The sequence below is a fragment of the Lutjanus erythropterus genome, chromosome 11 (genome assembly GCF_056507025.1).
Source record: "Lutjanus erythropterus isolate fLutEry1 chromosome 11, fLutEry1.hap2, whole genome shotgun sequence".
Classification (NCBI taxonomy): Eukaryota; Metazoa; Chordata; class Actinopteri; order Lutjaniformes; family Lutjanidae; genus Lutjanus; species Lutjanus erythropterus.
The window spans coordinates 24,450,860-24,522,948 of NC_139327.1; the positions used below are offsets into that span (position 1 = coordinate 24,450,860).

The 72,089-nt window shown below is 39.9% G+C and overlaps 2 protein-coding genes across 3 annotated transcripts; both read right to left on the reverse strand.

Moving 5' to 3' along the window:
- Positions 1 to 2,829: 2,829 nt before the first annotated feature.
- On the reverse strand, positions 2,830 to 34,294 carry taok1b (TAO kinase 1b). 2 transcript variants are annotated; one of them, XM_084729778.1, is made up of 21 exons: positions 33,664 to 34,294; positions 18,683 to 18,941; positions 17,977 to 18,048; positions 16,991 to 17,092; positions 16,852 to 16,897; positions 16,626 to 16,722; positions 16,425 to 16,538; positions 14,611 to 14,702; positions 14,166 to 14,259; positions 13,628 to 13,709; positions 11,101 to 11,268; positions 10,619 to 10,825; positions 9,616 to 9,747; positions 9,150 to 9,386; positions 8,887 to 9,015; positions 7,370 to 7,453; positions 7,064 to 7,183; positions 6,743 to 6,982; positions 6,430 to 6,642; positions 5,453 to 5,635; positions 2,830 to 4,321 (listed from the first exon to the last, which is right to left on the reverse strand). In XM_084729778.1, the coding sequence occupies exons 2-21, from the start codon at positions 18,812 to 18,814 to the stop codon at positions 3,815 to 3,817; spliced, it is 3,051 nt and encodes a 1,016-aa protein (XP_084585904.1). In that variant the 5' UTR covers positions 18,815 to 18,941; positions 33,664 to 34,294; the 3' UTR covers positions 2,830 to 3,814. The 2 variants fall into 2 exon arrangements, with proteins under 2 accessions (XP_084585904.1, XP_084585905.1); XM_084729779.1 differs by lacking the exon at positions 33,664 to 34,294 and adding an exon at positions 33,124 to 33,235.
- Positions 34,295 to 38,353: 4,059 nt separating this feature from the next.
- smg6 (SMG6 nonsense mediated mRNA decay factor) lies at positions 38,354 to 58,717 on the reverse strand. Its single transcript, XM_084729780.1, has 19 exons — positions 58,617 to 58,717; positions 54,874 to 57,274; positions 54,015 to 54,207; positions 53,629 to 53,739; positions 53,187 to 53,293; positions 52,698 to 52,776; positions 52,336 to 52,446; positions 51,525 to 51,740; positions 50,007 to 50,068; positions 49,142 to 49,287; positions 48,745 to 48,858; positions 46,304 to 46,487; positions 45,423 to 45,642; positions 44,780 to 44,959; positions 44,423 to 44,590; positions 43,608 to 43,752; positions 42,182 to 42,444; positions 40,628 to 40,709; positions 38,354 to 40,531 (listed from the first exon to the last, which is right to left on the reverse strand). The coding sequence occupies exons 1-19, from the start codon at positions 58,705 to 58,707 to the stop codon at positions 40,401 to 40,403; spliced, it is 5,004 nt and encodes a 1,667-aa protein (XP_084585906.1). The 5' UTR covers positions 58,708 to 58,717; the 3' UTR covers positions 38,354 to 40,400.
- Positions 58,718 to 72,089: the final 13,372 nt, after the last annotated feature.

Sequence of the window (72,089 nt, forward strand, 5' to 3'; positions counted from 1 at the left end):
GCATCCTGACCGCCTTCTACTGTTGGTAATGACTATCTCATACAACCCCACATCAAATAATCTGAATTATCCCTTTAAAGTCCTCTAAAACCATGAAACCCTAAATAGACAGGTTGATCTTCTATATTGGGTATCATAATGTGAGTAAAACAGCCATTGCTAAAGCAAAGGCTACACCTAAGTACATCTCAAATTATGTGCAAAATCATCCTCATTCAGCATTAAACAAAATGTTGCCATGGTTACTCGAGGCAATCTGACCTAGAGTTGTGTTATTATTCACAACAAAATATCTGTAACACATTTCAGAACTCGCAGCTGCAAGTAAAGACATTTCAGAAAACTCAGCGGCTGTAATCTGAATACCGCTGGTTTTAAAACCACGTCACTGTGTCCGCATCACAAGTTAATTTGTCTTTGATTTGTCAATTAGATTTCCATATTTTCAAATTCAAAATATACAATATTAACAGGTTTCCTGTACATTCCACCTCTGTATTATAATGCATAATCTCTGCATTTCACAATAAGACTTCCACCTTTATCTCTATCTCTCTATAATCCTTCTTTTTATAGATTTATATAATAATACATATATATATGTATATTTTCTTCTTTTCTTTCACTTGAAGAGCTCTTCCCAAATAGATCAGGGAGGAGGTGAAGACCACACCAGGCTCAGGAGGGGAGGAAACGGACGTGGAGGGATGCGGGAGGAGATCGGTGGTCAGAACATGACAATTGGGGGTCACCAGGGGTGAGACAAGAGCGGGGTGTCAGACCAGGGGAAGGTTGCAGGGGCATGGCAGCGGAGATCACAGCATCACCGCCCGTCCATCCACCCACTGAGACATTCAGCAGTCACCAACCAGCCAGCAGAGGGCGAATGAAGCTCCCTGCTCAATCACTACATCTCTTTCCCCTTAAAAAAAATCAGCTTTTTAAAAATCAAAAACAACACACGGGGAGATTTTTAGGCAACTGAGATGGATTTTGTTGCCCCGACACAAATGTTATTGTCAGCTAACAGCTGACAGCTATTTTTCACACTTATGTCCCGAATCAGAATTTCACAGAATTTGCCCCTGTACATGCATTCATCAGCCAAGTGTGCAAAGGGACATTCTGTCAAATCGATAACTTTTGCATGTATATATGTGTGTGTAAATATGTTTGATAGTGTGGGGTAGAAGGCCTGTGCCAAAGTGCAAGTCACTGTCAAGTCGCGACACCCTGTGGTGAAGTTCTACTTGAGCTTTTCTTGAGGTAGGCTAACAGGCATGGTTGAATTTGTCTGAGAAATGTTTTTTTTTTTTACAGTGCAGTGCATCACTTTCACCGACTGACCGATCACTGCGAATAGTCGAAAAGTGGACACCAGTTTAGAAACTGTTAAAGGAGGAGGTTAGGCGCTGCTGAAAACCCATCCCTGTCACTACTAGGGCCATCCACTGGGCAGCTGTGTGTGAAGTGCAGACGTCTGTGGAAACCCAAAAGCTGAACCAATGAGGCTGAGCATGCACAAGAAACATCTCCAGTAACACATGCATCTACTTGTCCACATGTATTATACTGAACTTCACTGGCCTCTCTGGCACAATCTCATTAAATACATTAACAGTATGTTGGCATGAATAATCACAATGACAAGTCTGGCTCCCTTAGCACCCTAACTTTTGGCATCCTTGCAGCCCTGTTCACAGCACACATCAGCTTCTAACTCCAGGGAATGTGACCCTGTGTGGCACTGAGGACTGAGAGTAAACATTTCTTTGTTTGTTCCAATTCATAAACACTGCATCTGGTTATTTGCTGGTTAGACCAGAGCCGCCCCTTGAAAGTCAAAGATTCAAATTATCAGTTGGAGACAAGCAATGGGGACATTTTGGTCCTCAGAAGTAGCAGCAGAGCAAGTGCTCCTCGCTTTCATTGCACTATGTCAAGTCAACCTGTCTGCTTACTAAACATGTCTGTGACAGGTAGAAGCAGCTGTAGACCCTGTCAGAACCAGGGTAGGTCTGACACCCCATTTACACCTGGTATTAAAATGAAATCTGTATCTGGATAAGTTGTCCGGATAAGGACAAATGCATATTAATGTAAAGTGTAAACGCTGTATGATCAGAATGTGATCAAATATGCCAGACGACATCTGGAGGCAGTCTGGCTTGCATTGTGTTTGGATCTTATTAAGGTGTCAACACAATCTGTACATCAATTCTGGATAACTTATATGGATAAAGATCATATTTTAATACAAGGTGTAAATGGAGTGTAAGCAAAGCCTGAATTATACTCCAACACTAAACAAATGAATACAAAGTAGGGGTCTAGGAAAATCGATCAAAATGAGCATTCAATTATTAAAATCAAAGTCAGTATTAGTGATTCTCCCAGTATTTTTTTTTCTCTCTCTAGCCCAGCCTACTTGCAGCATCCAGCACATAGTTACCAACTGTTATATCACATTTGATACCATATAGACTCTTTTTAAAGAAGAATTTGAAAATATAAATGACAGATAGTCAGACAGTCGTGACACCCCTCGTACAAAGACAGCTGCAGAGACCACAGATGCGTAGTAGTTCTGAGACAGTGGCAGCTGCCCAGAGGAAGAGGCGCCTTGCCCAGTCAGGCTCCGCGATAATGTTATCCTCTACCTTCTGTTTATAAATGGTGAATTTACAGCTCATAGCAACTGAACACAATATCTATATGTCTCTTGCTTTTGTTTGATGTCTAGCATCAGCAAAAAATGTTGTTGCATATTTCTGATCCATCCTTAGCATACATTATCTCAGAGGGCTAACTTGGTTTGTTGACTATATTACATGAATGTCCCTCTGCTGAACGCTGTTCAAAAATCTAGCAACTCAATGAGGCGTTACTTACTTACTTGCTGAAAAATGGAACTAAGAGTTGAATATGTGTATTGAACAGCAAAATCTGATTCGACTGACAAAATTCTGAATCAGAGACAAAATTAAGCTTTTCACTTGGGCTGGACTGACAGATTGAATACTCTCATCTCATCATCATCTAATCCACGATTAAGTCAGAGATACCCACTGGTGCGAACTTACAACAACCTTCTGTCTCTTTTCGTTTTCCATCTGCATCTGTTCTGAACCTGCCTGCTCTTCAGTCAGACCCCTACATCACCTCCTGCCTTCACTTGTAACTGCACACAAACAATAATCTCCTTAAACTTTCACAAACTCAGTAAGTCTGTGCTTAAATCTTGAGCTGCGAGTGGTTTGAAAGAATTTCCACATTTCTAAAAATTGCACCTTATTGTGCTACCACAACATCTGAAAACATCAGACTAACCCCATAAGCAGTGTGTATAAAACAACACCCTGCAAACAGATAATTAACTCTGTGGTAGATCATATGTACAAACTACTTTGAATCTATGGCAACAGAAACTAACATGGCAAATATAAACACATAAAATAACGCTGTAGGCTACAGTAAAAATGACACTATTGCACTGTGGCAAACTGAATATGGCCGACAGCCATCTTGGATTGGGTTTCCACAGACGGCTGATGTCAGAGAGTAATGCTGATGGGACCAGCCTCAATACTGTGCAGTGTGTGTGTCAGTCTTACTGTGGGAAATACAACAAGTGTGTGTGATTTGTGTGTGGTGCATGCATGGTGTGTGTATGTGTGTACAGTGTTACCTCTGTGCACAAGAATTTTACGTTAAGACAGTTATTGTGTTGCTTTGCTGTGTGTGTGTGTGTGTGTGTGTGTGTGTGTCGGTGTGGGTGTGTGTCGGTGTGGGTGTGTGTCGGTGTGGGTGTGTTCTAGGTGTATGACAGGTGGGATCCATTGGATATCTGAGAGGTGATGCTGGCGCTCCTGCTCATGCCCTGTTCATTCCTCCCCCCTGATGACGTCCTCCTCATAGCCTGCGGGCTGTTCCTCACCCCTCCCGCCCCTCCTCCGCTCCCCCTCTGACTCCCTCCACCAGGGTGGTGGAGGCTCCAGGGAGGTGGGCCCCCAGCCAGCATGGGGTGACCCCAGGGCTGCTGTGAGCTGGAGCCCCCCTGGTGGTGATGACTGTGGTGGCCGCCTCCTCCTCCACCTCCTCCGGGCCAGTGGCCTCCCCCCTGAGCCCCCTGGCTACCTCCACCGCCTCCGCCCCCCCAGCCTCCCTGGGAGTCAGGAGCCAGGTTAGTGAGCACCATGTTGCTGAAACCCAGCCGCATGGACTCAGAGTCGAAAGCCTCGATCTCTCGGGCCTGGCGCTCCAGCAGCGAGCGGATTCGCTCCAGACGCTCATTCTGCAGGGCAAGCATCTCCTCCTCGATCTGTGGAGAAAAGCACAGTGATTTTTTTTTTGCAAAAATATGCCTGCAGATGACTTATAACTGTTTATTATAGCTGGAAAACACAATGGAACCACAGTATTTAGCAATACCTCATAGTGCCAAGTTCAAATGTGACATCAATACCACAGAAAATTAGTATCTGCACATTTTTCTAAGCATGTATCGAGGCATGGGTATTTACGATGGACATGGTGTGTTTTGGACTAAATATGTTACTGAATTTGATCAACAGGGTCTTTCCCTATGTAAAGGGACTATTTTTGTTGAAATAAACTGATTGGTGGATTTTGTAATTAATCAGAAGCAATTTGTAATTGTTTGAGGCATTGAATGTATCTGCTGTTGTGACTACATCTTGGAATGGTCTGCATCAATAAAAACACAAGAATTTTAGCTTTCCAAAATACATAGCATGACTTGAGCCCAAATGGGCCAGAGTTTTCAGCGGTGATCCAGAACGAAAATCTGCAGAAATCTGTTTTATTTGCTTGTAATGAGATTGCTTTTATGCAAATATAAGTGCACAATACATTAAAACATCCAAAAAAATATCCCAAGCAGGGTTGAAATAAATATTTAAATTTTAACAGCACCTTTGCAGCTTTAAATTTGAGATTTTATTTCACCAGTAACAGTTGGAAGCAAAATGTGACCATTTGTTGGAAAAGTCAACCAGCATAAGATATATAGGACACATGGCTCCTAAAATGGAAAGTTCAGTGTGGAGCAGAGAGAGCAAAAATTGCAAAGCGATTAATCATTAATCTCACAACAATAACCTCTTCAACATATATATACAAATACAGTAATAAATAACTGTCAAGGTGCTCAGTAATATTTCAAGTTTTCCAAGCAGCATCTCCTGCTGTTTAAAATCAGTGTCATTGACAATCTGAAGGTGTCGATTCTGTTCAGGTCAGCGCATGAGTATACACACTAACAGTAGCTGTATACTTCAACCCCGTACCTCACTTAACTTAAAGTATGTGAATGTCAACAAAAGACTAGTCCCATGTGCAACATTCAAGACACAGCTTCAGTCTCTACTGTCAGTACCAAATTTCTTGCCACAAATCCTGACAACAGACAACACGAGACAAAGTTTCTTACCTTCTGCTCCAGCAGAGCCCTTCGCAGAGACACCCTCTGCTCCAGCTCCCTCCTCTCTTTGTCGTGCTGAGCATCTGTTTGCATCTTGATCTTGCTCTGGTATGCGTTGAGCAGCTCCAGCTCCTGCTGCAGCTGCATCCTCAGAACCTGACACTCACCCTCCTGAGCCTCGTCTAACCGCAGCTGAGAGAGAAGAGGAGGCAGTAAGACATTACGAGAGAAAGATACCAAGTGTGCCTTTGTAAGCACGATTAGAGCTGACTGTCGGTGCTCAGTACTTTCAAGGTATTGATTGAAATAACCCAGTAGCAAGGAGTAGCAATATTGCTCCAGTCAAGCAATGGCCGCGTTCAATCCTTTTGGTACCAAGATCTAGACAAAGGGCTATTTCTATAGTTTTACTTGCAGCCAATCACAGTGTGTATTCTTCATAAAGAAGAACCTTTGAGAAAAGTATCAAAAGAAGAACTCTCTTGGGACTTTAAGGGTATTGGTACTGGTATCGTAATTTTTTAAACAATACCCACCCCTAACCATGATGGGGTTTTTTATGTATGTGACATACAGTATAGTTTTTAATTGAGAGAAAGATTTCAAAAAGCCATTAATATACAGAATACCTCTTTTTCGTGGGTCATGGGTGTAAGCGTCCAATTGCTGCCTTACATCGTGTAACAGCAAATTTCAAATGAAATATTTCCAGATTTAAATATTATTTTGATAACAATATTTTACAACTGCTTCATATTTGAGAAGTTTAGCTTATTTTGTTATAGAAGATTTTATAAAAAAAATAAAATAAAATAAAATAAAAAATTAAGTTTCTTCATGTGAGATATTAACAATGTATGTTTTGGTTTTGGGCATCATAGTGGCACTGGTATTGAGAATTTTCATGCAACGGCTGGGCCGAACTTTTTAACTACCTGACAACATTTATGTATTTATGTTTCATAAATTTATCTTCAGATACTCACAGCCTGTGTTGAGAGCATCTCGTTGATGGAATGATCGTACTGCTCGGCCAGGATGGCCAGCTTCCTGGTCTGTTCCTCCTTCAGCCTCTTAAGCACGGCCTTGTGGTCAGACTTGGGTGTGGTCTCAAGCAGGTGGTTCCTGAGGGCCTTGTACTGCCTGGTTTGAGTTTTACACGTCTCCTGGAACTGTTTCTTTATCTGAAGCTCCTTAGACTGAAGAACAAAGGAGAGAAAACAAATGAAGATGTTGATTGACTGAATATGTGGTTTGGAGTAGGGTGAGTTACAGCACTGCATCTTTGAGTCTTTGCACCTTGAGGCTCTTGGGCTGCTGCCGGACCTCCATAACATGCTTTCGCCTCAGCTCCCTCTCCCTTCTCTTGTTGTATTCCAGCTGGTTAGTGAGCTCCGTCTGGTGCTGGGTCCGGATCAGCTCAGCCCGTGCCTTCTGGATCGTCCCCAGGTGCCTGAACTCCAGCTCCTGCATCGACTCGTGATGCCTGAGCAGCATGGCGTGCTCCAAGTCCTTCTGTGTCTGCCGCTTGTTCAGCTCCTGAAAAACAACGTGAAAATGCTGACTGGAGCAGTCTGAAGCGGTCAAACATCAAACACAAAAACAAGAGCGCTAAAGTACCTCTCTGGCCAGGTCCTGCTCCACATTGTGTCTGGCAATGAGGATCCTGCGTTTGAACCGCCGACACTCCAGCTCCAGGTACTGCCTCTGCCTCCTCAGCAAGTTGGCCTCCTCTTCCGCCTGAGAATTGAAACCATGGGGCATTTTAATGATGTACTGTTATGCACATGTCAAACATCAAACTGAAACAGAGCCTCGGGAAATGATGTTGATTACTGGGCAGTTTTGTTAATGTCACAGATTCTACTGATTGTGTAATATCATCATTTGGTCTTAACAAGTGTGTATAGTGTGTGAGATCCTGACCTGGAAGTGCTGGATGTTCTCTTTCTGCTTGGACAGCCACTCCTGCTTCTCTTTCTTGGGAGTCGACTGGTTCTCACTCAGTTCCTGTAACACAGGAGTCATTTAATTTTATTTCAGTTTGTGAGAGCATTGTCATTACTAGGCTTTATATAAGTTTGTCAGGATCTAGCATATTGAATAAATACAAAAACACCTGTTTTTGGTGATGACTTCTTCTATTTGCTGTAGTTTTTCTGTTTTTAATTAATAGCAACAGTTCAATTAATGGATGGCTCAATTTTATTTTGAGGTTTTCATATCACTCCATAGCTTTCCAGTAGTGTTCCTTATGGATTCAGATCCTCACAATTGAATTTTGGTTGTATGTATTTTTTAGCATCAAAATTTAAATTTCCACAGCCCTCCTAAAAAATGGTTTCCCACGTAACCTTAAGTCTGTTTTTACATGATGATATAAAGACATAAAAAACCCTAGGGTGAGGACAGGGAGGGCATCAGCACTCACCACTTTCTGCTAACAGCTGAGTGGGAGTTTCCATTTGAAAACCCAGGAAAGAACACAGATGGAGTCGCCCTTAAAACACACAGATGTTTCAAGCACTGCCTTTTTCAGTATGTGCTGGTCAGATGTCTGGTGTCAATGATTATATTGACTAAAGCTGAAACAATTACTCATTTAATTGATTAATTAAAAAAAAAAAAGTCTTGTTAATAGGCAGTTAATTGTTCAAATAATTATTCAAGCAAAAATATTAAAAATTGTCTGGCTGCAGTCACAGGATTTGCTGCTTTTCTTTGTTTAATGTGATAATAAACTTCTTTTGGGTTTGGACTGATTCTCAGACAAATCAAGACATTTGAAGACAACACTCTGGGCTTTTAGAAACTGTCAATTTTCTATATATATATCATAGACCAAAAGATTAATCAATTACTCAAAAAAATACTAAATTAAAATTAGGGCTGTACTGAATAGTTCAAAGCGTTGAATTCTAAATCAACGTTCAATTGCTGCACAGCTTCTTTTTTTCTTTTTGCAAGTCCATTTATTCTGTTTAAACCCAGTACTTCTGCACAGTTGCAGGTAAAGATTAGGCCACACTAAAATAATGAATAGTTGTTTAATTCAATGATTGTTGCGTAATTATTGTTGGTTGTTGGTTCTGACTTTTGTGATCCAAACATTTGAGGGGTGATGTCATAAAATAAGATGACAAAACCACAAAGCTTCATTTGAAAACCTCAAAGACATTCAGTGCAGCCCGAATTAAAAGTGACCCTCGTCACAATCTTTACCAACAAAAAAATAAAATAAAACCCCAAAAAAAGATACCATTAAGATAAAGGACAAATTATACAGATATACATATATATACACTATATTAAGTGTTTACCTCAACTACACAACTAAAGAAATCCAAGAATATACTTAATCATGAATGTTTAGTTGATGTTTTTGGTCACGGACAAAATCATCAGAGTCTGTGGAGAAGATGTGTGCGGTTCAGGTGTGTTACCTCTTTGAGCTGCTCCTTGCGTAGTTTATACTCCCGTTTCTGTGACTCAAGGAAGCTGCTGAGCTCCTTCTTCTGCTGCACCTGGATGTGCTGCTGGAACTTCTTCTCATCGTTGGTAAATGTCTTCAGCTAAAACAAAGACCAATATCGAGTTGAAAACAGGAAAAGTTGAATATTTCAGTACAGACATAAAGTATCTACAGTATGTTTCCTTTGAATTAATATTTTGTGTGTATTTTTTTTTAAATGGTCTCTCTACATACATCTTTGTCCAAGGCTGCCTGGTGTTTTTTGAGCAGCTTCTCCATCTCCTGGGTGAAGTTGTTCCTCTGACTCTCCAGCTCTTTGTCCAGCCTCAGCCTGTGCTCATCCATCTCGCCCTTCAGCTTGTTCTCCAGGGCCATCAGGTGCTTCTGATGTTGCCGCCTCATGCGTTTGTATCCTGACATCTGCTCCCGCAGCTCTGAGTCCTGCTCGTGTTCTTGCATCTCACGGGTCACCTGCAGGATGGAGAAGCCGGAAGAAATCAGCACAGTCCACTTAGACTCAGTTTACTTTAAAAGTCTGATAAAATACACAACTTTGACTTGATGTTTGCAGGGTTGGACATAGTTTGTGACAGCAAAATGTTGAAAAAGTTGGTTAAATGTAAAACTCTCTGTGTTACACAGCCACTAAATGAAGGCGAGTAAGTCAGATGCATGGAAGAGTAAGCAAATGTGTCCTCACAAGTGACGCTGTGCGAATGGTAGCAAAGTGCTCTCTGTTGCGGTAGTGCTTCTTCGGGGCCTGAGCTGGTGGCTGTGGGTCAGAGGGTTGACTGGTGGCTGCCTGCTCCCCTGAGAAACTCTCCTCTTCTTCCTGGAGACATAAGGCAGTGGAATTAACATGTTATTTTTTTAAGTATTTAATAGTACAAGTACAAAAAAATGAAAGCATTAGGGTCATGGGAAAGTTTGGGATAAAACAACAGAGAGATCAAGGCAGAAGAAAATCAGAAACAGAACTTGAACACCAAAGTACTACAGAAACATTAAAAAGAGACATAGTAAGTCCCTAGCATTCAAAAACGAGTGCAGCAGTCCAAATAGCAAGTTAGAGCCATACATTGGATGGTACATGAAATAGAATAAATCCCTATTTAATACATGATCTATGATTGAAGGGAGTCGTTTCCCCACAAAGCTCAGGCAGCTTGCCTACAGGCTGCATGGACACTGAAAAGGAGAAAAAGAGGAGCCCAACGTTATTTTTTGACAATGACAATGATAAGTCCTGCACTTTAAGTTGATCAACTGTTTATAACTGTCAGTTGTCTGTCAATGTAAAGCTAAACCTGTTATCCTGGAAACAAAAGTGTGCTGCTCTGAAACACACTCTGGAGTTTAATAATCTCTTTGAGGAAGTAACTGTTAATAATTTCTTATGACTTATAAACGGACACTAACTCTTTGGGCAAAAATCCAGCATCAATTTGAACTAAACAGAAAAACAATAACACAGGTTAGTATTTCAACTTAGCATATTTCCTTAATTTCCTTAACAGCCAAAAATGAATATTCAGTCATTACCTACACTTCAGCAATTATCTAACCTGGACCACCAGGGCCACAGAAGACATCATTATAAACGGATATTCATGTATAAAATAATTTGAGTCTCTTTAATCAATAATGACAATATTCTTAAATACTTCCTTTAAATAGGTCTGTGTCTGTGCCACTTTACCTACCGGTTTGAGATGTATGACGGAGCTGTTGGACATGACTGTGTGGTCTCCCTCCATCAGGTCCAGCTCACTGCGGCTGTCCTGAGCTGCTTCATTCAGACTGTTGACAGAGCTGCTCTGGGAGCTGGCGCTGATGGACATGCTGGGGATGGACTGATTACTGCCGACGCTGTTCACTGTTCCCGTCCGACCTCCGCCCGGCTCCAGCTCCTGCAGGCAGAGAGGACAGAGCCCAGAGAGAGACAGCAAGGGAGAGAGAAAGAGCCAGAGAGGGAACACGAGAAAGAAACAAGAGACACAGAGGACACACACAGAGACAGACATGCATACAAATCGATGCATGCTTGGTTATTTCTTTTATATCTCTGCACAATGGAATGCCATGAAAGTGTCAAATGTATTTCTGTGCTAAAACCCTCACAAATTCTAACAATATTCTAGCACAGTTGCTTTAGTTTGATTTGAACATACAAACATTCACACACCTCGTCTCCATCCTGGACCTCTGCCGTGGGTCCGTTGTGGGCCTCCTGCAGGAGGATCTTCTTCATCTTGCGGTACTGCAGGTTGTCCAGCTCTCGCACTGCATCCTTGGTCCTCTGGATGAGATCCATCAGCACGGAGTCTGGACGTTCACGCTGCAGAAACGCATGCTGGAGGGGAGAGTGGCAAGAAGTAAAAGACAGAACATCATAACAGAAAATCAACGTATAAGAAGAGAGGATGACAGTGTCACAAGTCACAAATGTAATGGATAGTGGTGGAAAATGTTCAGTATCTCAAGAAGGAATCCTCCCACTTTGCTCAGAGTGCTGAATTAGCTGTTAGCTTCAACGATTTGGTGAGATCCTTGGATTTGATGAGGTGGTGGATGGTACATATCAAGGTGAGACATCTCACACTGGTATTTTGTCTTTATAGATGTTGATTAAATATTATGGGATATCTCCGAGAATGTTATTTGAGTGAAATTATAATTTATGTTAGAATAATGTTTATGCTTGTTTATGACGCTCATGTACTGTGCCATATGATGACAATGAGTGAGCATGCCAGAATATTTTGTTTTTAGTTAATGTGTCTGGATAGTCCCATATGGTGTGGGTCATGAGAATGACCAGACACGCAAATAAAATATTCATTCATTCATTCATTAAGTATTGCTAACATATGTCAAGGTCAATGATGGATTATTTGGTGATCAGTCTGTTGTGTGCATAAAGTTTTGGTGTGGGACAAACCTGTACTGACATGGTTTCTTGTTAGTCAAGTTTTGCCTGTTCACACTGCTGGTATTTACTGTACGTAGTTCCTGGTATGTTTGGTTTGGTACATGGCGATGTAATTAATAACAAACTGTGGAAAGAGGGTGTTTCTGTGCTCACATGCAAATGTTGATTATGTGACTGGGGCTTTTAGACTTTTAACCTGTGCTGCCATACTCTCAAGCCATGTCTCCCTTCTTGAAAGAGCTAACTTAGTCTGGATTAGCAATGATTAGTGCAACTATACCTGCCACTTCTCACTGGAATGTGTCATATTAGCTAGGCCAGAGACAGATGGAAGGTATCTATTAGCATGGCATCTGGTAAAAAAGTGTTGGAAATGTCAGGATGAGCGCCACACACATGTACCTCCCAATTCTTATTAAGCCATTTAGGCTGTTTGAAGCAGGAAAGTCTACATTTTTAACATATTATCCCTTGTTGAAATACATAGCCCTGCATCTGTAATTACTTGTTCTTTGTCTAGATCATTTTGTATAAGATGTAAAATCATAACATGATCTGATTCATTCCTACATAGTTACAGTCATTACCAATTCTAATAAAGTATCAAACTTTTAACAGCAAACTCAACCATATCCTTGTACAACAGGTCTCCAAGTACCTCGTTCATGATTTTCAAGTTGTTTTATACTATACAACAATGTTGTTAAGATTAGTTAAAAAATAATGATGCTACATCATAAATAGAAGACTTCAAATAGACCCTGTGCTTGATATCAGCTGATATTGCTTCAAGCAATCAGACGCACCTTTACTTTACTTCTTAATAATAATATCACATCATTACATGATGGAAATGTTGTGTTCTACCCCCTACTCCTGCTGCGCATGCATCCTTGATTGTTTGGAGAAACGGGAATGGGACACCTGTCCACAAGGGGAATTCCTATTTTTGTCATCCTGGATCTAAATCAGATATTTTTCCTCAGGATGGTTATTGATCATGATCAGTGATTACCACTGTCACAGCTGTCATGTTCTCCTACAAAGACACCCTCTGTAGTATAAACAGAATCGCATGCATGTCCACTGTTTAAAGTATATTGGAGCAAAAAAATACCCAACAAGAAATTCCTCTAGAACTGAACAGAGCTGGATTTTTGACTAGTAGAGCATCAGACACGCGGGCAATTTTCAAAACTGAGATGAGATGACAAAAATATGACAATAAAATTTAGGCTGACAAATTCTCTCATGCACTGTACTAGAAGGTAACATTGAGTCAGAACTCCATTTAAAGAAGATCACACTGAGAAGCATTTAAAAATAACATTGTAAAACACTTACATTTTGTTTAAGAACAAGTACTGTTTTGAAAGTTGACATTTAAAAAAGAAAGACTCAGTGTGCACTGCTTCCATACCCTGAGGACAACTTCCATTAGCAACAGTGAGTCCATTAGTGGGCTAAGTGACAGCTGCTCAGTTACTTAACGGTGGAAACAGAAGTCACATCTCTACAGTAATTACATCTGTGTTCTTTCTACAAAACTGCGCAGTGTGTGTGTCCCTGCATGTTCTGATTGTGTGTGTGTGTGTGTGTGTGTGTGTGTGTGTGTGAATCCGGAAGTCAGGGATTAGTGAATCAAAATAGAAGCTTATGGGGGACAGAACACAGCACAAACATCAGAAAGAGATTTATCACCACAGGGCTTTGTCAATCTCCCATCTTAACACACTGACCCTGCTCTGTTTCTGTGTAGTAGTGTACAGTGTGCACTTACACCCAGCATGTCGTCAGAGTGTGGTCTGTCCTGGGGGATTTTCTGAAGGCATGATTCAATAAAGTTTCTAAAGTAATCCGACCTGGAACAAAGATGACAAGATAGAGAGTCAAAACAAAACAGACAACGACACAGATAGCCTTTAACAAAAGTAAACATGGTGCAAAACAAACATGATGGATGCAAAGCTTTTCACACCAGGTTTAACCAGGGGGCTGCAATAACCAATTTATTTTCCTTCATTGGCTGAAATATTTTAACAACTGTGGAAAAAGCTGAAGGTCGCCTGTTGTGTTGACAGATTAACACACTGAGGATGATCTAGAGTAAGTAACATTACACATACAACACTGTCAAGAGCACATGGCAGAGGTAACTGGATGTATAAAAAAAAAGAGAAAGATTCTCACAAGTGACGATTCATAATCAACGAATCGTTGCAGCTGTAGTATAGTGTGTGTGTGTGTGTGTGTGTGTGTGTGTGTGTGTGTGTGTGTGTGTGTGTGTGTGTGTGTGTGTGTGTGGTGTAGCACCTCACCATTCACTGGATTGCAGTGTGGGGCTCTCATTCTGCGCTATGTGGTATAAGGCACTCATTGCATTCATGTTAAACAAAGGGGGCTTCCTCTCCGCTGGAACAGAAAGGCCAAAGGTCAGTCAGCATGGATTCCTTCTTATTAAATTACATGTTTATTCACACAGGTAACTGAGGGCCTAAAGCCTCTGATTATTTTTTACTGTCTTTCTCAACTGATCATAATTAAAAGTATAGGGCTGTTTTACTGTGGAGACATGACCGATTTAACCAAACCTTACATCAAATTAAATGTTGTTACTGACATTAGTCCTTGTATAATTCTGTATTTAGAACAGATAATAGGACCATGATTTGGTAACATCTGAATTATAGATTGTATTTTAAGTAGTCAAATTTTTATTGCAGTTACATTTTAATAGACAATTCACAAACACTGTCAACCTACCTAATTCTATACAGGTGATCCCTAAGGACCAGACATCCACCTTCCCGTCATATTGGCCCTCGTCCATAGCTAGAATCACCTCAGGGGCCATCCTGGATGAAGTGGATGAGAAAGATAAAGTGGGGGTGGTAAATAGAGAAGGATTATATAAAAGGGAGATTAAAAGTAATTTTAAAATAAGAGAGATAACTTTAATGGACACTCAGTTACTCTCACCTCTTTAATGTGAAAAAAGGGAAAAGAGGAACTTTGTTTAAATATAAATCTCCAAACTGAAAGGAACCATCACTTTATTCTGTGCAATTAAATAACAGTGTTTTTCATGACTCATCTAAGTAGTTTCTTAGGAGCATAAATAAAACCAAACAAGTAGAGTATATCGTCCTCAGGATGTCTGCATCCTGAACATTCACTGACCACAACAACCACAGCACATTTGAATACATTAGCAGGCAGCTTTTTACTTGTGTGTAAATATGCAAAACACTTTTTACAGTCAAATCCATGTCATGAATTAATGCTCCTTTAAACGCAATTAGAGACTAGTGTTGTTATGGTACTAGAAATTTCTTCTAGAAACTTCTACACAAATAAAAAAAAGAAAAATGGCAATATTAGGTACCATTTTGATTTAGAAATTATGAAAAGTTAATAGTACTGTGTGTTAAACACAACATCTAAGTCAAAGTGCAGTGTTTTCCAGTCAACTGAAACTCTGCTGTCTGATTCCTCAGGCCTGAGGGTCTGAGGGGGATTATCTTCACTACAAATGGCTGTTGGGATGACAGCAGGACAGCATACTATTACAACAGTTTATTGTTGTTGTTTATCTTGTTTAATGCTTCAGTGATGTTGAAATGGGAGCTGTTAGATATCTCTCAAAATTCTTTATCAAGTTTGGTGGGTCGACCTTAATGTGCTTCGCTAAATTTCCTATGTAGCACCTTTTGTTAGCACTGCTCTGCAGCATCGCTTGCACAAGGGCTCATTTCTATCTTTTGCCTTTCCTTGTTCATTTTGCCTCAAATGTGCTGTATTTCAAATTAGCACTCCTGCTGTTTTCTTTGCCAAACAAAACTGGTCAAGGAGGCTCTGCATTTGCTAACTTTGATGAGTTAACACCCTAACAAAACCACGTAATATACCATGGCCTGTCATGAGCTATTGCTTAAAATACTTGTATTCAACCTGACCAAATGAGACAAGTGACAAGAAAAGACAACACTGTGAGCAAGTGACCCCCTGTGCATGTTTTTCACTTGTACGTCTCATGCAACAGAAACACTTTCATTTTCATCAGTTTATTTACTATTTTTTAGACAATACACATACTCACATACACATGCCCAGTAAAAAGGCATAGAAAATGTATTTTATCCACATTTTCTGCTCTGAGTGCTGCCACAATCTCTTTTGCTCATCCACACCTACTGCATACATGCACACACACACACACACACAGGAAGAAAATTTGGCTGCTCATTTGCTGCTGATACTTTGAAATGCATAGACAATATGGAGCCTACATAGAGAGAAACTTCAGTGTGGCGTGAACACTGTCGTCAGACAAGTGTGATGCTGAAATGACATCTGTGGTCTAGACAAAGGGTAAGAGGAGGTGTGGCTATGTGAGCAATGCAGCAGTGTCTTTTAACTCACTGTCGGATAGAGAGGAGAGCGAGAAAGATCAGTTGGTATCGATTGTGTGGAAAATGATATGCTTTTCCAGAATCAATATTTTTGACAGCAATATTAGAGACATTTCATCTCAAAATTTGACACATGCATAAGTAGTTCTTTCAGTTTTCACTTACCAATATGGCGTTCCCACAAAGGAGTTGGCAGGTGAGGCAATGGAGGCAGAGCCGAAATCGGCCAGTTTGACTTGTCCAGGCTCAGTCAGAAGAATGTTACCTGCCTTCACATCCCTAACACAGAGAAGATCGTTTACTGTATTTGAACAATGTGCGAAATATAGTGTTGCTTCTTCTTCTTCAAAAAAGAAAATTACTCACCTGTGGATCATATTGTGAGAATGAAGATAGGCTAGCCCCTGCAGAGCACCATGTGTGATGGCAGCAATCTCTACTTCTTGTAAAGGTTTTTTATGAACTGAAGGAGGAAAAACAGTGAGTATGAATTAAAATCAGCTGATAAAGACACACTGAGGTTTGTCTGTGAGCTCAGGTGTCCAGTCCTATATCTAACTGACACACACAAAAAAAAGAAAAACTTGCTCACCTTCTAATAGATCGGAAGCTGAGCCCAGACAGTATTCCATCACCAGCTAGAAACAAGAGATAAAGTCAAGATTAACAAGTATGGACACATAATATAATAATAATCTTCCAATTCTGTGCATGTAAACAGGTTGACTCACCCATGCTGTGTGCTCACGGAGGTAACAACCTTTGTACTCTATACTGTTGGGGTGCCGGATCCTCTGCAGAAACTTCACCTCCTTTATAATGTCCTGCCATTTCTGTCGGGGAAAGAGGGGAATAAAAAATAAATAACTAATGCAATGTGTTGCTTAGCTTCCTGCACTAGAGGTGAGCGCATGTGTGTTTGTTTGTTTGCTTGTTTGTTTGTGTGTGCGTGTGTGAGTGAGTAGAGGGTTGTCTTTCAGTTCAAATAGGGGTGAGGTGTTTCTCTTCACAGATTATGTGTAATCTGATTATAGCTAATCTGAAATCATGAGCAGAGTGAAGTGTATCTGGGACAACAAAAGTGAAAGTGAGCACACGGCGGTGACCTTGTTGAGACCGTCAGGTTCAGTGATTTTAAATCAAACCTGCAATGACAGAACATTAATACTGTAGCCCAACAGCTCTTTATCTGGCCTCGGACTACCTGATAAAAACAATATATACACACACAATATACATATGTTTGACACAAAGAGCAGCTACACTGATGTGAGCTGCATTAAAGTGCACAGAAGTCATGTTTGATACATTTACAAAACAAAGTAAAAGTAATATGGTGCTGTTTTATTTTGAAAAGGTCACTTTTAATTGAAGAATTTACAAGCTACAAATTCCATGTCAAAGCATGTTGAGTGCGAGCATCCATTCAACAAAAATGATGGCTTCCTTTTAACCACAGTCGTCTGCTGAAGTGCTGCTGAGTAAACACTTGTTGGTTCTCTAAATATATAAGCTCAAGGTCTGTTTCTTTATTCTCTATATTCTCTCTCTACATTGATCAAACCAGGCTGAACTACTGTTAAGTAACCAATGATTCACACTGTGATGTGACCATGAACACAAGCATATAAAGTTGACAGTAAGTGAATGCTGTAAACATGTTGATGGTCAAAGTCAGAACCAAAGTATAATATAAATGCAATCCATCTTGTCTCACCTCATTAGACTGTTTGCCACTGTAGGACATCTTTTTAATTGCCACCACCTCATTCGTGCGCACATCTCGTGCCTGGGAAACACAGATTATCAGTAACATACAGGGTCAGTTATCACATGTGAGCCAGAAAATACAATGCATCTAATTCTCTCTACATTGTTTCTCATGAAGGATGTGGTTTTTCAAGACATCTCCTACTTTTTTAACCACACTGTGTGCAGTGTTCAAGAACAAAAGTCAGATCAGACAGTGGGGGTGAGTCACATCATTGCACTGTACCTTGGTGCTATTAAACCTCGTCATGGGCTGTTAAAAATAACTTTGTTCTAATCGTTTCTGTTTTTTATTGAAGATCAAACCGCTTCACTTTAGCATGACTGGAAAGCAAACTTTGGCACATTGCAAGGTCACTTACGAAATGTAGGTTTTGATTCAGTTGTTCAATTTCAATTTACCTTGAGTTACTGCATTATTCAGAGAAAGCAACAGAGCAGCTAATCAAATATGGAGACAAATTTAGATCACAAAATTGATCGCTTCACCTACACCATGTGTCTGTCAGTTCTGAGTCTGTAAATATACATTACACACAGTGTTGGGAGTATTTAACTGATCATGTCCCTGAGTAACATTCAGAATTTCTGTTCACAGTTATGTTTGAGAGCAAAATTTTTTGTGAGTAAGTGTGAGGATGTAGTTGCCATACAAAGTAGACAGCGCCAAAGCTGCCATGGCCAATCTCTCGAAGGTCAGAGAAAAGCTTCTCCGGGTCTTCTTTGAAGAAAAGCTCAGCCACCTCTGGATCCTTCAGGCTCCCTGCCCTGACAGAGGAGGGCATCCTGGTTTATGTAGTCCCTTATCACCCACACAAAGGGGATGGGACTATCTGGGTGCTGAGCTACGCCAAAGCAGCTGAAGATTCATCTGCGGTAATGGCTGGGCCTGAGGAACCACCACATGGGCGCCTAGATGGACAGAAGGGGTGAGGGGGAGACAAAGAGAGAAAGACAGAAGTGTTAGCAAGGAAAAGATGAGACACCCTGATCTGCCACAGCATGAAATTGCTTGGCTGAGTCGATGGCCAGTGGACAGGAGGAAATCTCAGCACATGCTTAATCTTCTGACACAAATCCGAATATAAAATATGATGGACTGAAGTCACGTTTTATCAAAATCTGCTCTTAATGAATTCCAACCACGTCACAAACCGAAAATCAGGTCTGTACCAGACTCAACATTTTTTCAGTCAATTTAATTTTGCCAATCATCAATCAAATTTGGCCCTTCAAAACAAATATTTGATAATTCATTCTTTTATTCAATTTAGGTTGCCACACTCGATTCATATATCAGCCTGCATTAGTATGTTTTGCCAGTATCAGTCTTTGTCAGATTTTCTATCAGATTTTCACAGAGTCAGCGAGCGTAAAAGTGTTCATCCTCCAAATGGTTCAGTTACAAAATCCCAACACACGGTGAATCTTCTCTCCCCACGCTGCAGCGGCACTGAAGCTGCTGTCTGGCCTCACCTGACCTGCAAACCTTCACGCCATGGACTGAGGGTTTATTTCAACCGAGCCAGATTTGATGATTTTTGAAACAGTGGAAAGATGAACCAAGGAGTTTTTAGTGAGTTTTATTTAGTTTTTGTCAATTCTGATGGAATGAAACTGACAATGATGATGTTAAAATCAGTCTGGTGAGAATGGCAAGAGCAATAAAACAGCCATTTCTGGTTTAATAAAATGTATCTCACTCTTTAAAAGACGCTCTCACTGCAGTGATCCTTTCCATAATGTCGTCACACACTTGCAATAGTATTCTGTCTGTGCCAAAAACAAGCAAACATGAAGACAGGCTTGACCCTGCACACTTACTGACAAAGGAAAAAAAAAAAAAAAGACTGCTCAACTTGAAGAATCTCAGTTGACTGAGGGGTCTCTGACTGATGATTTGAATCTTCAAGCCATACCAAAGATGCACAACCAAAGATACACTACAAACATACCCAAAAACAAAATGCTGTGATACACAAGCTGGAAAAAGGCAATACAGGAATGGACACTAAGGCACCAGGACTCCAGAAGAACTCTCTCTCTCTCCATTTACTTCCAATGACTTCATGCACTCCATTTGCCACATCCAAAATTTAAAAACAGTATTTAGCCATATAATGTTTCGTTTTAATTGAATTCACACTAAACATGTCCATAAGAGGATTATATTTCAAAAAGAGGACACATAATCTATGTTAGCTTAAGGGTGACCCCAGCCCCGTATTAATACCCTGTGTTCCTTGTTCATTATACAATCGCACCTATTGAACAGCCCACCAAATGACTTACATATAAGTACCACTATCCCACTGATATGTTTAAAAATTTGTAAAAGACACAGTCAGAGAGCTTCAGACAACTGATGCCTCACCAGGTGGCATTCACCACCACACACAGGAAAGCACACTTTAAGTGTCTTCTGAAAGGTCAGGGGCTCGTGAAGTACTTAAAACACAGTGATTTTAGCCACTGGTCACACTTTCAAGTGCTGACCCTAATATAATCAACTAACTGCAGAGTCATCAGTTCAGATTGCTTCGGCTACTGGAATGACTGGGCAATGCAAATATCCCAGCTCAGGGATCGATTTCACGTCCACAGCTATGAGGTGGCCTACAGTAATGAGGGGTGAGCAGCATCAAGTGATCAATTTTTACTGTGTACTCCAAACAAGATGCATCAATTTTGCTCTAATTAATTCATGTAACATGCATGTGAAATTAATGCTGTGTGTATGTGAGCATTGTGTTACTTGTTTTGTAACATCACCCATTTAAAGTTAAAATCTATAGTGAAATATTTAAAGGCTTATTTGAGCTTTACCATTTAGCATGACTTACAGTTAAGATTACTCTTGTCTACATTCTTTCAATCAATTTTGGACTTTACAACACTGTAGAGTTGTTGGAAAGGTTAGGATCAAACAAATTGCGAACAATCCTCTGCAGCCACCACTGGAATCAAATTCTACAAAGAATATAATCCTAATAATAAATCAGTGTAGTCTAATTTTAATCTGCAAACATGCAGAAATACAGTGTTTAAATAGAATGAATAGACATGCCAAAAAACAAAAATGCTGCACAACATTCAAAAGCTGATTTAGAATTTCACTGTCCCAGTTGCAATCAAAACTTCAAACTATTCTGTGCAGACCTAGTCTTTCATGAACTTATGACTGAAATTATGTGAATGCTCAATGTGCTGTTTATCAAATACAGATAAGTCTACATGCACATACACACCTGGAAGCTGCGCAGTGTAACCAGTCTGGGCCCCATTTCCCAGAGCCTTCGTAGCGCTACGTGCGTCGTAAGTTGTATTTTAAGGTCTCCCTTAAGGTTGTCCCAACTCTGGGAAACAGCCCGTAACCTTAAGGGAGACCTTAAAATACAACTTACGACGCTAGTAGCGCTACGAAGGTTTTGGGAAACGGGGCCCTGATCTGTTGGTTCCTGAGCAGCTCCACTTCAATAGTTAAGGGATGAGGGCCTTGGTCATAATATGGCCACTCTTTACAAAATGACACATAAAGTACTTTAATCTAAGACACATTTTGTTATATGTCATGACAATACAATTCCACTGCTGACCACATATGTCTAAAGCATGGGCAGGAAATGTGCAAAGCACTCTCCTCTAATTAGGGAAAGTACAGCCAAAAGACAACCAGCAACATGCAGCCTTAAAGAATTTCTCCACCTTTTTCAACTTCATGTCTTTGTCTTGTTTTCAGGCAATCTGAAATGGTTATCCCCTCAATACCCAAACACCACTCGTATATCATTAGAGAAACGCTCAGTGGGAAAACTGCTAGTTTCTTCTTTCGGGTCGGCAGCACCACTAACCTAGCCGGCTACAGTTATCAGTACAGTCTGCTGTACCAAAACCACACTTCTGGCTGAATGTCACAAGGTTTGTCCTGCTGAAAAGACTATCCAGCTGACTGAGGAAAAAAACAAGAGTGAAACTCATACAAAGACACACTGCCCTCAAGGACAACAAGTATCTTAGTGGAGAGACGCTAAAAACTGCTGCTGGGAACAAACTTTAGTAACACCAACAGAGATCCAGGCTTTTTTTTTTTAAATCCTTTTTTTTTTTTTATTCTTTTTTCCCCTACAAATACTTCCAGCATTTTTAGATAAGCACTGTAATACATAATGTTTGGCTTCTAGATGTGTCCCAACAACACCAAACTGTGACTGAAAGAAGTTCTGTAAAATCAAAGTTTAAAGTTGCTTTCAGAAAGCAGGGTAAGTTAATGCAACTGTGCATGAAAAGCCGAGTATTCAGAATCTTTCTCACTTACAGCAAGCATTACCTTATTCTGTATAGACATGATATTCAACCCGACTTTGTGAGAAAATGACTGATTTTTCTAGCAGCACAATGCTCTTCAATATGCACTGTAAATATGACAGACCTATTGAAAGTTGAAGAAGAGTGCTGTCTCGTGTGGTTTTCACACGGTTTTCCAACCACATTCAGATGAAAAAGTGAAAGTAGGCAAACGTACCGTGTGCACAAATCACACAGAAAATAATCAAACTGGTGTTTGAAGCAATGAACTGTGTTCCAGTGTTAGGCAATAGGCCTACATGAGAGCAATTCTTATTATGTGTTGCAACCTGAAACAACGCAACACATTTTTTTCAGTTTACTAAACCATGCAGACGGGATGTAAGAATGACACAATAATTTTGTAAGACATTATGGATTCAAGCTATAATGGTAAATGGTAAAAACAATGAAATTTGACATTTGGTATATCTGAGAGAGCCCTGCAGTGCTTCATGATGTTTTCAGGATAATGTACAGTGAGCAGGTCATTATTGCCCCCCTAAGCATTTAACAAAGCCATGTAGTAAAACAAACTTAAGTGTTTACTATGAGATATGTTTAAAGAGTGTGTATATATAAATTTCCATCACCGTATACGAATGTGTGTGTGTGTGTGTGTGTGTGTGTGTGTGTAAGAGAAGCTTGATTGAGGTTTTCTGTCATTTTTGTGTGAAAAGCAGAAAGGCTTGGATGTACTGCTTACAGTAAGATCACTGCTGTACTCTAAATGACTAATTTTCTAATATAAACAATATTGACTGTCTCAGCTCCACAACACAACAAGATATACTGACAAAGCATGAACATCAGTAGCAACAACACAACAATGTTATTAATACTTTGCTGTCAAAGCTTTCTGTACTTTTTTTAAGAACTGCTGAAAGACTTTTCCCACCATGTGATTGTACTTCCTCATAAATACTTTGCTCAATTCAGCACTGATTTCAGCCATGGCTACAAGGTGAGACCATGTAATCACAAGCTAGTTTGCTAACAGGCATACTATTATTTAGTCTCCTTAATTGTATATTTAATTTCTCACAATGAAAGCAAGATTCGCTTAGGTTTTATCCCTTGTCTCATACATATTTTGATAACTGGTGTGAGGACACAATCTCATTTCACCAGAATTAGTTACTAGACTATTCTCTAATAGTCGTTCATTTTTAAAGTAATGTTATTCTGATGCGAAATCGTTAAGTGTGTAGTATGGTGGTCTTTTAGTAAATCTGACATTACAGCAGTGGTTACCAAACTTCTGGATATGTAAGGATATTAGATTTTATCAGTAATACAGGGGAAACTAGAAATAGAACCACCAAGTTTAATATCATGGAAATAACATTGTGAGGAAACAAACAGCTTTTTTTTTTAAAGAACGGCCATCAGAGCAAGATATGTCGTTATTCTTTTTATTATCTGTCGAAAGACTTTCATCTTATATTTTACACATTGTTATGTTTTCTAATTAAATCTTTGTCAGCATCAAAACGTGTTTCTTTAGCATTCCCAAATAATTTTATTATTTACAGACATTTTGACCTGTTATACAGTAGAGAAAGCAGAGAAACTAATATCATAAATTATGACTCACTTCAAGCAAGCTTCTTTTTACACCTGGGTTTGAAACAGGTCTATTCAGCTTTAGTTTCATTCCAAAATATCTCCCCGGTCATCTGTTGCCACTGTAATGCCTCTGCAATCACTGCATTATGAAAGAACCAAAAATGAACCAAGTAGAATTCAAACAGACAAAAGCACTAGCCCTTTAAATATGTAGGCTCAAAGCTGACACATTTGGTTATTTCATCTTATGGCATTTGTGTTGACTTTTTCTTGTTCTTCATTACAGTAAAGTAATTAATTTTCTGAACCTAAGTTAACTTGCTGATTTGCCTTTACACTCTGGGTGATAATATCCACACTACTGATGATTATTTATCAAAAATCTATATCTATCTATCCAAATCTGTAGTCTACATTAGTAAACATAATTCCTACAATGGTGTTGTAATATTGATATCGAGGTATGGGTAAAAGTATTGTATTGTCCATGTCGTCCAGCCCTGGGAAATTTGATCAAAACCAATGCATCATTTTTAATAAGATCATTATATACTTACACTATTTGAGAATTAACACTAAGTTATTTTTAAAAAATGTGTATATAGAGATATTTATCTTAGATTGCCGAATAGCCTAAAAATAGAGATATTAATTATAGCGACCCTATAGCTCAGTTGGTAGGACACGCACCCCATGTACTGAGGCTGTCAGTCCTCTGCAGCGGCTGCCGGTTTGACTCCCACCTGCATCCCATACTTTCTTGTCATATCTTCAGCTGTCCTATCACAATAAAGGAAAACCCGCCCCCAAAAAAAATCTTCAAAAAAAAAAAGAAGGGAGAGAGAGATATAATTTATATAGATATTATTTATAAACCATTATCACACATCCCTGACACTAATCCACTGGTGGCTCAGTGGTCTGCAGTGGCTGCCCAGTGGACCTTAAAGGGATCGTTTGGATTTTCTGAAGTTCGGATGTATGAGATATGATACTATGAGGTATGAGGTATCAATAATGTAATAGTGTATTACCTCAACCAGACTCAACTGGCAAACAAAATAATTTTACCTTGGAGAACACGAAAGCTGCTGGTCTACCAAGGCCTCACCACTGTTTGCTTGGGTGTGTCCAACTCATGTTGTAAGAGGTGGCCATGCTAACTAATGCACAAAGAAACTGTACTTAAGAGCACATTGATTCTTTAATTTTATTTCCTGTTGAAAGTGGATAATTCAGTGGTACAAACATAGGAAGGTGGTATAACTCAAAAGCATAACCAGCTGAAAACAATTATTTGAAGAAAGAACTGTTTCTCCTACTGACAGGACATGTAGGGTAAAGTTGTTCAAAATTTACAACAGTTTTATTCACAAATGTTTGTTACAGCCCAGCATGAGGTTAAAAAATAGTGAGATACTACTGTAAAGTAAATTAATATATATATGTCTACAGTGTGTGTACAGTACAGTGTGTACAGTGTCTCGTGTGTACATTTCTAACAGACTGAGTGTGTAGGAAGAAAAATAAAAATACAATCTCTCTCACACACAAAATGAAACAGAGTACTGACTACTGAAGTCACAAGACTGAATCTGGAGGAGATGGACTGGACTGCAAGACACACACACACACACACACACACACACACACACACACACGTTATCACAAAGAACAGTGTGTTCAAGAAATGCACCGAAAGTTGTTTTGCTTTGCTGCTCGAGAAAATGGATTCTCCCTTGCTGTATTATGTGAATTGATTTCCCCTGCACTGTAAAATCACAGAGAAGCCTAATGAAGAGGCAACCAATACACAAAGCTGAGTAGCAAGGGGTGTCATAGAGAGGAACGAGCGAAAGCGAGAGATGGAAAAGGATAATAAATAATCAAATACTTTATTGATCCTCATACTGAAATTCTCTTAGCCACACAGGGTCAGCTACAGAGGAGCAACCCTGGAGCAATCCTGCTGTCTGCTGCTTTATCAAAATACAAAGAGCATGCACAAGACAAGACAGACAGAATTTCAGGAAAAGATTATTAAAACCCAGCCTAAACATGCATCTATCCAAGTTAAAATCCAGAACAGCTATACAATATTTAACACATTCTAGTCGACTATACGATTAAATGTCCCCACCCTCGCTAGTCAGCAACAGAAATACTAGTCGTTTAAACTACTTATCAATATTTCATTCATGCACAATACCAGTTATCTGTTGCCTCTTAGATTTTAGGCAGCTGGCCGCCACTAGTTGGGGCTTTTAAAGTACGATTTGGCGATTGTGGACTGAGATTAACGCCTTCAAATGACTCTCATTATACACAGTATGTTTTTCGGACAGTGTTCAACATTATAAATGAATAAATTCTGATAAATTTTAACTGCTTTCTGAGTGTTTTCTTAATGTTAGACTTAGGCCTGGGCGATATAGCCAAAACACTTATCACGATAGTGAAGTTTCATATCGGTCGATATCAATAATTATTGATCGTGTAAATTGTGACTGATATGTTGTGTACTCCAAAGGGTCGAAGTGGCTGAGGGGAAAAAATAAGTTTGTTGTATTATATTGCAACAATATTACGGGGATGACTATTGGTGCTTTCACAAAATGTGAGATTATTTTATAAATAATCATCAGTAATGTGGATATAATGTCTAAGTGAATAAAGGCAAATAATAGATCAGCTCAAACAGTCTGGTAAATTCTCAAAATGACATCACTTAACTGTAATGCAGGCTTTAAAACCAGGAAAAGACAACACTTCTGACATATCACGATATAACAATATCCAAAATCTATCATGATATCTAATGTCATATCACAAAACAATAAAATATCATTATATTGCCCAGCCCTAGTTAGACTAGTTGACTAGTCTGAATTACATTTTGCGTTTAATCAACTGGGAAATTAGTTGCCAGGATCATGGATCATGGATCATTGGATCATAAAAATCACAATTTGGATTGTAACACAGTATTTAAATCACAGATTGGATCATTTTTCTGATCAGTAAAAAAAGTGGGATAAATAAATACTAAATAAATAAAATATTACTACTAATTATAATAATACTTTGCCGTATTACAGTATACACACAGTGTAATGCACCATTACACTCCTTAGTCTGGCTCAATGTCCCACCCACAGCACTATCTGACTGGTTAGAAAGTAACAAGCAAAAGCCAATCAACATTGAAGGCTGTTGTCACAGACAGGCAGACACGGAGCTGCACTGGTGAGCTGAGCAGAGCTGTGTTAAAGAGGTTAAGACAGCAGGTATTGCCAAAGTTACATTGAATATCACAATCTTATGTTCAATTTCTATGACAACAAGCATGCCCAGTCACACTAGGGAAAAATGCCTGAAGTCATGGTTGGGATTTTCACTCAATGAAGGTGAAGCTGACAACTTTTAAAGCACAATTTCAATCACTCTTCATTTTATTAGTGACAGCGCTTCAAAGTTAAACACAGCACACATCTGTCTCATCTTTTCAACTCTGCATCAAGATTCAGAGAATTATTACTTATTGGATTATATCATGTTTATTACTTCCACTATGACTTTAAAAAGTAACAGCAATAGTAAAACTGTATTTCACACTATGATGGTTGCATTAAGTCCTCAGATCACATGCGGGCCGAACTATGGGAGTGATCCACACAGACCACGGAATGTCCCTGGTTTTATTTTGGCTAGCTACAACTGCACTACAAATGGTTTCCAAGACATTCATAATACTGGATTAAAATCAATCTCGAAATGTATTACGAAAGATATAATTCCTGCAAAAAGTACTGAGCTCTGCAGCAACCACAGTAAACATATTGAATTACTTTAGAACTCCTACACATCCATAGACCTCCATAGTTATTTTGGGTGATTACACCTCTTCTGTGCATACTGCACTTGACTGACATCGCCTTGACTCTCCTGGTTTTGTTGCACCTGCTGAGAAGGGACACCTTATACCACCATTACGATACTTTTAGATACATAGAGCTGACCTAAGCAAGCTTCAACCTTAAATGTCAGCTAGAAATAAAAACTCATCAAGCAGAATACCTGAACTCACTCAAAAAATAACATTTTTGTATTTATTTAGAACATTAAACAGTGGCCACTTGGTCACAATGCAAAAAACACAAAAGTCACCTATTGATAATTCCTGAACAACTACAACTTGCACTTGTTTATATAGAGCAGCACAACGGATAAAATATTTTTATAGCACTTTCACATTTATATAACCAGATCACAGCTTTCAATTCTATGTTGTGTTACACTCAGGCTAATGTACAAATCTGTGGATCAAAATAAAAACCCTTCCTTATTCACAGTGCATCTCTTAGAAGCAAAATATAAATGAGATTGTCGGCTTCCAAAACTTTTTACCTAAAATAACTCAACAGAGTACTGCTTTCACTTTTACACTGATACGATGACGTGCTGTATAGCATTGATGTTATGGATGCATTACTCTGATACTCTGGACGACAGCTGCAATATCCTGGAAATTTTGCACAGGCTGCCAATGCAGGGTGGCTAGCTGTTAGTTAAAGAAGCGCTTGATTTGATATGCAGCAGAGTTTTGTACCAGTGGAGCATTCATTTTAAACATCAGTATTGTCATCAATCATGTCTGTTTAATTGTGGGAAGCCAAAATCTTGATTGAGATTAATATAATAACTATGCATCCGTACAACCAAGTACTGTATGGTTGCATATTGGCAGCGATTAACAATCTTACAGCATCAGTTATCGCTTGGGCACAATCTGAATCTACAATGAGAAGCTGCCTGAACGCTGTGGGGAGAAGGATTTGCATTGTTGTCAGTTTCTGTTTCATTAGGCTAACCGATACAGCTGGGTGATGCAGTTGTAAATGACATGTTTAAAGTGCAGCCACTGTTAAAGCTGCTACGGTTGATCGCTTAATAAATTATTAAATTGATCTGCAACTATTTTGATAATTGATTAATTAGATTTAGATTTTTTTTTAGGAAAAACAAAAGCAAAAATTCTGAGTCTTGCCTCTTAAATGTGAATATTTTCTGGTTTCTTTGCCCCTTTATGACAGCAAACTGAATTTCATTGGGTTGTGGGCAAAACAGAACATTTGAGGATGTCACATTGGGCTTCGGGGAAAAAAAATCAACATTGTTCACCATTTTCTGACATTTTCTGGACAAAAACAATTTTTAATTAAAAAAAAACAAAACAAAACAACAGAATAACTGACTATGAAAATAATTGCTGTTTACTGACTGACATATCCAACAGCAGGAGTTTGGCTACCCGGGCTAAGCTGACTAGCATGCTACAGGTGATAGACAACAACTGGTACACTGCCAAAATATTTGCATGTATAGGTAGTAGACAAAAATAGACTATTTTGACAGTTACTGTTTGGGTCACAGGGTGCGCTGAACCGTGGAAGTCGGGTACCAAACCGAACATCCTGTACCAAATGGTTCAGAGGTAATACATGTACTGTCACAGCCCTACTGTAATGCTAAATAATTCAAAAGTAGGACTGAGCACTGAGCATTATCTCTTAGCCAAATGTAACTAGTCTCTGTCTATAAAGTTGTAACAATGCAGCTTTCTAAAAATATGATTAAAATATTCACAAGCCTAAAAAGAACATTTCCATTCACAGGTCAGAAATTACATGTGCACTTGTGCAACCTTATACATAGAAGAATTAGCCTAATCAGCTCCTGTGATGCGTACAGATTTAAAAAAGGAAAAAAGTGACGTAGTATGTGATCTATGCTTGAATAAATGAATACAATTAGTCCAGGTATTGGATTTGATATTAAGGGAGAATGGACTGGTTAGGTGGATCCCTGCTTCAAAGAATATCACCCAAATGCCCAATCCAATAAAAACAACACCGCAACATCACAGCTGTTTATTCAGAGACAATGTTAATTTCATGACCTACATGTGCGCTGTTGTTCAAATGGCTTACACACTACATTTCTATCCCCCAAGATGGAGGGTGGGGTGTCCATGCTCCTGCTTCCCAGTCTGATTACAGATCGTGGCTTTCACTGAGTGGAGGAAGCGAAAGCTCTCTAACTAACAAACATCAACAACAACACATCCCAGTTTGTGGTGTTATAGAGATGATGGTGACAGAAGAGAGGAATAAAGTGACCAAACACTAAGAGGATTTGACCCTTCTCATTGCACTCACAGAGCTGCATTTACACTCTTCCTGTTGGGATGAATGTCACGGACATCATACAACATACCAAGTTTCCTCTGAAGAAGACACACTTATGTAGAAAAAGAACACAGTATTCCTGTGGCACCCTCAACAATAAGACATGTGCATATCCAAACACCCAAGTAAAATAACTACAGTGGATGTGGTTTGTCTTATAATACGGGACCACTTCCAAATGTAGGAGTAACATGGACTTGAGACAGAATCATTTAAACTTTTAAAGCTCAAATTAATCGCCCAAAACATCTGAAATTTGTGACTAACCCCTGATCAAGATCAAGGAATTCAAATGTCATGTGCATCCCATCCTTTTTAAAAAATGTCAGTTGTTGTTGTTGTGAATATTTTTTGTTTTGATAGAATGTGTTCTCTGTCGATCACCTGAAATATATTTGGATGTGCCTATCCTTCCCCTTTTTCTTTTTGCTCTCAATCTGACTCATCAAATATGCAATTGGTTTCCAACTGTTCAGCAGCCAATCTCAATCAAAGACCTTAAGCACATGCCTTTTATGGGAAAGGACAATATCTCCATTGCCTCACTTAAAAAAAAAAAAAAAAAAAAACCCTTCCATGTCACTGAATATGCCGCTGTCAGTTGTGTTAGTCAACACCATTTCCTGTTAGGAAGATTATTTAGAAAATTTGCTCTTACAAGGGCTACCCCCTAATAGTTGAATAAACAATTAGCCGGTAACTCATAGTTGACCAAGTTTTCATTAGTCCATTAGTCGCAGGGAGAAATAAAACTCTAAAACTCTATTCAGGGGCTAGTTAGGCCTAGACAAAAGTATCGGGACTGTTGCAACACAGACCTTTTCTCTTGTAACACTGAAGTCACCTGCACCCTGCTGCTAACTAAGGCTGTGACAATAATACAATACCACGGCCATGTGATGCAGACTGCGAGGTTAAGCTCATTGCCGTCAGCACAGCAAATTTTATTCATTTTATGTTGAGATCATCGCATGGATCTATTAATACATCTAGGGATCAGTGCTGTCACACACAAGTCAGGAACACAGCCTCCGGTTGGTGGCCAGACTTAAACCAAGGCATCTTGGGACTGCCAGTTGGCTAACAACATTTTAAAAACTGTTTAAGACACAAAAATGGATAAATGATTATAGAAGACATTCACGCTGTGAGGCGCTCAATATGACAACAAAGAGTGATTGACTTAAAGGCATCACTTTCACCTCCGTTGTATAAAATCCCAACCATGGCTTTGGGCATATTCAGCATTGTAATTGGGAAACTGGGCATGCTGCTGTCATAGATTGGGACACAGCCTTTGAGACAGACAGAGACCACTTTGATGACCAAGAATACAATGCCAAGGTGATTTACAGCAACTCTGACCATGACTCTGATGTCCGGGACGATGTAGACACAGGAGAGGCAACAAGTGGTTGAGGAGTGGGTTTGTAGTGAGGATATTGATAATCCATCGTATTGATTTGTCTGTCTGTGAATATTTGTTTTTGTGAAGTTGGAAGTTATAAATTCCTGTGTTCTGTACAAAAAGACTTTGTGTGATGTTATACTGTATTGAAATAAATTAATAAAATGCTCAGTTTCCTTGCTAGTTACATGCAGTTCACTTAGTGCCCCTCAAAAAATGTTGAAATAATTAAATATCATAAACGTGCAACGACTAGTTGACTAATGGCTTGGACTAACAACTACTATTCAACTAGGAAAATCTTAGATTAGTCAGCCAGTTAAAAATGAGATTCTTATAATTAAATCACTGTAGCATTACAATCAGCAAGCTAAATAGGGTCATTCATAAGTACCTTACATAATTCAAATCACTAACAAATAAAGTTATGGTGGCAGCACTGCAGTGGATCATATTTGTGGAACCAGTCTTGTTCTGCAGTGGCTGACTGTCACTGACTGACTTGGATCTAGACTTTAGCAAGCAGGGCAGGCTTTGCTCCAGTGTCTAATCCATTTTTCCTGGGAGACACTTAAATCCATTATGCAGTGCGCCCATATTCAGCACCCCCTGATATAACACTGACACATAAGAAAACACAACTTTGCAAAGGCTTCTCCTGCACTGAGATGTTCACAGTCAATACCAGCTGCGTACCTATCAGCTAGCAGCAAGTCCTTGAAAGTAAAGAAGGGGAGCTGTTCCAGCCTGTGAATGCCACGCACTGTTGTTCTGACAAGCATGCAGAGACATAAATGAACAAATGACAGGTGTGCAGATCAGTACAGGTTACAGAGAACACAGGAAAGCAAGGACAGGCAGCCGAGCAGAAATCTATGATACCAGAGTAAGAGGACAAGTTGTACCTGCCTTCCAGATCCAGCCCATAAGCTGCATTTATAACATGGACAGTCTGTTCATCACAGTCTGAAGACACCAACAATGATAGGTGGACTGCTCATACTGCAGTGCTTATTTGACAAACAGAGGCAGTATACATGGCACATAAAGCATAAGGCATGTGTAGGTGTTGGGTGTATCATCCATCAAACCATGGGCATCAGATTTGACAAATCGATCCATCAGATACATGGTTAGGTGAATGGTAAACTTGGTGTCACAACACTGACGTTATTTGATATTTAATCACATTGTAAATGTTGTATTAAATCCTTGTGTAGCTGATCCACTGTGTCATGCATAAGTTAAGCGGCGAAGTCACAGATAAGCCAAGCAGAAGAGTAGCTTGCTGAGTGATAGCCAGTGTTACGCAATATCAACACAGAAAACTGAGGAATGCGACTCACGTCAGTGCACAAAAACAGCCATCAGCGGCAGATGGATGCGAGCTCTGCATGTCGCTGCTTACACAATGACCATCTCAATGATCTGTCAGACTCTCCTGAAGCTAATGCTGCCTGTAAACACAATGTCAGGACATATACATGCGACAGACACTGAATCAGGCTTGACCAATGTCACCTACCGTCACACTGCTAGCTCCTCAGACAGTATGTGACTCATGATGTCTCTTCCAGATAACCAAACTTCCAAAACAGACACCTCCACAGCCGAGTTTCACTTAACGTACAGCCATAGTGGACAAAAACACAAACGAGGGAGTGGCACTGCTTGCAACGATAGTTGCATAAAGCGGATTAGCAAGCTAACGCAGCTAGCTAGGGTAAAGCAATCTATTACCATTATTTACAACAAACCAATCCACTGACAATTTAGCTCGCTAGCCCTGCTCCGCATACATTGACATTATTTGCTAATGTATTATAATGGCATTCAAAACAAACACGCCTGTGCTAACGAGGAATTACTGAAGTTGCCCAACAAGGCAGCCTAAAATCTCTAGATGCGACAGACCTTACAAGTTGTGACAGCAACTTTTGGTTAGCATGCTAGCTCCGGAGCTAACAAACGCTATGTTGAAATCAAGCTCCACTGCAGCATGTAACACTAGGGAACAAATCTAGCGTTACCAATCGTTAGTTAGTTAGCACAACGCTTAACTCACCTGGTCAAGATGAATCCACACAGGTTGAGAAGTGGCTGGTTAATCCCGTCACCCTGAACACGGCTGATGCTGACGCTAAATCACAGACGAGGCAATGCAGTCCAGAGAAATCAAAGTGTGAATTTGCCTGCTAATAAATTAGCAATGCTAATTCGCTAATCTAACCGCACAATTGCCCTACCCAGTACACAGACGGTGACGCTGGGTTCAAGTCTAGCTAAATTGTTAACGTTGTTTTTGTCATGTAACTCTAATGGCCGGTCACACGAATAATTTATACCAGCATGAGGCGAGCTGACCTGGCTAACGGCTGTCAGGCGTTAACTGTCACAACGAGCTGGTACACAGGCAGGCTACTGGCCAACTAGCTAGCTGCTAACGTTAGAGCAGTAGCTAGCAAAGTTTCTCTCTTCGATAGGCAGTTCCCTAAAAATGGCGGCGAGGAGAATCACCTCCCTTCCATCGTGCAGGAATCAAGGAGCAAATGAATCGAAAAGCACAGTGTCTCAGCGTTACAGTCAGCTTTAACAGAAGCGAGGGTACACGTGTGACAGGTTTGGAGAGTCCAGCTGTACCCCTACAGGGTAAATGTTGCCCCCTCCTCCCCGATCTTAGAGTAGGGTGCTGCTGCTGTGCCTCCCAGCAGCTGCATGCATAGGTGTGTGATGTGGATGGAGAGAGCAATACACGTACTGACTGTCAACACAACATGAGCCTATAACAGAGAATAACAGATATTTCCTTCTGTCCTCTGTGTGTGTGTGTTTAGCATTATGCACTTTCAGTCACTGAGCTCCTAACCTGATTAACAGTTTGAGTCTTAAGCTGGCCTCAACTATAAATAGACTGTCGTTAACTGACTGACAGTGCTAAAAAATGTTTAGTATATTCCAGAACAATATCTGACTGTATAGTAATCAATCCATCAGTCATTGTACCTACTAGGACTGGGCAATAAATCGATATCATATCAATATCATGACATGAGACTATATTGTCTTTGCCTTTGGATATTGTGTAGTGATGTGGCATAAACTGTCTTAACTACATTATGGTATATTATTACATGGCTTTGTTAAATACTTGATTCTGATTAGTCAATTACAGCATTTTAAGGTCTGTTATTTGTTTGTTATTATTAATTATTCCAAAAACTGTGGTTGAGCAAAAAAAAAACATTAAAATTAATATTTCGTTTCAAATTATTGATATTTTGTTAAGTAATCATGTAATAAGCAGGATAATGTACACTGAGCAGGTCATTATTGAGAAATAAACCTCTTCAGGATCACGAATAATGACCTGCTCACTGTGCATTATTCCTCACTCAATGTAATTTTCTGAACTTACCAGATCGTTCTAGCTGCTGTAATATTTGCCTTTACCCACTTGGTCATTATTATATCCACGAGCAATATTGTCATAACATCAATAAATATTGAGTTTGAGTTATTGAAAAAATATCATGATTAGGGGTGTAAGAAAACACTAATAACATTTTAGTATTGTGATATTATGATTCGAGATACTGTATCGTGACATTGTGATACATAGATTCATGGCAGTGCTTCATCTTTAGTTGGTTTGATACATATCTCAGATTCTATGTATGGTGCCGTGTTCTTTATACTATAGCAGTTTTACTAAAATTAAATTTAAAAGATCATAATTTGTCACCTTGCATAGAATGTCTCAATATATTGTAACGTAACCACAGTATCATGATACATATTGTCTTGACAGATTCTTGCTTCTTCTTCTTCGTCAAGCTTTACTCCTTGGTAATTAAATTTATTCTAATAAACAGTAATAGTACATATTAAATGATACAATCTAGGTGTCAATTAAATTCAAAATGTAATAGTTTCTTATATACACTATATTATATACATTGTTATATACACTATATATAATCTCACATGCTTATATAATATGATATGTGGTTTAGCAGTAGAGTTGACAGGTGCAGATCCCATATGTTATTTCAGTGGTCCACTGATGTGCTAGAGATATTCTGACACTGTCACTTTTTCAGCATCTTATGTTTACACCAGGAAAGCATACAAATGTGTATTTGAAGCATATGTATGTTATTCTACATTCACAGAGATACTTTTCATTAACATGTTATACTTCTAGCATGAAAAACAACTTATGATCACGTGACGTCAGAGCAAACGTGACACCACATCTCAAAGGATTACACACGTAGGTGTAATCTGCATGGAGAAAATATAGGATGTATGCAATGTGCATGGCAGCAGAGAGGTTAAAGATGGGCATTCCACAACAGGCTGCAGGCTGGGAAACCAATCAGCTCGCAGAGTGGGGCTCAGAGGGCTGTGATTGGCTGCTCGGTAGCCCTGTTGTCATGATGATGGGAATCAGGTCCTGCCTGTGTGGTCTGTATCCAGGCGCAGAAGTATACTGAAGCAAATGATATGGATGGATAGGCTGCAGAACTTTCTGTTCCTGACACACACACACACACACACACACACACACAGAGAGAAAGGCACAGACACACAGTGTATACACACTAGCATAATGTAAACATATGTATCCTCCCTAAATAGAACTATAGATGTTTGTTCACAGTAGAGCTGAACATATTTGCGATGATGGTGTTTGTGGGCAGATGTTATCTTAGAATTACTGCTTGTTATGGCAGAGTCAGTTATATCATGTAACACTGACCTTATGCCTTTGTTACTGACTGACTCTGTGGGCTTTGCTCTTCATTAAGACTGTTAGTTTGAAATATTACCATACATCAGCCCTAAGAATAGAATATCAGGACTGAGCCAGAACAATTCAGTCTTTTTGACTTACGTCTGGATAACGATCATGGTCATTAAACTTGTTTTTTTCACAGATGTCTTGAGAGATGCTCTGATCTTCTGTCTTTCAGTCCTGATCCGATTCCAGCATCTGAATTTGGATATCTGCCAATAACGATACTATACTGACGCTAGAGCTCTTTTTTTTTTTGAGTATGATTATTATTTTTATTTTTAAACGAGAATATGTAATATATTTACTGTGATGAATCATAACATGGCAGTTTATGAGTCTGAATAAATCATTAATAATCTTGTAGAAGGAGTAGATGTTTATAACAGTTAAACTGAGCAATATGTTAATGGAGTCTGGCAGGCAGAAGGCAGAAGTGCAAGAACTCGACCTCCAGAGTGTGTGTTTTCACAGCTTTACATTTACAAACAGTGATAAGCAGCTGATCAACGTACAGTGTAGGACTTGTCCTCGCTTGTTATTGTAAAATTACAATGTCTTACATCACTATTGGCCCCGATACCAACACCGGGTTGGATCAGTCCCATCTCTAGATGTTTCCTTTGGCATTATAGTATGGTTAACCTATACGTTTCCCTATGTTTGTCGACTTCACCAGTTTATCAAGACATGCCCTGCATTGAAGTGCAACACCCAAAACTCAACACAGCAGCTATATTGACATGACAGCAGTGTAAACGCAGGTGTTACCAATGATACTAATTAAGTCGCTTACGTTCAGGATGGAGTCTGGGTGCTGCTTTTGTGCATGCTGGCTCACTGGAAAGACTCCACTATGCGAAAAGGAAGCAGTCCTTAATCAGTATCATTTGTAACACCTTTGTTTACTAGACTATTTCATTTCAATATGACACCTTGATTCCATCGCTCCCACTTGTGTCATCTTCAACTACCACAGGAGGGCACACATGTAAAGATTTTTGCGTGTCAGGGATTTGGTTGTGTGGTATGTATTTTGTTTTGTGTTATTTCTTTGTAATAATTAGGATTATCTGGGTTTAAGGTTCATTCAATTAAATTTTATTGTGTCAACATTTGCAACTGCTAAATTAATCTCAGTGATCAGTAACTTCATTTCTCACCAGTATTTAAACTTTGGTCATTAAACGTTTCATTTGGTTATCAAAATGTACTCAAAAACATAAGACCTTCACGTATCCAGTGTCGAGCTGATCTATTAAAATCAAATTTCATAACATTTTCGACCAAATACTTAATCATTAATATTTTAAGAGACTGGATCCCCTCAAGGTTTCTGCCTGTTAACAGGAGGTTTTGTCCTCGCCATGGCCGATTTTGTGCTTGCTGTTGGTGGGAACTATTGTGTCTCAGTAAATAATATTATAAAGAGTTCAGTCTAGACCTCCTCTCCATGAAAAAGTGCTGTGCGATAACTTCTGTTATGATTTGGTACTATACAAAAAAAATAAACAGACTTGATTTATCATTGTTGAAACAATACTGCAGGGAGGACTAGTGTTACTTTCACAAAAAAATAATACAATGAGATGACAATATCTAGTCTCAGTTCACTATATTGATATAATATTGATGTCTTGTCCAGTCCTATTCCACTGATTCCAAAAAGTAGCAAAAATGGAAAGTTTTGTTGATCTGCCTCTGTTTATTGCTACTTCAAGATCAAGTAAATTTGACAAATCACAGAAGAAAGTACAGGTGTAAATAATAATAATAAAAAAATCATGGCTGAATTACATTTAGCGGCTTCAGATTCAGGGTGCTGGTATTGTGAATACTGGAACTCTTCAGGAATTGTTAATATTAGTAACCACTGTGTCTTTCCTGTTATGACAAATCAAAATGTCTGTGAAAAAGGTCTATTCTTACAATAGCATATTCTTCATTTACACAGTGATGAGATTAAAAACAATGGCTTCAAAACAGTTTTAATGATGGAAGTGATTGTGTTAAAGTGATTATATATTTACTACATTTGCTCCAACACTACAACACTGCAGCAGTGCCACAAAACAGCTGGTTGTACTAAGCACTACAGTTGCACCAGAACAGAGAAGCTGAAAAAATGATTAAACCTGTCAGACTGTTCACATAAATACAAAACATCAAATGCTGATGGAAGCTGTATAAGCTTAGCTGTAAAGCTACAGGACAAACACAAAGCAAGTTAGCCACTTAACACATACAGTATTATTTTAAATCCATATCACAAACTGTGATTAGTGACTGATGAATCATGTATGATGTAACAGAGGACACAGGTGTAGATTACATCTATTTTGAGCATCCAGACAGTCTCAAGCGCACACAGACAAACACTGAAATAACTCAGAATCTCCCATAGCAATGTAGAGCAAGCAAAAACGCACACACAAATTCTTCCTTTGTGTTCAATGTTTGTTGATGATGTGTCAGCGAGGTGTTGTTTTTGCAGGCTTTAATATATGGTGGTACACCTCATGCATTTTGTTTCAGCTGAGTAGATAACTGAAGTGGATATGTGACCTTGGAAAAAAAAAAACAATCGCACTCTGAAGAGGAAATGGCCATTGGTGATTAAAAACATTTTAAGAAAAAGTAAACTGCAGTGGTGGTATGAACTGAAAAGAACAAAAAGACTGATATGAAATTGTGAAAATATGTAAAGATGAATACAAAATGAGGTGAAATAGTCAGCAATGGTACGTGATAATAAAGTATCTGCAAAGTCATTGTCAAGGACCAAACAATCTTAACCTCGTGGTAGCACTTAAACACTATTTGAAGATCTGTTCCATATTTAAAGAGATAAATGGGTGGAATTTCACTCAAAGGAAAAAAAAATCCAGAATTATAGCAGAAGTGGAACTGAAAAAACTCACCACAAACCAACTGAGTAGTCTTGATATATTAAATGTCACACTGCTCCAAAACAGAGATTAATAATTTTCTCCCAGATCCGATTAAAAAAAAAACAAAAAACAAAAACGGATGTTTCACACATTTTTTTTTGTTTGTTTGCTGGTTGGTTGGTTTGTTTGGGGGGGCTTTGCAGGTGCCTATTATCAGTCAACAAAATGGAGAAATTGCCTCCAAGAAGGAAACAAAACTTTTTACAAATGAGCTGGAAAAACAAGTAAAAACAACAAAAACATAAATAATAATTAATGTTTTTTGTTGACTTTAAAAACATTTTCTTACAATAACCTCAATGTTAGCATCAAGCTGGAGGAACAACCCAAATTACCAAACAGGCATCGGGCACTTCCTGGGTTAGCAGGAAATACCATACCTGCATGAAGGTGTTGAGGTTGCATTAATTAACCGCCACTACAATCGGCCACTTTTCACTGTCCTGACAAAGACCCTCCAGCTGTGCTTCTCTCCGGCGTCTAGCTTCCACTCAGCTCTGCTGTTGAGGCCAAAGCAGTCAAATATGACTGGGCCCTCAGATGAGTGTGGAAGTGCCAGTTATGACCTTCATTACTGCTGTCTTTAATCAATTAAACGACCATTAACACTCTCCCTCCCTCCCTCTGCCTCATTCTATCATTAGCCTCAAATTTTAATACTGCTTGCAGAGTACACTCACTAACTAGGAGCAGAGGCTTGAGGCCGGACCAGACGACTTCCAAATCAAATCACTCCTTAGTTTCTCCCTTCCACTCCAGCCTTCCTGAGACTTATTAAGTCTCCCTTGTCTGTCTGGGGAAGCTCGCTGATCTTCACACATACATACACACACACACTTCATCACAAGGGGGAAAAAGCTCATTGAAACCACCCTGCTCTCACTACATTTGCTTGTATTTCATAAGAAGTGGTTCTTTGCTTTCTCAATCATTTCCTCTCCCCTGTTATCTCCTCCTCTTCTTCCTCTGCTTTAAGTGTGTCTTCTCTCCTTGGCTGAGTGGCAAGCAGGCTTCAGCAGTTGGGTTCCTTTTGATTCCAGCTTAGCCTGGTTCTCAGCCCACTTTGGCCCAGCTGAGGAAAGCGGGGATGTCTCGGACCGGGACATTGCGGGTCAAAGCTTTGACGCGCAGGTTGCGGTCATCTGTAAGGAGTACCACCTCCCTTTGGAGCCTCACTGTCCCATCTGTGTGCGTGGAGGAAAAGCCAAAGAGTAGTAAGAATTTGTAAGTGTTTCCATGTGTATGAGGACAAATGAACACCAAGAGTTAATGCTACATACTTCTCTGATCAGGCATGAAATCTTTTGCCTTGTCTTTGCAGTAATGGAGACAGCAGGACAAAATTACATCATCATTGTTACCCTGTGGAAAAACAGAAAACTAAGTCACTGAAAAACATTACAAACATCAGATGTAAGTACAACTCCAATTCCCAAAAAGTTGGAACATGGCGTAAAAAACAAATAAAAACAGGGAGCAATGCTTTGAAAATACTTTCTGAACTAAATTCAATTGAATACAGCACAAAGACAAAGTATTTAATGTTCAAACAGATTAACTTTGTTTTTTGTAAATATACATTTATTCTGAATGTGATACCTGCAACATGTTCCAAAGGAGTTGGCACAGGAACATGGTAACAATACTCAGTAAGCGCTTGGGAACTGAAGACACAAATTTTTGAAGTTTTGAAAGTGAAATTCTTTTCCATTCCTGCTTGATATATGACTTCAGTTGCTCACAAGTCTTTTGTGCTTCATAATGCACAGTTCTGGGCCGCAGGTAGGTCAGTGTAGTTACCTGAACTCTTTTATCACAAACCCATGCTACTGTAACACATGCAGAATCTGTCTTGGCATTGTCTTGCTGAAATAAGCAGAGACCTCTGAAAAAGACTGGTTTGCAGTGTATGTTGCTCCAAAATCTGTATGTATCTTTCAGCGTTAATGCTGATGCTACCCATGATGCCATGGACACTAACACACCTCCATATCATCACACATGCTGGCTTTTGAGGTTAGAGCTGCTAACAATGTGGATGGTTCATGGTTCAGAGAAGTCGGCAGTGTTTCAGTCTTTCTCTTTGCATGGTAGAATCTTAACTTGCATTAGTAGATGCAGCAATAAACTGTTTACTGACAACAGTTTTCAAAGTGTTCCCCAGTCCATCTAATAATGTCCTTTATATAATTATAATTATATAATTATGTCAACAGTGCAGCCTGGGGGGTCAAAGGTCAAAAGAATGCAATATTGTTTTTTGACCTTGCCTGCTATGTGCACAGGTTTCTCTGAATGATTTGTATCCTTTAATGATATTATGAATTGTACATGGTGAAATCCCCAAATTCTTTGCAACTGCGAGTTGAAAATCACTCTTAAAGTTTTTCTCAAAGTGGTGAACCTCGCCTCATCCTTACTTATGAATGACTGAGCCTTTTGAGTCTCATGATACTGTCACACGTTACCAATTAACCTGGTTACCTCCAGTTTTTTTTTAGCATTCCTCAACTTTTCCCACTCTTTTTTTACTGCAGTCCTACCTTCTTTGGAACGTGTTGCAGGCATCAAATTCAGAATTGGTGTATAATTAGAAAAAACTATAACATTTGAACAGTTTGAACATCAAATAGCTATCTTTGTACTGCATTCAATTGAATACAAGTCAAATAGGCTTTGCAAAACCTTACATTCTGTTTTTACTTAATGTTTAACAAAACATCCCAACTTCTTTGGAATATAAGGTATATAGCAATGTTTCATCAGCAGAAAACCACTGCTTTCCAGTAAAATTACCAAAAAGTAATAAAACAAAATAATATTAAACATCTCACCTGCTGTCCAGAGGTGTCTTCACTGCGGAAGGCAATAGACTCAAGCTGATTTCCTCTGCTTGTCAGGGCTCTGAGGCACGGTTCCCTGGCTTCAAAACCTTTCTCTAGGAAAGCCACTGCCAGCCGAGCCTTCTCCTGCACGGCCCGCACATGGGCTGCACTAACATTGTAGTTGCCACGATTGCCAGTGCTGCGCCCTCCTAACCCCACTCCTCCACCAAGGTTGTCCTGGCCTTTAGCCAAGCCATCCAACTCTGTAATCACTGAGAGAGAGAACACACATCACATCAATATAAATAAACAACTATACATGACAGAGATTCCTGTTTCTTTACTAAACGGCAGACACATGGGGCTTTCTTATCATTTTTTCTCACTGGTTAATAAACACATGACAATATCAGTGTTACTGATTGCACCAGACATTTTCCAAGAAATTATTCGTCTATGACACTGTGTAGACCTCTGTAGAGCGCTAACTTTGATCTTTATTATTAGATCTTCAGATCTTCCCCTTACTTTGATCAAAACGAATGCTTGGAGAGCTGGTTCATTAAGTATCGAGTTTGTCAGATGTATCAAACATCCACCCAGACTGCCCCAAACAACTGTAGCTGAAATCCACAGATAAAATGTAAAGTAATGCTAACATTAAGTACATGTCAGTTGTAACGTTAGCTCCTTGCCAAGGTTAGCTTGGTTTAAGCCAAGTTATCCTTAGTTTTGACCACAAGCTAACGGTTTCATTGTAATTGTATTGAACAACAGAAAACTCACCTGTATGTCAGCCTGTAGGGCTGAGCAATAAATTGACATTATATTGATATCATGAGATGGGACGAGATATCGTCTTACATTCTGGATGCCATTATATTCTAATATGGCATAAGTGTTGTCTTTCCAGGTTTTAAAGGCTGAATTAGAGTAAAGTGATGTAATTTTCTGAACTTACAAGACTGAGCTATTATCAACCTTACCCACTTTATATTCAGAATTGCTGATGATTATTTATCAAAAAATCCCATTGTGCTAATATTTTGTTAAAGCAGCAATGGTGATCACTACAATATTGATATTCAGATATTTGGCCAAGAATACTGTGGTATTTCATTTTGTCTACATCACCCAACCTAATGGTATGTAATTTAGAGAAAAGGTGTATATCTAGATAGATACTGTGTGCTGTGGAACAGCCAAAGAATATCAAGAGTTTATAACTGTAGAGTGACGTCCATCGTCCAGCTAAGTACTGATACCACACTCAGAGGGTGGGGACGGTGGGAAGTAATGTAATCGTGTATGCTTGAACATTGTGTAACACCGGTGATGGCTATTACTAGGCAGTAAGCCTAGTCACAGCACCACTAGAGAGTGTACTCATCCTTTAATTACTTTCCTCTTTTTTTTGTTTGGCTTTCAGTCTTACCGATGAGTGGCACAACTATTATGTATGTTCCACACTGAAGGAGTTTCTTCAGCCCTCCCAAGTGATCAATGAATCCATTAGTATCTGGAACCAAAAAGAGAGGCCTCACTTCGAGCTCTAACTGCCCGCCTGTCTGTAGCACCTCCTGGAATACAAACACACAGTTTTTAAGAACTTTCAAATACCATTATGAATACAATTTAAGACCTAGTTCACAAATTAGTACATGCACAGTTTGCTTTAGTGGTTATAGGGTCAACATCTGCTTTGTTTTGTAGTTGTCACAGTGTGATGAATACAATTTTTCCCCAAAAGTTAATAAAACTTTACAAAAGTAAGGTTAACTTCATAATTCAATCGATTTTTAAAACCTCTCAAAATCTTGCTGAGGACATTTTAAGGGCTAAAATACAGATTACTGGATTTTAGAAGTTTTAAGGACATGCAGAAACCCTGGTATAACTGTATACACCTGCCCTACACAAATGATACTTACTATGACACACGCATGACCAGAAAGAAACCAATTTAAATTCTTTCAACATCATCTGAAATGCTTTTGCCAGCTGAACATTTCTACACTAGCCCATAGGGATTTTCCTAACAATGGAAGGTGTAATTGTTGGTTAATGCAATTTTATAGTAACACACTGGTGTTATTATAAAACTGACATTCAGTAAAATCCATTAGCAACTGAACAGGCCATTTTAGTTGTCTGTATGTCTGACATTTAATAGTTCCAGCTTTAAACAACAAATGCCCATGACAATTTATTTCCCAATTTGAATACTTATTGTTAATAAAGCAGTTTTACCTGAATTTTATCCCTGCGCTTCTGTTGCTGTGCCAGTTTGTTGGCGAGGACGTGGCGCCGGGCCTTTAGCTGTCTGATGTCATTCTCACTGTCACCCTCTTCCTCGCCATCCTCCTCTCCTTCTGATGCAGAGAAAGAGGACTCTGCTTCGACTATGACATCATCAGCCTGCCAAACATACACAGATATGGATAAGACACTTTCAGCAACATGGCTTTCACTGCTTCCTTTAATTTTAGCATTTACATACATTTGTGTAGGTCAAATTTTGAAAGAAAGGAGTGCAATAAGAGAAAAAAGGGGTAGCTAAATAAAGAGAACAGGTTATTACAGGGAAAAAAGGCAAAAGACAGTCACCTCTTTCTCTGTTAGAGAATCCTGCCTGCTCCTTATATCCACTGAAAGGTTAGATGGAGCAGAAGTTGCCACAGAGACATATTTGCCTCCCTTGAAGGCCAACAGAGGCTCCTCCTGTCCACACAAAGCCTCCAGAAAGTACTTAAGCACTGTGACTCTCTTACAATCTGCAGCTATTGCCTGAGGAGAGAGGATGAAGATATGTGAGCATGTGAACAGGATGGTTAGGGTTACATGTAAAATCCAGCTACAAATCATCCTCTTGGAAGTATAAGTTTTTGAGCCTTTTATTGGGAAAACAAAAATGGTATTTCTGCAAAGTAAAACTCCAACTTGGTTCTATAAGGTTCTAACTGTATGAGTAAGTCAGCACTTCAAAGGCACACAAGAGGGCCAACCAGGTTCTACTTCTTTGTAAGTTGACTCAAAAAACGAATAAAAATTGAAACATGAAAACATGTTGCTGAAGCATTGTCTTTAATCTTGCAGTTCTTTTCTTAAATTTTATCAATATTAAGCCTTAAAGGTCCTTAAATAGTTTACATTTGAACTGACTGGTTCTTAATCACAACATAAATACTAATATCATCCATTCATCTATTTTTTTTCTTTCCTATCGTGAAATATTTCCCTTTGCACTCACCATGTCAGTGTGTCTGTCTGTGTAGCAGGGCTCCTGGGGTGCAGCCAGTAGTGGTACAAAGCCAGCGAGTAGCCTGTCCTCCTTCAACTGCAGCACAGTTAACTCCTCATCTCCCTCGCTTTCGTCAGTGTCAACTTTGTACAGTGGCACTTCCCCGTGGTCAACACGGGCCAGCACGTTACACAGGTCAGCCAAGCACTGCCAAACATCAGGGCAGCCACTTGATAGGGAGGAAAAACCACAAGTGATAGTGAGGAATGAGTATCTTAAAGAAGTACTACTATGGTGTGTTTCATTTGTGTAGTAGTGGTAATGGTAGTAGCACTACTACCAGTAAAGTACTAGTAGAGATTACTCTGAAGTAATAACTAAAGGTTTTATAACCAATATGTTATTTTTATCAAAGCATTGATATGTAATGTGTTGCTTATGGTCATAAACCTACAAAAAATTGTCCCTTGCACCAGAGCTTTAAAGAGCTCGTGTTTAGCTGTCTGACCCTCAGCTTCACTGTTTTGGTTCATGGTCACTGCTCTCATGGCATCTTTTTTTAGCCAAAGCACCAGCTGTTTTCAGTATGAAAGCTCAAAAGAACCACACCAAAAAGCAGCCAGAAACAGTTAGCAACTAGCTGGTGAACAAAGTGGAGCTAAAAGAGTGTGAATAATGGACTTACATTAATCAAGTAGAGAGAAACACAACTCCAAATTAATAATAATGCTGCCCCACAACTGCTGGATGTACGAATAACTAATCATTGTCTAGCATGTTCCCCATATCAACTTAAAAAAATGATGATATGTAAATATTGCATTCATAACTTGTTACCACTGCCCCAAACTGGTCAAAAACACCAGTTATTACAGGTTTAAAGTACTCACTCTATACTGCATGGTGGTGGGTTCCACTGGTCTGGGTGTCCCAACATCCAGTCAGACCAGACCTTGATGCTTGGTAGAAGTTCTCTGAGGTCCAATGGGAAGGCAGAGACCCTCACCATACCCTCCAGCTCCTCCCCTTTACCCTCCTCCTCCTCCTCCTCTCCATCTGCCATGGGGATTGGATCTGAAAGAGAGAAGTTTTCAAAAACACAACACTCGATAGTCAAACAAAAACATCTCAAACTCCCATTATGTGGAAAATAGGATGATGTCCTAAATCAGATTATTATGAGGTGTCCTTTGGGTGTCTGGGTTAATTAATTTTATTGTTTTTGAAATATGATGCAATTCGAAATATGATGCAATTCATGATTGTTTGCTTTTCCCAGATGTACACGTTCCAATCCTTTGTGAATACTGATGGGATGTATATTGTAAACTCTTGCATCATAATAGTGTATGGACATCCTATTTAGAACATTGAGGCACCTAGCCATAGAGATGTTATGATGGCCAGCAATCTGATGTTATTCTTATGTGCTTTGAAGTTCTCATCCATATGTTTATATAATTTTTAAAACATGTATGTGGATGTAATATCATGTATTGTTATCTGTGAGTATTATCTTATACTGACATCATCATGAGACCAGAGCTTGTGTATTTAAAAGCTGCTTTCAAAATTCCATACCAACATGCTATTTACTAAGCTAAGTCAGTATGTGAAATTTTGTACTATGTCCAAAGTCTGAGTATGAAACACGCAAGTTGCATCCTATTTCCAGAAAAATATTACAGTATGCCAACCCTGGACACTACGTTGGCACAAATATGGCACAATGCAATTCAGGAATAACAACATAATAGAAAAAGGCAGTTCTGGTGTAATGTCAAAAAATCTTCAATTTCAATGGAAGTGAAGTTTTACTTTGCTACGTGTAATATATTTTTTCAATTAGTTTGTCGTTGGCACAGACCACCACAGTTACACTTCTTCAACTGGCAACTGGCAGCAGTGCATCCAAAAACATGTACACTACTGTTTATTTACACACACACACACTTCGGCTATGTAGTTTGTAGTATGTGATTTCAGATGCAGCATAAGTCTGAAGAGGAGTATTAGTTTTAAAAGTCACTTGGGGATGTACCACTAAATTGCATTAAAGGGAGCTACAATGTGTAGACCTTCTTTTATGTTTTTGGTCCACTGGCCCAATACCTGCAGTAAAGGTTATTTTGATGTGCCGATTACTTTTAAAATGATATAAAAACAAGATACCAGATTTAATATTTTTGGCAGTATTTTACTGCTGAAAAAAAAAAAGAAATTTGTCACTACTGTTCAGCCACATATCTGAAAAATAATTTATTTTCTATTGAAAAGCAGTAGATAACACTAGGAAGCCAGAGCTGACAACATGTTCAAAGACACTGTTTGCTAATTAGCTCCATTAGGCTTAGGAGGTATGGGTATCAAGAAATCCAGGTGGTGTGATTTTCAATACTGTCATGAATGCAGACACTCATCTTTCTATTAAGTTGATACTGAGGTGCTGTATTGTAGTATGCAGCTTACACCACTAGTGATCAGGCTCTGTGTGGCAGCATAGCTGAGCAGACAAACATGCCTTTAATAAGAAGAGGAAACATGCCGTCTTGTGGATAAAGTTACAGGAGCAATTAGTTAAAAAGAATAAAAATGTCTCTACACCTGTTTTGGATTATTTTGGATTCCATCAAGATGATTAAGGTAAGCTAACAAACACTGCAGACTACCGACTGGTTGGAGTAGCGTTTTGTCGTGAGTGTGTAACTTCAGTGAGCATCACGGAGTATGAGGGGCAGAGTAATTACTTACTACAGCGACAGTTACCCGTGAATGCGCACTGAGCAGAGGGAAAGGTGAGGAGTGAAGTTGTCATTCTGACAGAACATGTACAGAGACCACACTGCAAAATTATAGTCTAGTTTTGAGTTTGTCAGTGAATAAAGGCTGCATCTTCTCAAGACCAAAGTGGAGCTACTGTTTGGTCGTGTGTTGTTTCCCATCTGTGGGAATAGTGCTGCTATGATGATTAGCTCCGCCTATGTTGTGAGAGGATTAAGTACAATGTAGTTGAGCCATTTTACATAGGTTTAACACAAATACCACCTAATACCGTGTACCCTAATAAAATGTGAGGAGGCTATGAAGCTCCATAAATAATTCTCAACTGATGTGCTATGAAAATGTAGTTTAATTCTTGTCTTTTAACTGTTCATTTGATATGTCTGATTTGATCTGAAAACACCCAAACAGTAATGTTGATTAATGTTGTTAATTTCAAAGTACTTGAAATAGATATGACTGTAGTGCCACACCTTTGATAATGCTGCTGATTGAATACTTCAACTGAATGACTACTTGTGGAGCTAACTGTGTATGTGTGGGCGAGTACCTGCAGGAGTCTCTCTGAGCAGCTCTGTGCAGCGCTGCACCAGTAGCGCAAACATGCCAAGACCCAGGGCAGTGCTTTGCTCATGTAAAACTGACCGTACATCTCCTTCTTCACCTGAAAAACACAGAAAAGAAGGTGAGGCAGTACTTCCTAAGCACTCTTTATATCAATATTTCTACTGACTTGTTCAAGTTCAAATATGAAGAAATCGCCTGTAAGAAGATTGAAGTAAGTCAAAGAGCCAGTATTAACTCTGCAATGGCCAAGTTCAAAGATGCCAATCTTAACATGTTTCCTAAATGGTGTTTTACATTTTACGAAACAAACAAAATATGCTAATCACCTGCATGAAAATAAATAAAATAAGTTGTTTATTTTAAGTGTGTATTAGCGTTACCTCGGCTGTGGGCATTGTGTATGGTGAACATGTTGATGGTGATGATCTGCAGCATGTGCGTGCTGCCCAGTAGGGAAGGGCCATGCTGCAACAGTGTCCTGAACTCCTGCAGAACACGGCTTGCCACTCCAGGGAAGGACTCCATGCTGTGTAGGCAAGACACGCACATTCATAAAAAGAAAGAAAATCAGACACAAAGGCTGCCTTTCATTAATAGTTCAACATGCTGTTGTTCACTTCCCCTTGGAAGAATCCCGCTGCCATCACAAGTGCTGTTCCATTTGTGTGAAAAACTGAAGTGAACTTGACGAAATGGACCATCAGAGGGTTGAGGGAGCGAGTCAACAATGGTCACTATACAGGTATATATAACCCACAATGCCTTGCAGTGATTATTTGGTGTAAAAAATATGTATATAATTAATATTAATCAACATTTCAGGCTTGAAAAAAATGCTGTTTTTCAAGATATCATAAATCTGTGGCAATATTAGTTATGATAATCATGATACTGATCACAGCCATTTCCAAATCAGAAACTGATGCAGCTCATTAAGAAGTGCATGTTTTTGCCTCATTGACACGACTCTTCAGATATTTCTGATGATTTGTCAAAAGATGTGTAACGCTAACTGGCATTTGATCCATGGTAGTTTGAGCTGAGAGTGCATCAATGTTAAGTGCCTACTTTCCCTCCACTCTCCAAGTGGTGTCTGTGACATATATGTCATACCAAATATATGTCATATGTCATACCAAAGGCTGAGGGTAAGTGAACAAAGGGAAGTGGAACTACTAATGAAACACAGGGTCAGAATTTTCTCATTAAGTCCATGAATTTAAGAACACATGAGACATCACTCACCCCACTTTCGTGAAGAGCTTTCCATGTGCATGCAGGAAACTCAGAATGAATCTCTTGTTCAGCTGGAGAAAAAAAGAGAAGGACAAATAACGAAAAGAAAAGTATTACTAATCTTTGGGGAACAGGTTTATTTAACCGCAAACCCTAAAGTACAGAGAAGAAAACACGTCTTCATCCAGTGACAAAGCACAAGGAGAGGTTTGGAACTGATGTTACTATTTAAATGCACCTGGGAATGTGAACAATAGGGCTAAGAGGAAATGGACTGAAAGGCTACTGACGTTTGAAAGAGCAAAGAGGATATGCATACAGATTCTTCTATCAACGGGATACAATGACTAATAGTGAACAAAGGCAGAGCCCATCAGAGAGACACAAAATAGATTTGTTAAAAATTCAAGACAATAAAATGGAAATCACACAATGCTACCTCCCACATTTAAGTAAGACACCTAAAGCTGAGTGGCTCCTTTTTGTGAGGTACTGGACGCACACACCTGGGAAAATATCTCCAGACTAGGGATGTTCCTGGCGACTAATTTCCCTGTTGATTAAATGCAAAATTTGTTTTAAACTAGTTGACTAGTCTAACACTAAGAAAACACTCAGAAAGCACTTCAAATTGAGCACAATTTATTAATTTGCTGACGTTAGCTGCAAGCCTGACAAACAGTGTGGCTTATGTTAGCAGTGCTAGCAGCAGCTGCTCTGCTTGCACGTTAATGTCCGTGTCTGTGCTTAACATGGTCACATGTTGCTCCAGTTGAATGATTATATACCAGTATATTCTGACACAGTCTACATTCATCATTATTCCCATTTTCTAGATTAAAACACTGCCAAACCCTGCTGCTTCCACAAACTGTCATCTGTCCAACTTCGCTGATATAAAAATCCAGGGCCATTGGGGCATATGCGCTTACGGTGTACAGCAAGAAGGGCTGCGGCCCCATCAGACAGCAACTAGTTGCCAGCAGCCGCATAACATCTTAGAGGCAACAGATAAACGGCATTGTGCATGAACAAAATATTGATAAATAGTTTAAATGACTAGTATTTCTGGTGCTGACTAGCAAGGGCGGCAACGTTTAATCATATAGTCAACTAATCGCACACAGCATTACTACAGGCACACCTAGATCCTGCTGGAGAAAGTATATCTTTCAGCTATCTGCTATATCTGCCTCAATGTCACTTTTTTCAATGGCACTGAATAAAAAGAATAAAAATGAATGTACAAAAGAGGGAGAAAAATGAGAGTTAAAAGACATTAACATAGATGACACACTGAATGAGAGGCAAAAATGAGAGCAAAGGAAATAAAGATTGCAGAAAAGAGAGGGAAAATTAAACAATGTGGGTCATCTGTGATGTCTGCAGGCTCTAGTGTCTTTAAAGTGGTTTTGAAAATATCAAAATACCCCAGTACAAATGTGCACATATAGACCAGTGTCCTTGAGTGGAGACATGTAAAGACATATGACATGAGACTCCATGTATGAGAGAAAGGGATCTTACATCACTAGCGCTGAGACTGCCCAGCTCTCCATCCTGTTCAGAGTCTCTGCTGGATTCACTGCCTCCTCTTTGTGATGATGGGGTTGCTGCTTGTCCGATGGGCCGAACCCAAATCTCAACACGTGCTCCATCTTCTCCTCTCCCTCTTCCTCTTACTGCTGGACCCCTGGAGCCTCCCTCATTCTCCTGCCTCCTCCTTCGCTCAAGCTGCTCAGCCTACAAGAACAAAGTCTGTAAACAAAAAGCTCTAGGACTACCTGAAGTCTTGGCGTAATAACCAGAAAATATTAAAGTTGACCAGCTACTGCTGATGGGCATTGAGCCCCTGGTAAATTTTAGAACCAGTTCCAAAATTACTACCATAAAATACTTTTAAAACCCTTTAGTCTCACAATAGTGTGAAATATGTGAAGTAAAATTACTGATATCGCCTATGGAATTTTGGCCAATATAACTGCAGTTTTCTGTCAGAAAAAGCTGTCTGAAGGCAAAATAAATCAGTGAAAATTTTCTAAATATAGTGTATATGAGTTTTCTTTCTGTGGACTTTTTTTAAGTGGCTAAAATACATTTTGTTGCTTAACTCCATTTTTGGTACACCTAGCTAATATATTGACAAAGGATAAGTACCTCATACAAACTCACTTCAAATAATCTGAAGTATCTGTTTCAGTTATTCTTTATGAGTGTATCCTAATCAAGTCTGTGTCACTTATAGATTAGAACTGAGGTGAACTTCAGATGTAACAGCTTCTAGAAAAAAAATAAATCAAATGATTTGGCACAGGTTAATTATAGAAGTGTGTCTCACCTTACGCTTTGCTTCCTCAAACAGACTCATCAAGCTTTCCTTTGCAGTCAGAATGGGGTTGGAAGCTGCCAAGCTGCGCATGTAATAATACACAGCGTCCAGTTTCCGCTTCTATAGTTGAGAGAGGTGAGAAGAGAGTGAGAGGGAGGGATTCTACAAAACACGGGGTAGATGCCAACAGACCATTACTCACAATATAGTTGTTTTTTTTAAATCATCCCTGGAACATGCCAGGAGAAATTCAATCAGTCAGAAAAAACAGTTGCTAGACTTAGACGCTCAAATTATGCCTTCACAGAACTTTTTTAGCTAAATGTCCAACTCTCAACTTTCCATCCCTACTTGAGCTATGTATAACTTACTGTATAGACAGCGAGCAGGGCCAGCTGGTTATACGGTCGTCCATTTTTGGGGGCAATCTGCTGGGCTTTCAGGTACCAGCTAAGAAAAATAGAAATGTGCAGTCAAGAGATACCATCAGAGACACTGTGGATTTGTCTGTTTCTAATCTAAAACTGTGAAGTTCCCATCTAGTCAGTGCAGCTAGGAAGCAACTAAATGTTCTTGTTTTTTGCAGGTAGCATCTTGGGAAAAAGACTGACAGGTTTACAAGAACTTTCAAAAATACTCAGGACTTAAACCTGAGATAATCTGTTGTCTGGGACTGCTATAAACATGCCCAACAGCAAACAGCCAGTCCTGACCACTCATTCTTGAACTTAAGTTACCAGATTTTGACACTGTAGCCTTCTGACATACATCAAAAGTTTAATGCCAATACACATCCCGTACTCTTAAATGTGTGTAAGAAATCTGATTATACTGAGAGAAAGCTTGAATTACAGTATTACCTCCGAGCCTTTCCATAGTTGGCCGAGTCACTGGCTTGTTCCCGGTATCGTGCTATATCACCCTGACAAATCATGCAGCGCTGAGCACTGATGAGTGCATATTTTACCTGAAAAGGACATAAATACAAGAAAAACATTTAACAATTTACCACATATAAAATTCAGTTAAGTCATAATTTAAAAACAAAATTAATAATTAGTACAAAACTAAATTGCTGTCAGCAACTATATTGCTCGTAATATGGTAATCTCACTATTGACTCAATAAATTTAACAAGGTATAAGTGTGTGCTACTATATTACTTTGAAAAAACATTTTCAAAGCTTGAAGTTGTATTTTAATTGTATACGTGCATATATACGATGAGGTTTTAAGATTTATTATTCAATAAATCTTTGAACACATGTTAAGTGCACACACACACAGAGATTATTGCTGTACCGTTTTGCGTAATGGTCGAGCCCTGATAGCCATGCCATCCATGTAATCCTCTAACTTAAACTGGTACACTGTCTGCAGCTTCTGAAGCAGCGCATCAAAGAATAGAGCTCCCTGTAAAGCACAGACAATACTCACATCAATTTACAGTCAAGAACAAACATATTCAAAATTCTTTAAAGGAGTGACAAATATGATGAATCAATTGTTGCATTTTACAACTAACTAACAATTTAAGATCACAGATGTATATCCAGTAAAGGACCCAAAGAGATTGTTATCTGATTTGATCATAAACACTAGACACACACCTCCAATCTGCCACCCTTCCAAAAGCATCCTTATTCTGTCACACATTGCCTCGTCTGAATTCCCCACACATTCCTTACCTCATCAAGCAGTGTGAGCAGCATGTTCCTGATATGAGGGGTGTTGTCATAGTTGGGGTCTTTGAGTAGCTGCCGGAAACGCTCTATGACCTGGTAAAAGACGTTCTTCCACAAAGCCTGGTCCACGTTCTGAGAGTCTGACAACTCGATGTCTGACAGGATGACCTGCTCATACACCCCCAAAAGGTCAGCTCTAGAAAGCACAAGGGCATAACAGGACAGTGCTTTATCAATATGCCAACTAGCCCAATTCTGGAGTTAATTATTAATTAGTCCCAAAGTGCAATTGACAGCCAAACAAGTAGTCTAAGACAAAAGAGTAAAATATAAACAGGTTTCTGCAAGTTTCAACAAGTTAAATTTAAAACGTTTTAAGACCATTAAAAGTAACGGTGTCACAATCCTACAAATCCACGATCTAACTTGACCTCCGATTTTAAGGTCACAATTCAATTCAATTTTCAGTTTAAACACATTTTTTTCAGGCACCAACAGGTAAACAATAGTTAGACTGATATATTCCCGAGACCTAATGATACTTCAGACCTTTTTTTTTTCTTTTAATATTTTTTTGGGCATTTTATGCCTTTAATGACAGGACAGCTGAAGACATGACAGGAAATGGGGAGAGAGAGTGGGAGAATGACTTGCAGCAAAGGGACATGGGCGGGAGTCAAACCCACAGCCGCTGCAGAGGACTCACAACCTCCGTACATGGGGCGCATGCTCTACCAACTGGGCTATCGAGGCGCCCCAAAATTCCTATTATTGGATTTTAAATTTTTTAAAAGGTTGAAAGGACCTGCACACACACACAGAGAAATGCCACTAACAGACATCTTTTCTCCTGAAACCTCACCTGAGCTGGGCCATACGATCCAGTCCATCAGCACTCACTCTGTCCCTGGACAGCAAGTTACTGAGCTGGAGCTCCTGTGCATCCGCAGCCCTCAGCAGCCTCCCGAGCTCCCCTCTGGCTTGTTGTTCCACCTCTTCAAGTGTCAAAGCACCTCCTGCACCCGGCTGAGGATAACCTGTTCCCCTATAACTCCCACAGAACTGACCCACACCAGGGCCCGGGTACATACCGTTAGTGGGAGCCATCTGATAGGGACCCATATGATATGGGTATGGATAACGCTGGCTTGGGGTCGTGCTGGAATTATGTGGGTTGCTGGCGGCCATGGGATAGCAGTAGGGGTTGTCAGAGTTTTGGAATTTGTAATAGGCCATAGCAGCAGCCTGCTTGGATCGAAAGTGCTCGCCCTGCGGGACTGGAGGACTGCCTGCTACCTCATCGTCTGTGTCCAGAAAGTGAAGCTGTCCATATCCAGTGCCTGTCTGAAGATATACAGGCTGTTGGAGAGATGAATGCTGTGAGGACTGGGTGCTGGTAAGAGCTGGTTTCTGGTCGGGGTTATTTGGATCCCAGAGTCGTCTCACTCCTCCTCCTCTGCCTCCTCTACTCCTCGAAGCTGCCCCCCCCCTCATTCCACCGAAAAGAAGCCTTTGTCCGACTTCAGGTGAATTAGAGATGTCTGTGCGGGCTGGAAGTACCAGGATACCTCCACCCCTACCACGGGGAACCACGCCTTGCTTGCGATGTTGTGCAGCACCACTATGTGATGAAGAACCCGACTGCTTTTCTAGAGAAACCCTCAGGATTCCCCGACCTCCACCTCTGTTTCCCTTTGGCCTGTTCCTTTCTTCCCTCTGCCTCTCTGCACTTAGCTCTTCCTCCCCACCCTTTCTCCTCCTCCTTCTATCTTCTGCTATGTCACTCATCTCACTCCCTTCCAGTGACTCGGTAGAGGATTCTCCATTGGTTGTCCAGCTTTGTAAATGACTCCTTCGTCCTTCCCCGCTATTGGCGACCCCCTCTTTGTTATTGTGCCTTGACTCGAAGCGTGGCCACTTGGTACCCTCTATATCCATCCGTCGTCCAGGACCATCCAGGCTGGTCACGCTGCTGGCTGAGCTACTGCTGTAAGTTCGATTCCGTGCACGACGAATATCTGATTTGGAGTAGCGTTTTGAGGTTGGTGTTGTGATGTTTGCATTGGGTTGCTTTCTATCAGCTCTTTCTACAGCCCTGTCAACATTTCTGTGTGTCTTTGTATCTTTCTCAGCATCTCTGGACCGGTTGTTATTGTTGTCTCCTCTTCTGCTCTCTCTGCGATTCTCTCTTCCTTTGCTTTGATGGGTGTCTCCTGTCTTACCTGGTTTGTTATCCCTATCTGCTTCTGCTGCTCTCTTGTCTCTTTCCTTCACAGCTTTCCCCCATTCGCTCTTTCCTTCACCCAATTCATCTTCTCCTCCTCTTTTGGTATCCTGATTCCTTTCTTTTTCCTTCTCACCTCCTCTTCGCCTGCGGTTTCCCCTTTCCCTCTTCTTCTCAACCTTTTCTTCCTCCTCTTTTTTCCCTCCCCCTTGGCCTCTCCTTTCCTTGTCAGTGGTTTCTCCTCCCCTGGATCTTAACTCTTCTTCACATCCCGCTTTACCTTTTTCTTTCACACTGAGCTTTTCTACTTTGCTAGTAATTTTCTCTACTGAAGCATCAGAAGGTAATGGAGGTTTTTCCACATCTCTGCTTCCTTGCTTCCTGTTTGTCTCACTGGATTTAGACAGCTTTATGTCTTCCTGTATACCCTTTGCTTCTTTATTTTTCCCTCCCTGCTTCTGTATAGATGTTTTATTGTTCCCCTCCCTTTCCCCTGCACTCGACTGGGATTCTTGCTCAGTTTTCTGCTCCTGCTTTCTAGGGGGGGGCTTATCCTGGTCTTTTCCACCTCCACAGTCCTTTCCCTGGATGTTCCTACGGCTCCCAGGTTGATAAAATTCTCGGTCTGGTTTGCGGGCTTTCTTTGTTGGCTTAGCAGCTCCAGCAGGTTCCTGATGTTCTCTGTTATTTTCAACAGAGCTTTTTGCTTGATCGGCTTTAGCCTGTGACTGGCTGCCCCTTTTACAGTTGTTGCTACAGTCACTTCTCATCCTGTCCTCTTCCCTTTTGTCTGTAGCTGTTACTCCATCCGTGCATCCATGACTCTCTAAGACTTTTTCAGAGACATCCTTTTTCTCACTCTGTGATGGTTGATTGTGCTCATATGAATCAGCAACTAGGGGATCACTTTGTCCAGTGTCTCCATCCTCACTGTCACGGTGACGCCTTCCATGTCCAGCTGCCGACTGATAGCGCTGCAGATCAGGGCGCTTTCCCTCACGCCTCCGCTGCTTGTGTACATGAGGCTCCTGTTGCTCCTCTGTAGAAAGAAAGATATACAGAAAGAATAAATTAAGTGTGCCACCAACACAGTAAAGACATATTCTGTTGATCTCAATAAATCCCATGAAAAACACAAACTCAACAATGCCTTGTATTCCTGACTTAATAACCCCAACTAGGGATGTCATGAGACCTGATACTGGTACCAAGTCAGTGCCAAAGTTCTGAATATGTGAGGGTACTCATTCTTCTCCAGTGTACATTTCTTCTGGATCTTTTGGTTGTTTGAAACCTCGTCACATAAACTGTTTAGGAGATTCTGCAACACTGTTTTCCTGTGAAACTTCAGCAGTATTTTGAGGACTAAAAAAGTAAACCGGACCTGCAATTGGTGTGAGGGTGAATAGGTAATGACCGAATTTTCAGTTTTGGGTTAACTATCCCTTTAGAGATTAAAAAAACCCTCAAGTTCTGCTTGTAGGGACAAAGTCAGTGGAGGGCTCAGTATTTTACAAGTTCAGAATCAGAGCCAAAGAGAGAAACAGACGGGTGCATATTCCCAAGCTAATGCTATCTACTAAACACTATATAAATTAACTACACAACGTTTTACAAACAGAAACTACCTTAAAGTAGCTAAATGCCAGACAGCAGTGAAAAAGCAGAATGTGTGCAGCTAAAATAATGCAATATAAGATACTCCTTTAGTAGCCCCATAACAGGGAAATTTACAGTGTTACAGAAGCAAAGTGAATAGCAAAAATATAAAGAAGCATAAATGAAAAATATATATAAATATAAGCAAGAGAAAGTCTTTTGGTGAGTATGTGGTCTACTGCAAAATTTTCACATTTAGGATCATATTTTCCACATCATGAGAAACGCACATCACTGATTCGACCACTTTATATATGTTGTTCTTTTCGGTGGAAAAGATGCAGCTGCAGCGGTTAGTTGACGTCAGTTGATTAACGTTAACGAACGTTTCTAACTGTCAAGAGTCTAGCATATCAGTCATAAAATCATTCAACGTTAGCGTTACATTCAAAGACTGTGGACCAATTCTTCCTACACATGTACTTACTGTAAAGTGAGTAAATATAACAAGTGTTACAAAGAATAAAAAAACGTGGTTAATTCGTGCCAACAGTCGCACCTAAATTATCTGGTGTCTTTATGGTTGAAGGGGGCGTTTTAAACGGACCGCGCGGGACCAAAGAATGGACTGGCAGTTAGCTAGCTAGCTAACAACATTAGCTGGTTACAAACTTAGCAACTCCGCAGGGTACTTTCAGCTCACTTGAGATACCTCTTCGTTTGAATTTATCGACTTTTTCACGACTGTGCTCATTCCAAGTAAAAAGTTAACTTCCTCTCACCTTTCTGACAGTCAGCAATATTGACTGAATTCGACGCTTCAGCTCGGAGTTCCGCAGCTGAGATTCGCACTCTGTCCAGTTCGTTCGCCATCTTTGCTTTCACTAAAACAAACACAACAAGTACGGTGGCTCAACTGGACCAAACATAACCAGCGGGTGACGTTTCACCGAAGGCAGTCGGGTAATAAAGTGTTTTCCCTTTCACATTTTTTTAGTCTTATAAAGTTACACTTAAAATGTTGTTTAGCTGAGAATACTCTCCCAGATTTTGCTCTTTTGTACAGAAATGTTACACTCGGTTGCTATGATTTAGTGAAAAAGATGTTAATGCATTTTCATTTTTAATTTGCAGTTCTCACATTAGCCCCACATAAACAAATGTAAATTTCCAAACAAAAGACCTCAATTATTTTTTTATTTACGAAAGAAGTGGAACAATACATGCCAGTGAACTCTTTCCATTAATCCAAATAATGCATGTAATAGCTTTGGCATTTTTAAGTGAATTTATTGTCACATTTCACATTTTTATTTCTTATTCCTACTCTTTTTTGTTAGTTTTTTGTTATTTTTGTTGCAATTTTCTGCTTTTTGCTTTTTCATTGCTTTTGTGTATGTGTGATCATTTGGATATTTTCTTTTGACACCATGTCTGTGTTGACAGTTTGAAACAAATATATTTTTTAAGTATGGTCCCCTTTAATTTTTTAAATCCATTAACAGCTATCTGGGTAAGCAACATCAGAATTTAGAATTTATCAGTTTGATTTTAATTTGTTTATTTCAAACATTTAAAAAAAATACATGTGCAGAAAAGAACAGAAAAAAACAATAAATTACTAACTTTGACTTTCAATGAGCAACAAAAATTAACGTCATATCTGAAAGTAGTAGGAAGAAACAACATGCTTGTGTAGTCCTACCTTCATTCTACACTAATCCACCAATAATCAATCAATTACATAAACCCACTCTACTACCCAGCATTCATCCCCAAAATATCTATTTTAAGTAAGCCCTATGGTGAAGATTTTACTATTTATTGCTATTACCATGACTACTACACTTTCTTTTAGGTCATTTGACTGTTTGTTCTTCTTTTTGTAATTCCTGGTTATCTGCTATGTCAGGCTCTTGTTATTCTTTATTCAATATTATTTTCCGTTTTTAAATAATTATATGAATTTTGTGCTGCTTTGAGAGCAGAAACAAAGGGCATCTTTCCACCAAATCGCTTTATGCCTACATGGACATATGATTTGATAATGTTTTAATTGTAACACCCCCTTCTAATTAGTCTTGTGGTTAATTTTGTGGTACATATTCTTCAGATCTAAATGTCACTCTAAAGCATATAGTTATGTAATTCTTACGTAGGCCTTGACCTACATGAGGCTTGGGGGAAGGGGGCTTAAAGGTCTGCACATTATATAAAGAAACAGACTGATATCCTACATGCATGCACACCCTCAGTTGCACACAATGTCCACTAGATGTCAGGATTGATCACCTATTCTCATTTTTAGCTCAGCTGTCCTACTGTCCAGCCCTTTTGAATTGGCCAAACAACCAACTTTCTCCCATCTACTTTTGCTTCTCATCAAAGTGAGTTCTCTTAATGTTGTGCAGCATCTCCTCTTCCTCAGATCGTTCACCTTCTCCTGTCTTCCACTCATGACTTTGATGTCAACTGACAAATTGCATGGGGATGTGTGGAGGGGAGCTGCTTGCACAAACAAATGACAGAAACATACACAGAAAGACTGGGTAGTGCTTGTGTGTGCGCGTGTGTGTGCATGTATGAGGGGGGATAAGTGGAGAGTTCATGCAGACATCATCGGTGTGGCTGATGCTAGAGTAAACAGCTTCATTTCCCTAGCAACACCAAATTAAAGGGCCAGAGTCTCTTGTCCTTCCCACAAATCTCCCACACGATTCTTCATCCAGAGCCAAACCTCCTCTTTTACCACACGCACGTTCCTTCATCATGTCACTAAATTATTCATCCGAGGTGCTTCTTCTTTGGCATAGTAATCAGATCTACACATACTTACTGTATGTGTGTGTCAATCACATTCTTACAGTGGCAGAGGTTACATAAAGTTAGAGCTGCAACTAACAATTACTTTCACTGTCAATTAATCTGTTGATCATTTGCTCAATTAATAGATTAGTTAAAATGTCAGAAAACGGCGGAAAATGTTGATCAATGTTTCTCCAAGCCCAAGATGACATCCACAAATGTCAAGTTTACTGTCATAGAGGACTAAAGAAATCTGAAAATATTCACATTTAAAGCTACTACAAGGAGTTTTTAACTAATTGTGAAACAGTGTCAGTTTATTAGTGATACCTCTATATGACCTACATAACTTAACCAGATCATCAGTGAGAAGATCAGTGATTTCAATATAGTTATTCTAAATTTCTGCCACCGGTTCTGATTCTCTGTGAAATCAAATAAAACAAGCCTGTATTTACATTTTCCCAGTCAATGTTACAGTGATTTGCATGTTAAAAAGCAGCAAGAGGAGATCTTTATTAAGATCATTTTTATTTTTTGGTGTTAGATTTTATGGTTTTGTTGGTGGAGACACTACAGCTTTTGCCCACAGGCGACTCCAAAATCAATAAAATATTAAAGTTCTTTGTAGTAGTTTTAAGCGAGCAGAATTTGACCTTTTTTTCTTAAAAAGTTACTCAAACCAATTAATAACTGGCTTGAGTACTATCTGCCTAATATTAGCTTATCACAGCAATATTGGTCTAAATAATTACTAGCATATGTTGAAGTGGGGTTGTATGAGATTTTTAATCTATAGTCAGTGTATTACCTACAATAGATGGCAGTTGGTAGACCCCCAGTTAGGAGAAGCAGCAGGAGTACTGGTGTAGAAAGCTACGCAATGTACTGCTGTGGACAGGCTTAGAGGTGAACGGTAGTTTCTCCCCCTAAAAATGGTTCAATCAGTATCACTTTAAGTGTACACCATATTTAAATTTTTCTCACCTCTTTATTTTTTCTGTCAGACAGCCTTTTCTGGCTGGAAAGTACCATTAAATAAATAAAATAACACTCTCTCCAAACCAACCAAACTCCGTAGCCGAATTCGATAATTTTTATATTGCAGAGGTGTTGTTGGTCTACCACTGCCTCGAACTGTGAGTTTGTTTGTGTTGTTGTGTGACTTCGGTGAATCCAAACTATCCTTTACCGATTGAGGCAGCCATAAACCATAGATTCCCATGTTCTGTGAAGTAAAATTAGTGATTTCACCCATGGAGTTTGGTTGGTTTAGAGAGAGCAGTATTTGAATCATATAACAGTGGTTTCCTGCCATAAAAACCTGTCTGACCACAAAATAAAGCGATGGGAATCTCTTCTGAGTACTGTGTACTCCTAGACTGATAAAGATTACATGATATGATAAAGATAAACTGATAATTTTTTTTAGGTTGACCTTTTTTTCAGTGGCTTAAATGCATTTTGCTGCTGACCCTGGGTACAGCAGTTCATTGCTTAGCTGCTTCTCCAAACTGGGAGCGTGCCGACCGCCATCTACTGTAGGTAATACACTGACAATCAATAAGTGTCTTGTGCAACCCCACATCAAATAATCCAAATTATTACTTTAAATTAAGATGACATTTAGCACTATTATCATCATTATTATCTTCTCTTCTTATTGATAAGTCTTTCTCTGTTTTTCATTTAGTTATTACAGTTATTTCTACGTAGTTTTACACAATATGCCTCATTGTGTGTGAATGCAGAATACTGTTGTGATGTAGTGCAAGCAGAGTCTCTTGATGAAGCACTGGCACACCAGGGGTTGTAGAATGTTTCGTGTCTGCAGTGGAGAGGTGTGAGAGAGGGAGGGGGGCTGCCGGAAGTGGTGGGCGTGTGTCTCCCCGTGTGTGTGTGAGTGTGTGTGTGTGTGTGAGAAAGAGAGAGAGAGAGTCTGTAAGAGTGTGTGTGCTTGTGTGCCTCCGTGCGTATGTGTGTATGTGTGCAGAGTTCTGATTGTCAGTGCTGCACCACAGTGCAGGTGGAGCAATGCAGGATGATAAGAGACACAGAAGGACAGAGAGGGGGAGGCAGGGAGGGAGGGAAGGAGGGAGAGACGGAGAGAAAAGAGGAAGCGAGGGAGAGAGGTGAGGAGGCATGATGCAGGAGGAGGAGAGGAGAGACTGTGAATACAGATGAGAAAAAGCGGGGGAAGCAGGGAGTTTTTGCAGGTGAATTTCTGACACCAGGGGGTTCCTCCAGCCCAATCATATCTCGATCTCTCCTGCCCCCATCTCATTTTCTCCTTTTCTGTCTATCCCTCTCTGTCTCCCCCCACTGGGACACTGGGAGGTGGGAGGAGATGACTTTTAGAGATGACTGGAGTGGAGGAGGAGGAGGACAGATGGGGGAATACAGTCAGCAGAGAAAGGTGGAGACGAGAGCGGGACATTGTGGTATGAGGATCCAGCAGAATGAAAATGCTGGGGTTGAAAAACGGGTAACAAAAAAATAAAAAATAAAAGAGAAAGAAAATAGCAGGGAGATGAAAGTGAGACGACTGAAATGGGATTTCAAGTAGTGAGAGTGAGGCGTGTGAGTGTGTGTGTGTGTGTAGGAGAGACAGACAGAAAGACACAGAGACAGAGAGTCTGAGGCCAGAGGCTTGTGTGACGCATATTGCTGGCACTAGATTGTTTGGAATACATCCATTTCAACTGGTTTTAATGTATAATTCACAAAAAAGAGAGAAAGAGAGAGTGACAGGGGAGGAATGAGTGAAAAGACAATATGAGATGGAGTACATGGAGTGACATGTCAATGCTGAGAGACAAACAGAAAATAGAGAATTTCTAAGTCCAGACAGGAAGAATGTAACACAAACTGTAGCAGTGGAGGCTACTAACTGCATTTCAATGCCTCATTCGATGAAAGTTTTATAGAAGACCTTAATTAAAGACCAAAACTGTATTTCTTTAGTCCTGACTATGCACACACACCACCTCTTAAACTTGTAATACACAGTTTTATTTCCCTTTCAGTAGCATCAGGACTGTTGAAGTCATCTTATTCCACACTGTTTGACAGTGTCCTGTACAATATATAGCAGAGGTGGGGACTCATGAAGTCACATAACTTGGACTTGAGTCAGACATGGGTCACAAACTTAGATTACTTAGATTTGACTTGACAAAATCAAAAAACATTTGCAACTCGACTCGACTATCTCTCCCCAGGCCCAAATATAAAGAAGTATGTCACTTAAAGGAGCAATGTGTAAAACCCTAGCATTCCAAAATGAGTCCAGATAGTGAGTTGGAGCTGGAGGTATAGATGGTTTACTAAATAGGTGGAATCCCCATTTAATATAATATATATGTATGCGCCTGCAGGGACGCAACCTACATGAGTGCTTCAAGTACAACATTATATTTTGAAAATGACAAGCAACCATGAGTCCTGCGCATTAAGTTAATGTAAAGCCCGTTATTCCAAATATAAAAGCCCACTGCTCTGAAAATGCACACTCTGGAGTTGGAGTCCAGTGACTGTTTGCCTTACTACCTGCCAGACTCTATTAACATATTGCTCAATTTAACCGTTATAAACATCTACTCCTTCTAAAAGATAATTGGCTATTCATTTCAAGCAAGCCAACACCTCATTCCCCAGATCCACTCTGTTAGAACCAATCCGACAAAAACTAATTGCAGTATGCAGAACGCACAGGTTGAAAACTACAGATAGAGAACAGCAACTTCCAACTTCATTTTACATGAGAATGGTAAGTCGAGGCTCTGTTGTTAAAATGGCTTTACATTTAGAGAAGAGCAGATGACTCGATGTTTAGGACTTGAAACTCAAAGTTTAGGACTTGAGACTTGTAAGTCTTGATTTGGGACTCAAGTACAAACACTTAAGACTTACTTGTGACTTGTAAAACAGTAACTTCTGTATTAATTTGCTCCAGCTCTTCATTGAAGTGGTGTAAAACATTCAAACCCTGTGGGTTTTTAATGGCTGTACTTTTCCATCAATATCTCTTATGCTAACATATTTCATAATTTTTCAAGCTTTGGTTTGGATCTTCAGTATAAAGTTCTGTGTATTAGAACAATGTTTGGCTGCATCAAAAAATGTTGTGTATAAGAATATACTGGGGTCAGTTAGACAGGCCTATATGGGAACTCATATATCACTTTAATTTTTTTTTTTTTTATCAAGGACACCCAAGAAAGCAGCTTTTATACTGAAATACAGCACAAGTTTGTAATGAGTCGTCTACTGGTCAGTCTTGGTTAGACTGGTTGAAACAAAGCTTAGAGTATTTACCCCCTTTGTGTAGTTCGTTTGGGTTGGTGTGAATGCCGGACTCGAACTCTGCCGCAGACCAAACAACTGCTCCTTGGTGCTCTCTGAAGGGGTGGTCATGAACCGCTGTCAGATGAACTCTGAAACGGTTCATTTGTGGTGTGAACACTTTTGTAAACCAATCACAGAAGTGTACCACTGTATAGTATATGTGCCAGTGTAAGTGAGCGAAACCTCACCCATCATGGTTGTAAATTATAAAAGCACAGGTTAGCTATCTTAGCTCTGGTATGATGATTATGGACTTCCTCAAACCTCTGAAAGTAGCTGTTAAGTTAGGGGCTCTGCCATTTAGGATAGTATGGGCCATATTAAATTGTATCTGGCGTGCTCTGTCTTCAACTGGTCTCTACTCTCTCATCAGTTTGTTTTGTGCTTCTTGAAGTTTGTCTCAAGCCTTTGTTGAGGAACCCAGGACCATGTGACACTGGACAGTCACTGGAGGTCAACAGTTTTACGGACTCCCAGTCCAGCAAATGGGCCCTCCTGGCAAGGCATCTGATTCTAGCATTTAGCTTGCCTGAAACCTTTAAGGCCATGGAAACTCCCCTTAAGTTCTAGGATGCATCTAGGATGCAACCCAGGCAACCGACAGTAGACTTTGATGTAATTGATTCTCCTTCAGTCCTAATATCCAGAGTTATTATCCAGAGTTCCTTATTCAGCCTAGGCTTTGAACCAAACAAGATAGACTCAGTCTGGCCAAAGTGTAGTAGAAGCCTGTTATCTAAAAGCCGGGTCTTTAATCTCCCAAGCTCCTCAGCCAGCATGCCCTGTATTCTTACTTTATCTTAATGCAAAACAAGTATAAGTCATCTGCATATAAAAATAAAGTGCCAGTGCAGGCTGCTTTCATATCATTTATATGGAGCAAAAAGAGCAGGGAGCCTAACACACTGCCCTGGGGCTCCTCACAGGTGATTGACATGGCCTCCAACAACTGCCCAGCAATGTCGACCTGCTGGTCCCTTCCTGACTAATAAGAAGCCACCAGCTTAGGGCTGTTCCATCCATACCGAGAGCCTTTAACTTTGTTAAAAGGATCTTGTGATTGACTGTGTTGAAGGCTTCTTGCAGGTCCAGAAGAGCTAAACCACACGTTGCCAACATCAAATTGGTAATAGCTAATTTGGCTACTTCTCATGGTGCTAAATTGCCAAAATATAAACAAATATTGGTATTTTATCTTGTTTTTTGTGCACTACTACTTTGTACTATGACTACCTTTGTCGAATGTGCCCCTCCAACAAAACAAGTGGCTCCAGTAAAATTTGTCTAGAACTGCCACTGGCACTGAAAATTCCAATGATCCTCATGCTGAACTCATGCAAACAGATGCACTCACTCACTCTAACGCTGACACCCCCCTCCAAATGGCTGCCCACACTTGCACACACACGCAGCTGGCATTGCACGTTAATTACATTCAGCATATGACTTTGGCATAATGTTGTGAAGTTTGGTGTGAGTCACTGTTGGAGTTACAGCAGATGAGAAGGGACGGCATATGACTTTGCGAAAAGGACAGCCCGTCTTGGCATCCTTCCTTCGCCACAGATGCTCTGTAAATGTAATGAAATCATGGTAATAACCTTGTCATGCCATCTCAGGTATAAGTCAATTTAGCTGGAGCCATTTAATTGGCTCCAGTGACTGAGGAACACATGTCACTGAGGAAGTACATGCGCCATTACATGTTTCCTCCTCCCCTCTCCGTCACACGACATTAAAAAGACACACATATTCAAAGTTTCTGAGGAGGTTCACAGTATCTGTCTCTGCTTATGCGTGTGTGTTTGTGTGCGTGGGTGGATGTGGAGTTGCTGCTGTGTGTGAGTGTGGGTTTCACAAATCTTGTAGGGGAGAGGAGCACAGAGACAGTGGAGGGAATGACGTGGGGGCGAGAGGGGTTTCACTAATATACACCCACTCTTTCCAAACCTCCATCTCACTCTGACACACACCCCCACCACCTTCACACACACGCCTCCTCCTCAGCTTCTCCTTTGACAGAATCCTCATTACGGGCACGTTTTGGCAGCACAGCCTTCCTCCTCCTCCTCCTCCTCCTCCTCCTCCTCCCTGTCTCCATCCCTCCGCTCCTCTCCTCTCCCTCTCGATCTTTTTCATTTGCTCATTCTCTCTCTGTCGCCCTGCTCATTGCGTTCGAGCCAGCTTGGCAATCAAAGGGAGAGAAAACACAAATGAGAGCGGAGGGGTGGAGGGATGTGTGGAGGGGGGAGAGAGGAGAGGAGGCTCACTGGGATTTCAGTATGAGTCAGAATGGGAGAAGGGGAGGTGGGAAGGCAAAGGTAGGCGGTTGTGAGGAGAGAGAAGAGTGTATGGGAGGGTTTTTTTTTTCTTTCTTTCTCTCTTATCTGACTGCATTCTCTGTTTGGAATACAGATGAGGAGATAAAAAAGAGGGAGCCAACGACTGGGCATGACAGACAGATGAGAGATTTGAACAGGAAATAATCTGCATCCTGATTCACAATCAAGCTTCGAGAGATATACGTCGAATTCTGAATATTGAGCTGAAGGCGGACGGCCTGTGGGCTGATCAAAACAAGATGCAAAAGGTTAACAAACTGAATACATAATCCAGAAGCAGCACAATGAAATAAAAAATGATAAAAAAGATAAGATAATGAACATGATCCTGCAGCAGGAGGTGTGTGTGTGTGTGAGAGGGAGTGTAAGATTAAAGAGGGAGTAAGTGAGGAACTACTTCATTCACACTATTTCAATCATTCACCCACCCCCCACACACTTTGCATATTCATGTGGGGTGTAGTATGACGAAATTGGATTGTGTACACACACTTGCACTCCCTCCACCACACGTCAGCACATTTACATTGCTGTTTGGGGGAGATTCACAGTTTTGAGGCCCGAGGCTCTTCTGAAATAATTTCTGTGGTGAGTTTACTCTAAAAGACGAAGAAAAATAAAACTAATAATGCATTAAATAACATATCACTCTTAGAAATAACAGTTCCAAAAGAGTTCTTCCTGGAGGACTGACATTCTAGAACCATTTGTTTCTGAAGAACCCCTTTTTGAAGAAAGAGTTATTCAAGGGTTCTTTGTGAGTCTAAGGGTTAGGAACCTTTTTCATCTAACAAACCTTTGGAAGAAAGTGTCCTTCACAGGTTCCTAAAATTCTTGAAGAACTCTTTCATCAAGGGCTCTTTGTACAATGATATAAAAGAGTTCTCACTAAAACCCATCCAAGGCTTTCTAGATAAAACCCTTGGAATATAAAAAGGTTCTCTGTAGAGCTGCCTGGGTGGGTTCTAGATAAAACCCTGGGAATATATAAAGGTTCTTTCTACAGTAGAACCCCCACGGTGGGTTCTACATAAACACTGGTTTATCGGTAAAACAGCCCGGGTGTGCTCTAGATGAAGCCCTAGGAATACAAAAAAAGTTCTCTCTAGAACCCCCATGGTGGGTTCTAGTTAGAAACCCTTGCAATATAAACTGTATAAACTGTCAGCGGAACCACCTGGGCAGGTTCCAGATAAAACAAAAGGTTTCTTGGTAGCACCTCTTTGCTGGGTTCTTGTTAACACTCTTAGAGGTGGAAAGATTCTGGATAGAACCCCCAGAGAGGGTTCTGGGTGGAACCAAAGCACCATAGAACCTCTCACTGGGGGTTCTGGGTGAAAACTTTCACAGATGGTTTGACTAAAAAACATCTACACTCGCAGAAATAAGGGTTCCAAAAGGGTTCTTCCTAAAAGAACCTAAATATTTGCTTCCAAAGACCCCATTTTTTTAAGAAAAGGTTAGTCAATGGTTGTTCGCAAGACTATGGGTTTCATTAAGAACCCTTTACCTCCAACAAACCTTTTCAGAAGAACAAGTACTTCAAGGGTTGTTGAAGTCTTTTCCAGCACCATAGAAGGTTAAAAGCTCTTACTGGGGGTTCTACATAAAACCTTTCACAGATAGGTCTAGGTATAACCCTTTACATTAGGTACTGGGTAGAACTCTCTGAACGGGTATTACTCTCTATGGTTCTAGTTAGCACCTTAAATTTTAAGAGTGTAATGTTGTACTTGCCTCTTCTGTGGGTTTTGTCCTGGTTTCTTATCACGCTGCAGGGACATTTCTTTCCTCTGTGATAAGTGATAACCATACATCCCAGTGGGCTGCCTCTAGTGGGGATATGAATGTAGATGTTACAGTCATGTGTGAGCAACGGTCAATACATCTATTCATGTTGCGTCAGCCCTTCAAACATCAATACGAGCAAAGGATCATAGATCTCTTTGGATCGAGACACACAGCAACAACCTACGTCTGAATATATGATTATTCTGGACAAAATTATTATTCTGATGTCACATATTCCGCAAAAGGATGATCACATTTAAACAAACATCTGCCTGTTTGACCTTATTATTCTGATACTGTGCTACAGAGTATGCCAGATATGCTACAATTCAAACCAGTTGTCAAGAAAATAACCCCAAAATTGTTTGAACCATCCACTATGTGTCTTGATGTTTTCTGCCTTAAGATAGTGAAAGAAAACAATGAGAGACAGAGGGGTGAGACATGCAACAAAGGTCTCTTGTGGGAATGAAACAGGGGGTGTTCAGGTTGAATGGCATGTGCCTTAAAAGGATAGTTCACCACAAAATCCAAAATATATATTTTTCTCTGATTTTCCCACGGTGGATTATCTTTAGGAACCACGTCTGTGTGTGTCTGTGCTGCTGTAGGTCTGTCTTCACCTTTGGCATATGGCTACTTTCAAATCATAAATCATCAAAGGAGAGGAATGATACCTTTAAAATGATCTAGCTTTGATTTGAAGTTTACTTTAAGTGAAGAGTTAAATTAGAATTTATGAGACGTTTCTTTTGAAATGCACAGTGATTAAGAGGGAAATCATCTCCAATTTATGCAGCAATGTCTGGACGAAGGAGGCGTGTAGAGGTGGGTCGTGCATGACACAGATTGTCCTCTAGACCTGGCCTGTTATCCTCCTCCCCTGCAGAACCATTCATAAAAGTCAGGGGTCCGCAAAATCCAGCTCCAGATCCACTTGTGGCTCTTCTGCCCCTCTCCACTGGCTCCCTGAGGCTTTGACAAAAAATGTATGGAAATGAAAAACAGTTCTCATTTTCTCATTTTAATTTTCACTTATCATTTTTATAGGCTTGAGTCATTCTTACATTCTCCAAAATGTAAAATTGTGTAGCGTCATAGTTTACATCTGAAGTTCAGCACCTTTTCCTCTAAATTTTCCTGGTGGCTAGTCTTGAGTCTCCTTTGGCTGGCTATTGATTACAGATTCAAAAAAAGAAAAGGCTCAGAGGAAAATAGAGAATTCAATAGTTGCAATTCCAGACAGATTTTGTTTTCTTTTCAGCCTAAAATGGCTCTTTTGATAGTGAAGGTTGATGACTCCCGATATAAGTTTTCTTCCAACTACCACTCTCACTGCTTCTCAACTCAACTGACATTTCTTTTTGTCCAAAAAAGTGCCAACAGCTCAGCAAAGTGTTGAGCCTGAGGACCGTTGAAAAATAAAGTGAAGCTGCCCCAGTAGTGCTGCAGAAAGGAAGAAGTGGGAAGATACAGACAATACCCAGAGCCTATTCATCCTGTTGTCATCTGGCAAGAGATACAGAAGTATCCACTGCTGTACCATTAGACTAAAGTGCAGCTTCTACCCTCACATGGTAAGACTCATAAATTCTTCCTCAACACTCCACCGGGGCCCTGTGCCTGTGATAGTACTACAGCTAAGAGGAAAAATATGTAGAAAAATAAGTATGAAAAATGTAGCCTTGATTTGGGGGTGAACTGTCCCTTTAAATTACACCTAGGCATCCAAGGAGGGATGTGACAAAAGCTTCCTGTCCTGATTGTTGTGGCTACCTTTAAAATGATCTTACTTTGATTTGAACTCTACTTTAAATTAGGAGTTGAATATATTAATGAAGAGTGAAATCATCTCCAGTTTATTCAGCAATGTCTAGATAAAGGATGCGTGTGGAGGTGGAGGTGGAGGTGGAGGAGGGCTGTGCAGGAGGAGACAGATCACACTCCAGACCTGGCCTACTGCCTCCCCTCCTCCCCTGCAGGGCCATTCAGACAAGTTTTCTCTCAACTTGCACTCTTGTTGCTTCTCAACTTCTCAAGGGGGCATTTTAGTTTTGTGTCCAGAAAAAGTGCGTCTCATTTACAGGAGTCTCTCTCTCTCTCTCTCTCTCTCTCTCTCTCTCTCTCTCTCTCTCTCTCTCACTACACGCGCCTACGCATGTCTGACACACTTCTTTACGCACGAGGGTCTCCCCCAAATCTCCCCTGAACGTGTTGTGAGTTCAACGGCGTCGGGATTGAATTTACGCACGACTCCTGTCACATCAAATATCTCCTTCTGCGCTTCATAAGTGGAATCTGGGTTGGATATTTAGTTCATTTTTTATACATCAATATAAAAAAGAAGAAAAAAAAAAATCAGTGCACTGCAGCAAATATATTCAGTCACTCCAAGCAGGCAGCTGCAGTGATTCATCCCCTGATCTAAACATCACGATTTGGCTCATTGCTGTGACCACTCGGTAAAAACTGTTGTAAACAAATGCGACTTTAGATGCTTGATTTCAGCTATATTTTACGAAAACCTTTTAATAATCCCCAATAAATATACGGTATCGAGAGAGAAGTCAATTAGTTAGATTGTTTTGTGATATTTGATTGACTTTAAGCATACAAAATACAAATTATTGATGCCACTTAGTCTCCAGCGTAATGCTGTGACCGAAGCAACAGATAGATCCTCTGACAGAAGAAATGGCAGCACGCTTTGCGCGTCTTTTGGCAGAAAATAGACCATCTGAATCAAAAATGCATCCCTTATGAGATTTAACAGCATAATTATGTAATATACAGGCTATTGCAGGAATATTGGGAGCTATAACTCCCTAATTAGTACCTCTGAGACTCTAAATGTCTTTATCATACAGGAATAGTCTAATATTTTGGCATCTCGTTGTAAAAGAGCTCATGCACACAACAAACATGCTATTTTCATCTTCCCTTTTTAAGACCCGCACAGTGATTCAGGCT

What these genes read in the sequence shown, in the direction of transcription:
- taok1b (XM_084729778.1), bottom strand. Translation starts at nt 18,814, where the DNA reads ATGCCCTCCTCTGTCAGGGCAGGGAGCCTGAAGGATCCAGAGGTGGCT. An exon ending in GTGGCAAACAGTCTAATGAG is followed by an intron (nt 17,093 to 17,976) that starts GTGAGACAAGAT and finishes TTTCCCCGACAG; the next exon opens with AAATGGCAGGACATTATAAA. An exon ending in CCATTCGCACAGCGTCACTT is followed by an intron (nt 9,387 to 9,615) that starts GTGAGGACACAT and finishes TCCATCCTGCAG; the next exon opens with GTGACCCGTGAGATGCAAGA.
- smg6 (XM_084729780.1), bottom strand. Translation starts at nt 58,707, where the DNA reads ATGGCGAACGAACTGGACAGAGTGCGAATCTCAGCTGCGGAACTCCGA. An exon ending in CCACCACCATGCAGTATAGA is followed by an intron (nt 45,643 to 46,303) that starts GTGAGTACTTTA and finishes CTCCCTATCAAG; the next exon opens with TGGCTGCCCTGATGTTTGGC. An exon ending in CAGACAGACACACTGACATG is followed by an intron (nt 44,960 to 45,422) that starts GTGAGTGCAAAG and finishes CTCTCTCCTCAG; the next exon opens with GCAATAGCTGCAGATTGTAA.